The sequence below is a fragment of the Grampus griseus genome (genome assembly GCF_964374135.1).
Source record: "Grampus griseus genome assembly, chromosome: 14".
Taxonomy (NCBI): domain Eukaryota; kingdom Metazoa; phylum Chordata; class Mammalia; order Artiodactyla; family Delphinidae; genus Grampus; species Grampus griseus.
The window spans coordinates 6,412,713-6,483,748 of record NC_139008.1 but is presented as its reverse complement, the minus strand read 5'-3'; the positions used below and the strand labels follow the sequence as shown (position 1 = coordinate 6,483,748).

The window sequence follows — 71,036 nt, the reverse complement described above, 5'->3', positions numbered from 1 at the left end:
CAAAAATCGCCCCCCCCCCAAAAAAAAAAACCCAATAGGCATATTGAGATTTCTTGGTTTCGCTCTTGGTAGAAGGCTACAGTCATGGAGAAGGCTGAGATGAAAGTCTGATGGAAAAGACGAGGAAATGTCTGGAATTCTGACCTCTGAAAAATTTTGGATCATATATTGTGACTAATATGTTTTTAATTTCTTAAAACTACCGTGAAACTCATCATTTTTGGCTCTTCTTTGACACCCGCCACAGACTTGAGATTGACCAAGTGTAGACCATGAAGTATCATAGCAGGGTCACGAGGCTGCTTGTTAGTTATGCAGGTGTCTGAGCCCCAAGTCAGACCTATAAAGTATAATTGCTGAGGGTAGAGCCTAAACATTTACACTGAGAAGGAAGAAATAGTAAGAAAATGGAGGAAATTTCTAAGAGAGAAACCTGAGCTAGGCCTTATAAGACCCGTGTGTAAAGGAGAGGAGGTTCCAGGCAGGACAGTTTGGGGTGGGCCTGAGCCTGGCTGCTCATGTGCAGGTTCAACTGTGAAGCTCTGGGAAAGACCCCTGAACAGGTAGAACTGCTGGGTGATGGACAGTCACTGCACAGCAGGGCTCAGCCTTCTGACCACCCCCAACCCCGACCCCTACCCCTGCCCCTAGAAGACTTTGTGACACTCCTCAGAGCATCTCAGGGGCTCCCTGAGACTGAGCAGGGCCATTGTGTGAAAAATATGTTTTTTAAAAAATATCTTTGAAACAGCTACAACATCCGATTCACCTGATTCTCCTGATCATTCCTTTTTCTCTTAATGATTCCTCTTCTCAGTCCCTAACTGAGCATTCCTTAATGTTCAGTCACTGTATCGGTGGTCTCTTCCTATGCCATTATCCTTGGAACCCATTTATTCCCATGGCTTCGACTGTTAACCTCTATTCAATTAAATTTTAACTGCACGTGGGGTACTGATCGCTCTCCAGCTCCAGTCTCGGGTCTCTAGCGCACTGCGGGGCATTTACACTTGGGCCTCTTAAAGTTGCAAATTATTTGCTTCAAACCAAATATGACTTTTCCCCCATATGCTGCCCCAAATTTTCTGTAAACCTCTCAGGGTCTAAACTTCTGAGTTTTCTTTAATTATGCTCATCCTCCTACATCTGACCAGTGTCAAGTCCTGGGCAGGGTCAGTAAGCAAGACGTGGAAAGACAGATTGTTGTCAGAGGGGAAGGTTTCAGAGTTGAGTCATGGAGGCGGTGGGGTCTCCAGTGAAGGTAATAATAGTGGAGACGTGGCATACACTCTTCCTGGCCCTTTCCCAAGTGGTGTTCATATATTAAATCATTTAATCCTCACAACAGCCTGTGTGTGAGGCAGGTGTTAGTATTAACCCCATCTTACAGAAGAGAAAACAATTGAACTTGCCTAGGGCATGGCCCAGACGCCTTGGATGTGAGGTCAGGAGGCCGCTGTGAAGAGCAAACGTCATCCAGGCAATTGCCTTGTCCTGTCAGCTACAATTCTACCATCTCCTTCCTAGTTCCTCCTCTTTGTTTCCCTTGTTGCGAACCCTAGAGTTTGGGTCTTTATGACTTTTCCTCTGGATCACATAAATAATCTCCTAATGGATTAATACCTTTACCTTTTCTCCGGTTAATCTCCCCTAAGCTCTACAACCATCTTGTCACTCCTTTACCAAAAAGTTTCAATGTCTTCTCCCTCCTTAAAGGATAAAATTCAAACTCCTTAGCCATATAGTCCAGGCTTTCCTTGAGCTGGTGTCTACATATCTGTACAGCCTTCTCCTTTACTGCTCTTCACACATCTGAAAACCAGATGTTTGAGAAAACAGAGGTGGGTAGTAGGGCGGTAAAAGATTTTTATTCAGAACTATTATAATAGGGGAAAAGAGGCCTCAGTGTAGAACTGGGCTCAGTTCTGAATACAGCATGGCCACATGGGAATTTATAGCTAAGGAGTAGGGCGGAAGTCAGTGGATAGAAAACTTCTAAGGGGAAGCTTTAGGGGTAAGAGGGGTTTTGGCTAAACTGACTTGCAGGATTCTTGCTGAAGAAAGGCCAGGGTGGTCAGACATCACCCTGGGGTGATGGTGCAGGATGAGGTAACTGACTAGATACTGACTGAGGGGGACCAGACGTGAAGGATGCGGAACTCTTGCTAAACTGACTTAGCAGGGTTCTTGCTAGAACTGGATTTTGCAAGGAAGTGCACAGAGCGGCCTAAGAAAAGGTTCGGGAGCCTGAGTAAGGTTTGGTCAAGCAAAGAATCTCTGTCACATCATATAGCAAGATGATAACAAGGCCCCGAACACACCCTACATCCTGCCTGTGAGGTTGTTCACGCACGGTGTTCCCACGTCCCGCTCCAGTTCCTTACCTCCAGCCAGTGAAAATCAGAGTCCAAGAGGGCTTGTTTCAAGGCGGCCTTCAACCTCCGCTCAGCGCAGACAGTAAACAGTAGTATCCTGGCGGGCGGCTCTCGGGTCTCTGTGGTGTCTTTAGGGATGGGAGGCTTGTTGTTACCCCAGGGAAAAGCAGGTGATTCCACTCTTGAGCTTTCTCACTGCTGGAAATTAAGTTGCGCTGCATGCTGTCTCCCTGTAAGCTTCTGCCTTCCACGGTTAGCTTTGCCTTCTCACCTGTGGAGTGATTCCGAAGGATATCATCAGTCCTGGCAAAAGCAATTTCATTCCTGATGCCCCCGCCCACCCCAAGTCACGCCTGTCCAAGCTCCAACTGAAATAATTTTGAGAGAGGATGTTAAGTTTTCAAGTAGAGGAAAAGCCTGGTTTTACCTGAACCCTGCAGCTGACAGGAATGTGAGCCACGGGGTGGTGGTGGAGAAGAACATCTTAACAAACCGTTCCTTTTTAATTAAAAGATTGTTTTTAAAAGCTCCCCAAAGACATTTCCTTTTTTTTTCATTTTCATAAATTGCTTATAGAGCTTAAGGTGTTTTTCCACTTCAAAAAATAAAAAGAAAGCCCAGTCAGGTACATTATTTTTTTTTTAATTTATTTTTTTACAACCTTGTCTTTATTTTTTTTTTTTAACATCTTTATTGGAGTGTAATTGCTTTACAATGGTGTGCTAATTTCTGCCTTACAACAAAGTGAATCAGCTACACATACACACACATCCCCAGGTACATTATTTAAAATATATCAATAATGAAGAACTGAAGAGTTTTTAAATGAGTCCAAATTCCCATGGACCATTTTCTGCATATGCAGATAAACATGGTCGCCAGAGTGGTTTCTCAGGAATGACAGAGGACTCTTAGTCCCTTCATCCACAGCACAGTTTCCCTTGTGTATCCCCTCCTCTGGTTGCTGAGAGCGTCAACTTCCCAGTCAGCCAAGCCCCAAACCTGGGCCTTGTTCTGGCTGCACTGCTGCCCACCAACTCCTCACCCTCCACGTCTCTCCCTATCCTGCCTGGCCCATTCCTGGGACTTCTGCATTGGCCTAGACCATATCTGACTTGTTCCCAGACTTTGGCACCAGCCTTACAGTAGGTCTCTTCGCTCCCAAAGTCCCCTCCAACCATTTGTCCTGCTAAGAGTGAGTCATCACTCCTAAATGCTAACTGGCTGACAGCCCGTCCAAGCCTTCCAGGGGCCCCTTCTCAGCCCCCAGGTTGAAGTCCAAATTCTTCATCATGACACAGGGCTTTTCACTTCCTGGCCCTGCCTACTTCCCCGTCCCCCCCCCTAGCACCCCTCTCACCCCAGCACCCACCCTCCTGCCCTCCCATACACACTATACTGGAGCGATGCACAACTACAGTGACGGTGGCGCAGACGCTATTTAATGCCCCAGTGCCTTTGCACATGCTAATGCCCTTCCCTGCCTCGTCCACCTAACAAACTCCTATTCATCTTTGAAAACCTCCTCGTATGTGAGCTTCACCTTGTCCGTGGGGTGTTTCCAGGGCGTGAGGGACGGCACCTTCCACCCCCACCAAGTACATCATTTCCTTGAGTTGCCTCTGCATCTTGTACACGTGTTCATTATTGTGCTCATCTCCCCCCTCCTCCATCTTTTACTTGTTTGCTCATACCTCTGACTCCCTCACTATGGTGGGGGGTTTTCCTATGTTTTCACACTTTTCTACCATAAATAAGTATGGCGTTCATAATCAGAAAAAAATATACCAAGAAAAAGAGAAAAGTAGTAAGAAGGAACAGCCACGGAGCACTTACTATGTGTCAGGCATTGTTCTAAGCATTTTAGCTGGTAACTCATTTAATCCTCGTAGCCATCCTGCGAGGTAGGTACTATTATTGCCCCCATTTTTATTCCCTTTTCTTCAGGAAAAGGAAGGAGAGAAGGGAGAGGAGTTCTCCAGGCACAATAAATGGTGCAGTGAGACTCAGAGGCTTTGGAGCCCAAAGCCCGGACTTGCCCTCCCTCATCACAGTCGCCCCCAGACCTCCTCTCACTGATCCTTGAAGCTCTTCGCCAGCAGCTCAGCGAGTGCCATGGGGGGTACAGAGGCGAACCACCCATTGTTCTGCACTAAGGAGGCGCCAGCCTAATGAGAGCCAGAGTGAGACCCCAGGAGAGGCTGGTAACCATCATGACCGCTGCCCTTTATTGACCGCTCACCTACACGCCAGCACGGACCGTCTTCAGTACAGTCAGTATTATTGTCACACAGTCATACGTGCTGTTAGTCCTATTAACATCCCCCTTTTTTTTTTTTTTTTTTTTTTTTTTTTGCGGTACACAGGCCTCTCACTGCTGTGGCCTCTCCCGTTGCGGAGCACAGGCTCCGGACGCGCAGGCTCAGTGGCCATGGCTCATGGGCCCAGCTGCTCCGCGGCATGTGGGATCCTCCCAGACCGGGGCACGAACCCCTGCATCGGCAGCTGCTCCGTGGCATGTGGGATCTTCCTGGACCGGGGCACGAACCCGCGTCCCCTGCATCGGCAGGCAGACTCTCAACCACTGCGCCACCAGGGAAGCCCAACACCCCCCTTTTTACAGATGAGAAAACCTAGACACACAGTGCAGTGGAGCAGGGGTTCAAACCCAGGCAGTCTGGCTCCAGAGCTTGGGCTCTTAACTACACCACGGTACTCTCTCTTTACAAATGAAACGGGGGAATCAAAAGAAGCTAGCTTGTGTTCCCCATGGGGAGGGGTGAGGCACATGGTGGTCATGAAAGGCTTCATTGAGGAAACGGCATTAAAGCTGAGTTGAGAACGTGGGTTGGTAAATACAGACAACCATTCCTCTTTTAGTCACCAGGGTGTGACCTCTCCTTCCCTCAAGACTCCAGCATATTCCCCTGGATACCGCCCCAGACTATCTCGACATTACAGTCACCGCCACCTTCATGCCCAGAAATTTCTGTGCTGCATGTTGTTCTGTGCAGCACGATACTTAAGGCCAGGGGCAGGCAGGCATCGTCTAGACAAGACTGTCCAGAACCATGAAATACCACTGCCACCTCCCCCCACCTGCCCCCATCTGCCTTGTCACAGTGTGGACGCCAGGTGAAAAGTTCCGGTGAAAAGAAAGTTTATGTCGTCTCTTCTGCAGGAAGAAGCTGATGCACCATCAGAATCATAAAGAGTAGCAAGTGACAAAAAAGTTGCTTTTAAAGCTACTAACATTACCTGTCATGTACCCCAAACTGAACACAGAATTTCTTAGTAATACTTATCTGCTCTAATTACACCATGGAAACACCGAACCCCAGCAGCTGCACGATTCCCTGGGGGTAGCCCCGCCCCATTTTCTTCATGTCTCACACCTATCCAGGAACTGTCACGCTGCCCTGTCACAGATTTCCGTCACTGACTCCACGATCTGCCATTAAGGCTTCTCCACACACCAGCCACCCCAGGACCCACCAGCACCTTCTCTCAAGAGTGTGCCACATACTCTCTCCACCCTGCCTTTGCTGGTACTGTTCCCTGTTTGCAGTGTCCTTCCCTCCTTTCCCTGGTTGCTAAAATCCTAGTATGTTCATATCAGGGGAAAAGCATTCCAAGCAGAAGGAACAGCAGCTGCAAAGGGCTCTTGAAGAGGACCGTGTTTGCCACATCCCAGGAACAGCGAGGGGCATTGAGATCTAGAAAGGGTTGCATTCTGAAAGTCAGATCATCATTTGGGAGGCGGTTTTCTCACACAGAATTCCTTTTTTTTTGTGGTACGCGGGCCTCTCACTGTTGTGGACTCTTCTGCTGCGGAGCACAGGCTCCAGACGCGCAGGCTCAGCGGCCATGGCTCACGGGCCCAGCCGCTCTGCCGCACGTGGGATCCTCCCGAACTGGGGCACGAACCTGCGTCCCCTGCATCGGCAGGCGGACTCTCAGCCACTGCGCCACCAGGGAAGCACTTTTTTAAAATAAATTTATTTTTGGCTGTGCTGGGTCCTCGCTGCTGAGCGGGGGCTACCCCTCGTTGCCGTGTGCGGGCCTCTCATTGCGGTGGCTCCTGTGGTTGTGGAGTACAGGCTCTAGGCACGCGGGCTTCAGTATCTGTGGCTCACGGGCTCTAGAGCACAGGCTCAGTAGTTGCGGCGCACGGGCTTAGTTGCTCCGCGGCATGTGGGATCCTCCCGGACCAGGGCTCGAACCCCTGTCCCCTGCATTGGCAGGTGGGTCCTCAACCACTGCGCCACCAGGGAAGCCCTCACACAGAAGTCTTGATCCTCAATCCAGTTGAAACTGATGGAAAATTTCCCTACAGTTATTACATGCAAGGGTAACTGCTGGCATGAATCTTTTCATGTCTTTTCACATCTGACTCCCCAGTGCATCTTCTACTAAGCAGCAGCCTGTATGGGCATCCATGGGTCTCCTCAGCATGAATCCTCCACTGCTCCACCAAGGCTGGCCCTTCGGCAAAGGCTCTGTATTTGTTTGCTTGAGTTTGTGTGTGTTTTTAAAAAACTTTACTGATAAATAATCCATACATCATATCGAGTGGTTTTTAGTATCGAGTTGTGTAACCGTCACAATTTGAGAACATTTCATCACCCTAAAAAGAAACCCCATACCCTTTAGCAGTCACTCCCCACTTCCCCCTAGCTGCCCCAGCCCTAGACAACTGCCGGTCTACTTTGTCTCCATGGATTTGCCTACTGCGAACATTTCACATAACTGGACTCATAATCATATATGCGGCCTTTCGCGTTTAGCTTCTTTTGCTTAGTACAATGACGTCAAGTTTCATCTATGTATGTTGTAATGTGAATCTGCACTTCATCCTTTTTATGGCTAAATAATATTCCATTGTATGCATATACCACATTTTGTTTTTTCTTTCATCCACTGATGGAAACATTTGGGGTTTTTCTTCTTTTTGGCTATTATGAATAATGTTGCTTTGAACATTTGTATACAAGTTTTTTGTTTGTTTGTTTGTTTTTTGCCGTACGCGGGCCTCTCACTGTTGTGGCCTCTCCCGTTGCAGAGCACAGGCTCCAGACGCGCAGGCTCAGCAGCCATGGCTCACGGGCCTAGCTGCTCCACAGCATGTGGGATCTTCCCGGACCGGGGCACGAACCTGTGTCCCCTGCATCGGCAGGCGGACTCTCAACCACTACGCCACCAGGGAAGCCCTGTATACAAGTTTTTGTGTAAATGTTTTCATTTCTCTTGGGTATATATCTAGGGTAGCAATTTCTCAAACACTCTATTTAAACTTTTGAGGAAATGCCAGGCTGCCTTCCAAAGTGGTTGTCCCATTTTACATTCTCACCAGCAGCATATAAGCTTCTGATTTCTCTGCATCCTCAATACTTGATATTATCTTTTTTATTATAGCCATCCTACTGGGTATGGTGTGGTCTCATTGTGGTTCTGATCTGCATTTCCCTCATAGCTATGTTGAGCACCTTTCCATGTACTTGTCCGTTTTTGTATCTTTTGTGGAGAAATGTCTATTTAGATCCTTTGCCTATCTTTTAATTGGTTGTCTTTTTTTTTTTTTTGCGGTACCCGGGCCTCTCACTGTTGTTGCCTCTCCCGTTGCGGAGCACAGGCTCCGGACGCGCAGGCTCAGCGGCCATGGCTCACGGGCCCAGCCGCTCCGCGGTATGTGGGATCTTCCCGGACCGGGGCACGAACCCATGTCCCCTGCATCAGCAGGCGGACTCTTAACCACTGCGCCACCAGGGAAGCCCTTGGTTGTCTCTTTTATTACTCAGTTGTAAAATATACTCAACGTAAAAGTGCCTTATCATATATACATGATTTGCAACTACCATATACATGATTTGCAACTACCATTCTGTGAGTTGTCCTTTCACTTTCTTGACAGTGTCCTTGGAAGTACTTTATAAGTTTCTTTATAAGTTTCTCTTATATTTCCTTTGGTTCTTTATGCTTTTGTTATCTGTATTAGGTTAGACAGAGAGGTGGAAGCATCGCTGTTCACATATACTGGGGGTAGGATTGCTGGATAAGATGCCCAGTTACATCTGAATTTCAGATAAACATTGAATAATTTTTTTAGCATAAGAAGTATGTTCCAAATATACTGTTTACCTGGAATCTACATGTGCTTTTATTTGCTGAATCTGGCAGCCCTAGCCAGGGGTCCAGTGCACATGTGTATCTGTGTGTGTCTAAATGTGTGTCCGCGTGTGGCCTATGGGGCAACACTCACAAGCATCTTCAGACCAAGCCAGCCTCGCAGCACCCTGGGACAGTGTCCTTCCCAGCCCACCAGGGGTCCTCAACCACTCTCTTGGAGCCAAGCAGGAACTGGTCTCCTAACCATGGGAGAGGGGAACTGGGACTGAGCAGAGGTCAGGTATACCAGCTTCCCCCATTTGTGATCTCACGTCTCTGAAGGTCCCCAGCAGACCTGAGCACTGGCTGCCTACAGAAGAACCAGCTCAATAATGCGTCTCTTACTGGCTTATTCCTCCTCTCTCTCCCCTTGCTTCCTCTGGTCATCTCCCTAAGTAACCTATCTGCCCCCATGCCCTGGTCCTGGGCTCTGTTTTAGAGGAAATCCGAACTATGACAGTTGGTAGTGGGAGTGCCCTAGAAATGGAGCCCTCGGGATGGGATTCTGGAGCGCGTCACTTGCTGGTCAGATGGTAAAAAAGGAGCCTGGTGATAAAGGTAACGGTGGCAACCCCTGGCGCTCTACCCCATGGCAGCTGCTACTGTTCCTACTAGTTCTGGCAAGAGATGAGGTACAGGTACCAGGGAAAGCATCAGCTTATGCAATAGTTCTATATAACCCAAGCATTACTGGGAGAGTGGCAGTTATAAGGGCTGCAGAGTTTCTCTCTCTCAAGCTTTGAAGAAAGGAAATGATAGACTTGGGTCAGCCAACTACCAGTTCAGGGCCTGTTGTGACAGCCGGAAGTCCTCCATGGCAGCGCTGGAGAACCGCACCTTGTGTACTGAGAGCAGACTGGCCTGAAAACCAGGCGCAGGATTTAACTGTCAGGGTGGCGGAACTGCAAAGGTGGCTAAATGAAAAGCCTCACCAAGTCACTGATGCCAAAATTCCAGGCCCTGATCGGGAAAGACTGGGATCCTGATGTATGTGACACTTGGGTAGGTGTGCCTGAGCACCTGGAACCCTAAATTCCCAAGCCCTCTGGCCTAACAAAAGCACCTCCCTTCCCTTGATACAGGAAAGGAGCCTCTTTTTGCCTGGAAACCATGTAAAAATCTCACCTGAGGCACATGCCTCTCAAGATAATGCTCATTCTCCTCAAGATCCGTCCCCGCCTTCCCCAATACATACAGACTGCGATACTGTGATTTATAACAACACGATTTAGTCATTCAGGCGACCTGAGCAGGTCCAGAAGTCCCAAGGTGTGTGAGCAGGAGGCTCAGGCCTCACGTTTCCTACCTTTGCTGACCTGCTGCCTCCCTCTGCTCACACCTGTGGATTCATTCCCCTTTGACTTGGTGGAAGGAACAAGGAGGGTTTGTGTTTCACAGAGGGATCAGCTCAATATTTTGGTGTGTGAACCAAAAATGTGCTGATTCACACGGCCTTGTTCAGGAGTGGCCCTAAAGGCCAGAGTGAGGGGAAGGAATCTGGTGGGCAGAGCTGTGAGCAGTCTATCTGGCACCAACTTTCCATGGAGGGAGAAGTGGCCTCCCGGGCTGTGACTTGTCTAGACAAGGGGTCTGCAAAGAATAAGGCTGAAAGCCTGGAGACAAGGAGACCACAGGAAGACTTCAGCTCGCAGATGGACCAATGGGAGCTGAAAGGAAGTATGTGGACCTTTGCGTCACAGTAACACCCATCAGAAACTACCACTGCAGAGTCAGGAAGGTGAGTGGCAGGACAGATGAGGGGCCCAGTCCACTCTCAGCAGAGGAGGACGAGGGCTCAGCAGGCTCAGCCTTCATCTGGAGCAGTTTCGGAGGGGGCCCTACAGAGAGCCAGCTGCTACCTAATCACTAAATTCTCTGCGGCCTCCGGGGCGGTTAATATACAAACAGGATAGCTCACATGAAACGTCCAGTCAGAGGAGCTGGCAGGGACGTCCAGATCGTCGGCAGGCCACCAGAACAGTAAGAACCCTTCAGATTTCAAGCACTATTGATTCTTTTTCAGTAATGACCCCCCCCTCCACCGCCCTAATATTTTGGCTGCTGCACAGACTCATTACCTGTAGTTTAATCTGATCCCAGGATGGCATACGAGGCAGTTTCCAGCGATCAGAACTGGTACTAGACATGACACTTTCTTGCTGTCCCCAATCCTGGCATGTCAGGTTTGCGTGACCACTAGGGCTGCAGCAGCAGACAAAGAGATATTTCAGTGACTACTAATAAGAGGTGGAAAAAACTCACAATATGAAGATAAGCAAATGATAGGAGCAAAGAGTGAAGTTGTTGGGTTTCCAGGTAACAGGAGGACCAACTGGCCAAAAGCCATACCTTAAATCAAAGAGTTTGCAGTCACAGGGAAAAAAACAGGATGGATTTAAGGTAATCATATTGTGTATTATTGGCTTCTGGAATTTAGTAGGAAGCTTCTCAAGGAGTCAGATTTTCACAGACTTCGGCAGAGACACGAGTATACATGCCCCAAAAGCATGAGGCTGACAAAATGTTCCCAAATGCTGGAAAAACGTGTTCTGTATGCAGGAAAAGCACGATGAAGACTAAGCTGCAGCTACCCTGCACACCCTGCTGCAATTTCCTCACACACACACTCACAATCACTGAAAGTTCTATTTACCCCAAATCCAAATTTTCCAAAAGCAAAACCAGTAGGAAGTTTCCTCTCTAGAATAGTGTTGAATAACTAACATACAATTTTTTAATAAAATAGTCCTGAGGCATCACAAGATGTTTTAAGTTTATTCTGAATCGGATTAAACTGTGTTCAACATGGCTCATTTCTTTACAAATCATAATTCTTGAATATATGTTAAAACAGTTAAACAGTTTTAATGTTTCCTTCTTAATTATACCAGATACACAGCACTTTAACTATACAAAAGGCAATGTCCGCATGGTTTATGGGACTTGAAGTGCGGTGAGGGGACCCTGCTGCAGCCAGCGGGCAAGGTGAGGAACCCGCCGTGTCCCCGCCTGAGCTCTCACTGTCCCCTCGACGTCGAGTGAAACGAAATCTACCCCCGAGTTTACATTGCAATTACTGGGCTTTCTCCCTAGCATTCACGTTCTGAAGTTAAAAAAACAAAAACCATCAAGAGAGCATACCTGACAGTTAAGGCCCTTCTCCCTCTGCAGTGTGGACTCTCTGATGTTTGGAAAGATTGGACTTACTACAGAAGGTTTTCCCACAATTATTACACCAATAGGGCTTTTCCCCGGTATGGATTCTATGGTGTTTATTAAAATTGGAGCTGTGGTTGAAGGCTTTCCCACACTCCTTACATTTATACGGCTTCTCTCCAGTGTGGAGTCTCTGGTGAGAACTAAGACCCGCGTGCTGACTAAAGCTCTTCCCACACTCGTTACACTGATACGGCTTCTCCCCAGTGTGTATTCGATAGTGTCGAATGAGGCTGCCTTTCCCGCTGAAGGCTTTGCCGCAATCTTTACACTGGTAAGGAGCCTCTTCAGTGTGCATTCGCTGATGTTTAAGGAGGTCCGAGCTCTGACCGAAGGCTTTTCCACACTTACAGTCATAGGGCCGGTCCACCAAGTGTGTTCTGTAGTGAAGGGTCAGGTTGGAGCTGTGGCTGAAAGCTTTCCCACATTTGGTGCACACATATGGTTTCTCCCCAGTGTGTGTTCTCCGGTGTTTAGTGAGATTTGAGCTATTACTAAAGGCTTTCCCACACTCAGCACATATGTAACGTCTCTCTGCTGGGGCAGGTTTAGTCATTACTTCTCTACCTTTTGAGGGACCTTTGTCTTGGAGAGGAATTTTTGTTCCTCTTCCCTTTTCCAGGTTAACCCACTGCCTTTCTAACCTGGCCTCACATTTGTTGGCAATAATCATGGGAATAGAATCCCTTCTGAATCCTTCTGCGTGAAATTCTTCAGAACTTTCCTGCTTATCTGTTGATTCCTCATTCTGGGTGTTCGACTTACGATCTGAAACAGTAAGTAGAATAAGGACATGTCAGTTGTTTCCTGTCCTGAGAAGAAACTGTTAAATGAGAAATAGAATCACCAGGTGACACTGATGGATTCTAAGGGGTAACCAAATATTGCTCTATGAAGTTACAGTATCACACTAATACAAATAAGTCATTATCAGATCTAGTTTACGATGCCAAACTTTCATGCAAGTCCCCTGCCAGAAGCTATCATGGTATGAGAAGTACATGGTGTTCTCTGCCAGGAGACTTCGGGTATAGAGGGCAATTAGGCAAAACCAAGCATACTGAGACAGCAGCAAAGGAGATGGGTGATGCTCAGGTAGAAAGAAACAAGAAAGAAAGACTGTGGAAGGGTCAAAGTTGATAAAGGAAAATAAAAAGGATAATTAAGGGAGAAGAGGCTAGTGGCAAACTCACAAAATCCTTATTCTCACAAAAGCTGAATATAAAAGCAATAAAAGAGAACGTTTGGTCCACTTATAATCATTCTAGTCCCAGATCCTTACTAATTTGAATGACAGTACTTAACTCCCATGAGGGTTTAATTCTCATCATTTCACCTACATTGGCGATGTCTTATCATTCTCTTAGTTATAAAGTAACTGTCAAAATCAGACTGAAGCAGTTTAGCTTTTTTAGAGCACTTCACGAGGCAGTCGCACCTCTTAAAAGTCCACCTAGGGCTTCCCTGGTGGCGCAGTGGTTGAGAGTCCGCCTGCCGATGCAGGCGACACGGGTTCGTGCCCCGGTCTGGGAAGATCCCACATGCCACGGAGCGGCTGGGCCCGTGAGCCATGGCCGCTGAGCCTGTGCGTCCGGAGCCTGTGCTCAGCAACGGGAGAGGCCACAACAGTGAGAGGCCCGTGTACCGCAAAAAAAAAAAAAAAAAAAAAAAAAAAAAATCCACCTAACCATCCACATACACAGAAAAGGGGAGTAAGAGAAATTCACACTGAAAAATGGGCTCCCTTTGAGAACTGTCATCCCTCCGCAAGTCCAGAAGCCTCAGTCAACAAGGTACTTTCCTCTAAGCCACTTTCTCCTCGTCCCTGTCTCTCTCTCCACCCACCATCTATTTCCCTCCTCTGCTACCAGCTGCTTCTAGGCTCACCCCCTCCTCACTGTCCACTGCTGACTGAAGCAGCAGCTAAAATCCCTTTCAGTCCCTATGATGAGCAGTCACTTGGCTACACGTACAGATCTCCCTTCAAGTTGCCATGAACTATGTGTGGGAAGTAAATAGCTTAAGAAAAGTTAAACATTTTAAATAGCTTAATGAGGCATAAGTTGAAAAAGAAATTACCAGGACCATTTCTGCATAATCCCGAACTGATCACAGCAGGTTCACTAAGTCATTAACAAATGAACCAGCACCACCTCTTACTGATTCATTCAAGCTGTCCTCGCTTCCATGAACAGTCCCCTTACTAAACTCACTTCAACTCTCCCTTTACGAGCGTGTCATCTGTTCCCACGCCAGGACTGACTGAGACACACCTGAGGGAGGAAAGGAACTCATTCTGCCTTGTCAGCCAGACCAGTTGAGTCAGCCTAGGGGGGCCACCTCACAACCAGGAATTAGGACGAGTGTTTCTTCAACCACAAAGGCCCGGGCACCGAGTGGGGGCCTGACAGATGGTCCTACCTTGAATCTTTCTCAGCTCTGGAGTGAAGTCCTCCTCTTCACCAGTCTCTTGGATGTAGAGGGGCCCCCAAGACTCGTATTTGTAACTGGTCTCCACAGACCGTGGCTGCGGGCTGCTCAGGGATTCCTCCACTGTTCCTGAGGATGCCATCTTCTCCCACCACTGTTTCTGTTCACTGGGAGGCGGTGAGGCCTAGAGACAATTAGGAATGGCTGGGTCTGTGCACAGCTCACTTTAAGAACCAGAACAAAAGAAAACCTCAGGACAGCTATGTAGAACCTCTAGGAAAGAGAAAAGCATCCATCCCATTCAACTCCCAAGGGTAATTCCCTAATTCCATATAGGACAGCAGAAGAAAAATAGGAGGAAACATGGTCTAACTCAGCGGAAGGTCCATTCAGTTATTCTCAGTGTGTGAACAAACCCGCTCCTGCCTGGACTGCTACGCTTCCGACCTCACAGAGTAAAAGGTCTCCCCAGCCTACCTGCTGTGCTGGCTCATCCAGCTCTCGCTCCAGATCTTCCAGGAGAGTGACGGCCTCTTCAGCGCTCTCCGGGCAGTGCTCCTGCACCCAGGCCTGGAGCTCCTGGGGCAGGATGGTCAGGAACTGCTCCAGCACCAGCAGCTCCAGGATCTGCTCCTTGGTGTGAATCTCAGGCCGCAGCCACTCACAGCAGAGCACCCGGAGCTGGCTGAGGGCCTCCCGAGGGCCAGGGGTGTCATGGTACCCAAACTGCCTGAAGCGCTGGCGGAATGTCTCCAAGCTGGGAAGGCGCTTCCCTTTCTCCTCCTCCTCGACCTTCACAATCACAGGCCCCTGCTCTTGTGGAGTTCTAGGGCCCAGAACTGTGGCCATGCCCAGTACCTTGGTCATCATATAGGTACTCCAGAAACAGTGTCACTAAAATGGGGCTCTGTGTAGCAGGAGTACTGGTTCCTTTGGGTTTCTGGTTCTTTAGGGCTACACGTTAAACCTATGAAAATATGGTTACCATAAAATTACCAAAAGAAAAAGTACGTATGCTTTTTGGTCTTTATAGCCACACCTTTAGCACAGGAAATTGTGGAAATTATGGCCATCGTAAAACTACCATATAACAATGACTGTCAAATGTCTTTCTGGAGTCAGCTCAGGATATCCTATTTTGATTTGACTTTGCCTCCACTCTCTGAAAAAGTGCACTGTGGCTCAACCCCGCTCCTGCATATATGTCTGAAGAAAACGAAAACACTAATTCAAAAATATACATGCACCCCAATGTTCATAGCAGCATTATTTACAATTACCAAAATATGAAAGCAATCTAAGTGTCCATCAACAGATAAACAGATAAAGAAGATGTGGGGTGTGTACGTGTACACACACACACACACACAAAATGGTATACTAGTCAGCCATAAAAAAGAGTGAAATTTTGCCATCTGCGACAACATGGATGGACTTGGAGAATATTATGTTTAGTGAAAAGTCAGAAAGAGAAAGACAAATACTGTATATTGTCACTTATATGCAAAACCTAAAAAAAAAAAACTAGTGAATATAATAAAAAAGAAACAGACTCACAGATACAGAGAACAAACCAGTGGTTACCAGTGGGGTGAGAGAATGGGGGAGGGGCGATATAGGGCTGGAAATTAAGAGGTACAATCCACTATGTATAAAAGAAATAAGCTACACGGATATACTGTACAGCAGAGGGAATATAGCCAATATTTTATAATAACTATAAGTGGAGTATAATCTTTAAAAATTGTGAATCACTATGTTGTACACTTGTAACTTACATAATATTGCACGTCAACTATACCTCGATTTGGGAAAAAAAAAAAAAGCACTGTGGTGTAAGCTTAAAACTAAATTTAAATTAACTTTGCTCCAAAAATTGTTTCAGAATCTTACAATTCCTGAGATCTCAACAGACCATCTACTGGCCAAATGAAGTCTGTCTAAACCTACAACTTTTAGCTTCAGCATTAAAAATTTACTAGTCAAATGACAGGCTAGTTAGCATAACCAGGAATCATGTTAGAAGCCTGGAATTAATTAGCATATTTTTAAATGATTGAGCATAGTTAGTGATATAATTTGAGCTTCACTTGACCCATTTTAAGCAGGGCATACGCTTGTTTTAAAATGCCATTTATGTTTAGCTTTCACAGAAAGACCAGTGGAATGACAAGAGATTAGACTAAAAGTAACCTACGTTCTTTCAGAGGTATTTCTTTTGATGAGACACATACTGCTGAGAGGAAACTGAAGGGAAAAATTAAACCACAATAGACAATACAAAAGATGTTTAAGAGTATTTTTTCTTTTAAATTTTAAATATTATATATATCTGTCAGCTGATACATTAGAATACTGAAAACATCTATAGTAAATATAATTACTTCCATTTTCTTCATATGCCAAAAAAGTGAAATCCACTCACTCAACATTTGCTGAATACCTGCCATGGGCTCGATGCTAGGACTGCAGGGATGCCTAAAACAGATACACGCCTACTCACACAGCTTTCAAGTTGTGGGGGAGATGGAAAAGAAGTGAGTAAACAGACAACAGAATCAGTCTATCATTCTTGGCATACATTAAATATAGTACTCTGAAAGAAAACTACGTAAGTTAATTAATCTTACACACTTGTGACTGGCCTTCCTGATGAGCATGTTTTCAAACTCTAAGCAGCACCTTTCCTGTCACATAGGTGTTCCCATACTGAATTTGAATAATCTAGACCAAGAAAACTCCAGCAGTCTCAAGAAAGAGCCAAACACGTAAAAAATCTATGTGGGTGTTCATTACATGAAATTATATTGATAACAATGGTAGAGAACATAAAAAGGATGTATAAATGGCTTATAAAAGCTGAAGACGAGGGAACAGGAGTTGCAGATAATCTAAAGCTAAGGCATTTAAAAAGTTGAGTATGCTAATTTCTAACATGCGTGTCAATCTCCATGGATCTGGCTTGAGAGCACTTGAAATATCATCTTGCACACACACTCATAATATACACACAATCACAATGAAGGAAAAAGATAAAAACACAAACAGTGATATTTCTGGGTTACAGAATTACGAATGATTTCAATTTTTTAAAGTCTTTTTTTTATTTCCTACATTTTCTATAATGGGTATTATTACTTTTGTAGCCAGAAAATCATAAAATCTCCAAAGGAATCATAAGCAGTTTTTAATAAATAAAATAGATTTTACTTCTAATGCCCAAATTCCATGCCCTTCAAAAAAAGAAACCCAGAAAAACAAACAAGCAGCAATTCCAGCCCATGCAGGACCTTCCAAAAAAGGTACATTTATGTTACAGCTTTTATATCAGATGTTTAGTTTCACACATTTAGTAAATATGTATTAAAAACATGTATTTTATATGACTCTTCCCCTTTATTTTTGTAATCAATTTTGGTAATTAAAAAAATATAGGAAGTGGGGTTCTAGGAATAAAACCTCAATACGTAACCTTGCTTTTACGAGAAAGTCAATAATTATCAGCTGCTAATTAGTTCAGAACTCTTGGGATGCTAGCTGGGACTCCCCTCTACTGTACCCAAATTCTGAAGCATCCTATGAGGTGCCAACAGGTATTCCAACACAGTGGACCAGCATCAGCACTGAACACTCGTTTATGCTATCCTCTGCACCCAGTACACTACTGAAAGCTCCCAAGTTCAGAATTACTTGAAAACTGAGCGGGGGGTGGGGGGGTGGGAAGCACTGTCATCTAGTCTCTTAAAATAAAGGCATTAGCACCAAAGGCTAAAATAACCTAAATATAGATGTAGTAGCGCTGGGAGCATTCCTTAGAAATCCTTTCAAGTGGACCTCCTAAGTGTTGGAATAACTTTGTAACATAACTGGTTACAAAATTTCCCACTCTCTTCAGAGGAGGGCACCCCAAGAACAGGAAAGACTGCTCAGCTTCTGGGATCCAGCCTGGGAAACTCTGCAAGACACTAGGAGTTATAACCCAGCACAGGAGGCATTAAACAGTGAGTGTCCTGTATCATGTTCACATGGGATCTGTTCCCAGAAGTTGGCGAGTTCAAACTCACAGATGCCACTATATCACACAATCGCCTTTGCAAAACACATACACAGTCATAATTAAAGAAGAAAGTTTCCCTAGATGTTGCTGCTGGGCAACTGGCTGGGCTGGCTCAATAGCTCAGTGGTTTATTCTAGCACACCAGTTTTGCAGTGCCCACAATTCAAATTCATGCCTCAGCAAGGCCACAGACAAGTGGAGGGCTGGGTGCTTGAAGCCTTCTTCCTAACTGTACTCACTCTCTTTGGAGAGTTCATCCAGTCACGTGGCTTTAAGTACCATCTATATACTCAACAGCCGCCAATTTATCTGCAGCCTGGACCTCTCTTCTGAACTCCAGACTCACATAACAAACTACCCACTTGACGTTGCCACCAGCATGTCCAGTGGCATCTCAAGTTTAACACGCCTGAAACTGTACTTCCCATCTTTCACCCAAAGCTGCTCATCTTAGTTAATGGCAACTCCACCATTTTTTCCGGACCAAAAAAACCTGGGGACCCAATTCCTCCTTCACAGAATGCACACAACTCATGAGCAAATCTCTACAACTAAGAGATTCAGAGTTCGCTACCTCCAGCACTTGTGTCCCACCAGTCCATCATCTGTTGCCTGTTAAATACAACTCAGATCACATCATTCCTCTGCTCACACCTTTCAAGGCTTTGTGTGTCATACAGATTAAAAGCCAAAATCATCACAAGGCCAACAAGGTCTCAAAGATTTCAGCCCCTGTTGCCTCTCAGATCTCCTTGTCTCTTGTCTGCCTCTAGCAAAGCCAGTATTGGTCATGACCACACTGGTCATGCAGAGTTTGTCTAAAGGTTCATTTAGGGATGCCCTCAAGGTCTTAGCTTTCGAATTTTTAATAAGGTGCTTATAAAATAAAAAAGCATGTGAATAGAAAACAGAGGCTTCATTACTCACACTGTCTTCATCCACAGTGAACTATTTTAAGCTCGCTAGAATGTTTAGCACGAGAGGCCCATCAAGGAAAAGTTCACGGTCTACTACAAGCAGAGGCCTTTGTTCTGTTCCGAGGTTTTTTCCCCCTCTTTTATGCCGATTTCCCAAAGCTTATATGCCCTTATCAAAGTGCCCCAAATCCATTCTAGAACAAGATGAGGCATAAATAAACCAAATTATTACAGTCTAACAATTTAACACGACTTACCAATTAATGTTAGAATGCTTCTGACATACTCATTCTGTACCCGAAAACTCCTACGCAGGCAAACTTGATAATTCATGAGGCACAGATTTCTACTGCTGGACAGTTCTAATTGTTACAGGTTTTCTTTAAACTGCGCCAAATTCTGCATCACTTTTTATCTTCTTTCTTCACTGATCCTAGTTTGGTCCTAGACCAAAACTTACTTTCTCCGTTGTAGGCTTCCAATACCTGAAAACAGTTCTCTTTTCTTCACAGTTCTTTCAATTGCTCCTTATATAAGAAGTTTCCAAGTACCTCACTCACCAGATCACCTTTCTCTTGACAAACTATTTATAAATAAATGGTCCTCTAAAAATGTGTTTCCAAACTGGAGCAGATCCCTGTTACGTGCTTTCTAACCTGAACAAAGCCCTCCCTATTCCCTCCCTTGGAACAGATACTACCCAGGACTTCTGAGGCCCAGTTTCTCACACGAGGTCCCCAACCCCCTCGGGCGAATTCTTATCAATTAGCCTTTAATTCGGACCGCCTACCGAGAGCCAGGGAAAAAGAGAAAGCAGCCCCGCTCAGACTGACGGGCCGTTCGGCTCAGGGAGCGCAGAGAAAAACTGCTCTGGAACACGAAAGAAACCAACTTTCACCTTTTTAAACCCCTGGGGGTGTGCGCGGTGTGGGGGGGGGGGAACGCTTTCAAGGGAGCAAACGCCTCCGCCGTCTGGGGCTGGGCAGGGATTGGGGGCTCCTCCCACCACCCTCCCAGGACCGGTCTGGGGAGTCCCCACAGGCCACAGCTGCCTAACCCACCCGTATCTCCCCGCACCCTTCGGCGGACACTCCCGCTTCCGCCCGCCACGCGAACCGGGGACCGGGAGGCTTACCGTGAGTAAAATCCGCTGGGGCCGCTGGAACACCTCGACGCGCACCGCCGCCGACGCAGCCGGAAGTGCGTCATAGCCCCGCCCACGGAGAGCTGTGCGGGGCCGCAGAGGCCCCTCTAGGAAGTTGGGAGGTCTTTTTTGGCATCTCGGTGTCTCGGGTACTCGGGAGGCTGAGGAGCGAAAGTGACTAGTGGAGGCGGCCTCGCAACGTGAACAGGCGGGGACCTCTTTCCCATTCCTTCTTTTTTTTAACCAAGGAGGGGTCGACCAGATGAAGTCTTGGCGGTTTTCGCACCCCGCCCCCGACGCCCCGGGCCAAGGGGAGGCGTGGGCTCGGCGCGGCGGCCTTGGTCCTCCTCGTGGACTTCAGAGGCCGGTTCCCCTGTGACCCTCAGGCCGGTCACCGCGTGAGAACTCGGTCCCCATTTATGGACAGAGCCCCACGCTTAGCCCACGAAGCCCGAGATTCAGTTATCACACTCAGATGCCCGGCGGCATCCACCTGAAGTAGCTGTGCCCTTGGGGCTTTGCGGGTTCGAAACTTCCTGGGCAGAAGTCTCTGAGGCCGCCTTCCAGAACCTCCTGATGCTGCAGGACTTTGTACAGAGGTCCTCGCCTACCTTTTCCCCCGCCGCTGTTGCTCAACTGCAGGTTACGGGACTGTAGATTCTCAATGTTTTCGATCTCAGCCCCACCCCATCTGGCCCTCACTGAGTTTGCTTTTGGCTGGTCCCTCAAAAGGCACACATGTTGAGGGACAGCAACGTGCCTGCGCACGGAATACCGTGTCTGAATGCACCATAAATTTGTAGAGATGAGACGTTTTTCCCTGATGTTTTCTATGATCATTTAAATTAAAAAACAAAATTCAAAGACATACAAAAGATCAACAGTGAATCCCCTATGTACCAACTGACCAGTTTCAACAGTTATCACACAGTCAGTCTTGTTTCGTTCATTCCCCCACGCACTGGTCAGACGTCTAAGATGGGCCCCTTCTGGGTGGCAAACGTTAAGAGGAGTGTTCAAAACCCAGTGATCATCCAGAAATGATGAAATCATCAGGAGGTGTGAGCCCTGAACACCATGCCATTCCACCTAGGAGAATCTGGAGAATTTTTCTTACCTTAGGTAGGAGAGGACAAGGGGAGAATGAGAGACAAAGCAGTCTTAGTTTTCAAATTTGTGAAGTGTCATCACTTGAAAATGAAGTTTGTCTTCTGGGGCCCAGAGGACAGAACTAAGCAATGAATGGAAATGAAAGAAAAGTTCAATACAAGGAAGGACTTTCTAAGAGAGTTGCTCAAAAACGGCCACTTCCTGCATCATCTTGTGCTGCTTTGAAGTGGGAGAGCCCTGGGAATGGGGAGGACAGGAGTTTTGCAGAGTGAATTTTGGGGCTGGATGACCTACAGCTTGCCCCAGACTCCTGTTAGTTTTTCCCTTCACCTCCAGCCCCAATGGCATTCATTCACCATTACCACTCCCTCCACACACCTCCTCTGAGTACTTACTGTGGGCCGGTACTGTGTTAAGCACTTGGTTTCAATTCTTTATTGCCGCATAAAAAACTACCCCAAAACTTAGTGCCTTAAACACAACAATTATCCTGACTTCTTCTAACTCAGAGGCAGTAAGGGGCTTAAAAATATAGACTCTGAAGAAAGAGCCAAGTGTGGATCTTGACTTTCCCACATGTCACTTGTATGACACTGGAGAAGTTACTTACTTTCCTGAGCCCATGTTTCCTGATCTATAAAACAGAGATTTTAATATTTCACAGGGGTAAGTATTCTCAGGATTATGTTCAAAGGATTGATAAATTGAAGATAAATGTGTGTAGCAGATTGTTTCTAAAAAATAGTCACAACTCCCATCCCACATGCTCTTTTGCAATGTGGCCAAGAGCTAGATAGAACAGAGTCACTCAGGCTGAGGGGTAACCAGAAACCTCAGAAACCTGCATAGTTCTATGAGCCACACGTTTCATTGTTGTTTTTGTTGTTGTTTGTTTTTTTGGCCGCACTGTGAGGCTTGCAGGATTGAACCCGTGCCCTCTACAGTGAAAGCTCGGAGTCCTAACCACTGGACCACCCAGGAATTTCTGAGCCACACATGTATTGATGCCTTGGCAGCGCTCTGTCCAACCTCTTAGACAAAAGGATCTTTGCCGAGTCATGCAACCAGTAAGTTGTGATGTTGAGGCTTAAAGGAAATCCTTCCCGTTCCAAGCCCATTGTTGTTTCTACAGCAAAGGGCCTAGAGTTGCAAAATACTGATGGCAAGAGAGACCTTAGGGAAAAACTGGTTAAGTTCTTGTTTTCAGATGAAGAAACCCACCTGTGCCTGAAGAGGTCAGCTCCGAGGAACACTAGTGAGCTAATTAGTAGCAGAGCTGAGAGTAGAATCCAGATGCTCTAATTCAATCCTGTGTCCTTACTATATCTCAGCAGATTAAAAAGATCAATATGCTCCCATCCAAATCAGACTGTGGTCAAATAAGTTAACTTACATGATCCATTATCATCTATTGATATAACCATGGCCATATGACAAAACCACAAGAGAGCAGACGAAGGAAAAGTTAGCCGTTGTGGCTGGTGGCTCTGCATTTCTTCTTCAGAACAGTTTAGACTTACAAGAACCTCATACTCTTCCAATGAATTCATTCAGCAAACACTAACCAAGAACCTACAATGTGTCAGCCATTGGGTTCAGGCACAAGGAGAAAATGAAAAATGAAAAATACACGTAGCTCTTGGCAGATATGTAAACAAATAACTATGGACATGGTCCATAATAATACACGGTCCATGATAATACAGACGAGACCAATAAATGGTGACTAAGTGACGTGTCATCTTGGGGATGCACAATGTGATGTCTCCTAACATGCAAAGCTCTGTGGCAGAGAGTTTATTAGAGGACAGTTCCCGCCTTTTGGAGAATTCTACTTGCTAAAAGTTCTTTCGATTAAGCAAACATCTAGGGAAATTCCCTGGTGGTGCAGTGGTTAAGAATCCGCCTGCCAATGCAGGGGACACGGGTTCAAGCCTTGGTCCGGGGGGATCCCACATGCCGCGGAGCAACTAAGCCTGTGCACCACAACCACTGAGCCTGCGAGCCACACCTACTGAAGCCCTCGCGCCTAGAGCCCGCGCTCCGCAACGAGAGAAGCTACTGCAATGAGAAGCCCGCGCACCACAACAAAGGGTAGCCCCGGCTTGCCGCAACTAGAGAAAGCCCACACGCAGCAATGAAGACCCAACGCAGCCAAAAATAAATAAAATAAATAAATTAAAACAAACAAACAAAAAGCAAACATCTGCTTTCTTGTAATTTCAACTCATTGATCCTAGTCTTTTTTTTTTGGCTGCACCACAAGTCTTGTGGAATCTTAGGTTCCCAACCAGGGATTAAGCCCAGGCCCTTGGCAGTGAAAGCGCGGAGTCTTAACCACTGGACCGCCAAGGAAGTCCCACATTGATCCTAGTCTTGATTGATCATTTTCTCTCACAAAATGCATGTAGTTGTTCTTGTCAGCCCTTCAAAATATTTGGAAACTACCATGTGTGACTGTCCCAAAAACCACCTACAACAGTTCTATGATCTTGTCTGAAAGTTGCTTCTGAATCTTGGAATGTGAAGTGTATAATGACCCTCTGAGAGTCCACGGTTCCTCATTTAAATGACCTCCATACTCTCCCACTTAACTTTCTCTGCATTACTCGGTTTTCTTTTGTCTTTTTTTTTTTAACTGGAGTATAATTGCTTTACAATGTTGTGTTAGTTTCTGCTGTACAACGAAGTCTTTTCTCTTGAAAGATTATTTGGTTTGAAAAAGAAAAAGACACCGCTTTGTAGCAGAGGTCTGGAAAGGGAAAAGCTACGCTAGTTACTGCAGGTCTGGGCTTCCTCCCTCCTCTTCCAGCAGGGTGGTCATGGTTCTCTCTAAAAAGGTTGCTTTCTGGATCTTCCTCGCTCAGTCTCGCCATCACTTACTTTTGCTGCCATCACTATGCTTGGCCAGCAGAGGGTGATCAAACCTTCGTTTCTTTTAGAATAAGGCAAGCTCCTTACCCATCACAGCTCTGAAAACTTCCCTCTTTTCTTCCCAGAGGGAGTCCACCTGTACAGCCTGTTGGGAAGCTGCAAAGACATTCATTCAGCTAAAGAAAATGAAAAGAGAATAAAGGTGATGTAGTTAGACAACCCCATATCTTAGAGCTGGAGCGCTGTTGCTAATGTGCCTTGGAGGACTTGAAGACGCAGCTTAATTATCTGGAAAATGGGCATAATAATAACCTGCTCTGAGAACTTTAAAGCATTTGGATCACATGAGAGTGAACCAGCTTTGTAATTACCTGTACCAATAGTAAGGACATTTTCATCTTCAAAACTCTTGGCTACCATACTATTTCTGATCTCCGTTTTAATGTCAGTGCACTGCCCTTCCCCACCGCCCTGTCCTAGGATGTGGCTCTGCCCATCACAGGTCCTTTTTTGTTGCTGTTGTCCTACCTGCTCTGGAGAGGGCCACTTGCCTTCTTAACAAGAGACAGTAAAGTTTCCCGCCAAAGCTTTTACAAGAGCAGGTTGCCGGCTTGTTCCCCGTTGTTGGTGGAAGAACCCAGAAAAAAATTGCATAATCTCTGAGTAGAAGGAGATCACCAAGGGCATCTGGCCCAGCCCTCCCCCTTGCAAAATCCCTTCCTGCCCAGGACCCCTGGGTGTCATACCTGACCTGATTCGATGCAGACACCTGCTCTGGCTGGCTCTGCAATGAGGTTCCTTCTCCCAGCGTCTTCCACTAGGGCCATTCCTTCTGGGTGTGCACCTTGGGCCCTGCAGAACCCTGGGGCCACCAGTCATCTTCTTATCAGGAGTTGTACGGTTATCACAACTCACTAGCACAAGGCAGGCAAGTGTCTTGAGGAAGGGGTGCCTTTTTCTAATTTGTCCAAAGTCCTGGTAACAGCTGGGAAGAGCTGGCTTTACTTATCTGCCTTACTCAGTGCTGGACCTCTTTCTTTTTTATTATTCCTGACACCCAGCACATGGCCTGACAATAATGTTTGTTCAAAGGGATTTAGATTGATTTCTTGGAGGCATGCAGGACAAACTGAATGCCTCTTCTACATGACAGGCCTTTAGATGCTTGAGGGCAGAGACCAAGTTCTCATACGTTTTCTCCTCACCAAGCAAAACCCTTTATTGCACATCTGAGGTGGTTTTGGTTTTACCATCCTGCGGTTGGTCTGTCTCTCTTTTAAAATGTGGAGTCCAGACCCAAACGCAGGGCGCACGATGACAGATGATCCAGATGGGGGGAGTCGTGCTAGCACGTGTGTGTTCAAGCATCTGGAGTGGAGGCCGTGCCAAAGACACCTGAGACTTGGAGGCAGTGGTGGTGACTACTGGTGAAGGGATGTGCATAGTTTGGGACAAGAAAGGCCTCTTAAACCTGTGCAGTAATGCCCATGACTCCAGAGGAAATACCATTCCCCGGAGGATTTGGAATTGCAAGAGCTGAAGAAGGATTGGGGCAGGGGAAAGAATTGAGTAGGGATTAGTGCAGTTTGAGAGACTCAGAGGCCATGTGAAATTCTGTCCATAACATCGGGGACTGTCACGGGTCCCAAATTTTCACAAAGACCTGATTTCAAGGTAATGTCTTTTAGGGACTCATGGGATGGAGGACACTGCCAGCATGTTTCACTTAAAGAAGGGAGACCTTTGTGAGGGGTAAATTAATATTCAGGAAAGAGTGAGAGGACCATGGAGGAAATAATAGCTAGTATATCTGGAACACATAGGTCAGGCACTGCTGTAGCTGCCTTACATGTAACGGCTCATTTAATGCTTATAACGCTATGTCCATTTTGCTGATGAGGAAACTAAGACACAGCACGTAAGTGGTAGATGAAGGATTTGATCCTGGGCACACTGGCTCCAGTGCCTGCGTGTGTAAACACTATGCTAGGCTGCTCCATAAACGTAGTTGTGGGATCACAGAGGTGGCGTATGCAGGTGGGAGAATAACTGAGCTCAGAAAGGACATGAAGTAGTGGAAAGAACCTGATTGTTGGAGTCAGACACACCTCGCTTTAAATCCAGCTCTGCCACTCATGCATGGGATCAGCTGCTTCACGTTACGGGCCTCAGTGTCCACATCTGTATAATGGGGCAACTGTCTCTACAAAGTTGATGTATGGATTAGGGAAACCTCATGGTTGTTATTATTCAGGACCTGGTGAAGGAGGAAGAGAGAGAGGAGTTGATGGGCAGTGCAATGCAAACAACTCACAAGGTTTCAAGGAAATGTCAAGTGCTCTAGAAAAGTAAGGGAGAATGAAGACGAGAGAAAGGGCTCTGTCAAGAACACTGGTGACCTCTAATGGTGCCATCTAAGAGGCTGGGATGAGAGCCGAGTTACAAGGGAATTCCTTGGTGGTGCAGTGGTTAGGACTCCATGCTTCCACTGCAGGGGGCAGATCCCTGGGGAACTAAGATCCTGCATGCTGTACAACGTGGCCAAAAAATAAAAACACACAAAAAAAAGAATGTTAAAAAAAAAAGAACTGAGTTACAGGGGCTTTAAGAGGGAGGATATCAGCAGTGAAGAGATGAAAACAGCAGTTCTGGTTCACGTGGCAGAGGAATTTGGTAGCTAAAAGGAAGGGTCAAAGTCAAACCAAAGATTTGAAAAATTTGCTTTTGCTCCTTAAAGCTACAAGTTTGTGCTTATTTAAATGGAGAACAGGTACCGAGGGGTGAGGAGGAGGCTGGAGGCGCTCGAGAGCAAGGCCACATCCCTCGGAGGCAGCAGGGGAGGGGCTCCAGGGAGCAGGGAGGACCAGACAGCGAGGCGTCGAGATGGCCTGAGGCCCCTGGGAGAGCATAACAAGGGGGGTCTGCTGAGAAAGGGTGAGGTGAGGCCATGGTGGGCCTGGGAGCTTGGGGAGCAGGGAACACCCGGACAGCGGCCCCAAGACTACGGCAGAGAGGAGGGTAGGCTAGCAGGGGCGAGGGTCATGGAGGGGCCATGTCTGCAGATTTTCCCCGGGCAGCTTTCTGTAACTAAGGCACAGGAATGGAGGGAGGAGGAAGCTACCAGGGTTTGAACTGGACACAGTGAAAGGCTGAGATGCTCTTGGGAGGTAACCTTGACCCTTACGACTCCTGGGGCTCTTGTCTACACTGGGGACGCTGGAGTCTCTGGTCCTCTCCACACCCAGCCGTTAATAAACTCAGGACCAGAATCTCTCACAGGGCCCGTCGTCCACAGCAGTGACCAAGTTCAATAATGCACTGGACTTCTTCCAGCTTCTGTCTACCCTGCTGTTCTCTGAAATCATCTCCTAAAATAAATCAACTGCACACGAGCCCTGACCTCAGGTTCTGCTCTCAGGGAAACTAGGCTAAGATTGTTGGACAGTATAGGGTTTAGTACTACTGAATTAAGATTTGGTTGTGATACCTAAGTAAAAATACATTGCTTTTTCACACGTGCCACTTTTACTTTTTAAAAAATTTGTTTATCTCACCATAGCCCTGGAAAGCAAGTGAGGCAAGGGTTAGTATTCCTTTAGGATAAGGAAACTGAAGAGCAGAGGAAAACAGAACACTTTGCACTTCTCTCTAGTTTCTAAATAGGGTGGAAAAAAATCAATTATTTAAATGAGACAAAGTGAAAAAAATCACATTTTGTTTCAGTAAGTTATGCAAAAACAAGGTTATTAGGTTAGAGTTCACAGTTTGAAGGTCTAAAATATCAACTTTACATATTGCTCCTACTATTAGCATGTTCAATTTTTTAAGTCTCATAAAGTGGTCAAAGGTATGTTTTTGTTATTGGAGTATAGTTGATTTACAATGTTGTTAGTTTCTGCTGTACAGCAAAGCGAATCAGTTATACATATATCAACTTTTTTTTAGCTTCCTTCCCCATACAGGCCATTGTGTTCCCTGTGCTATATGGTAGGTACTTACCAGTTATCTGTTTTATATATAGTAGTGTGTATATGTCAATCCCAGTCTCCAAAGGTTATTTTAATTATTCCATCCTATGAAAAAATTGTTTTGGGGGATCATTAAAAAGCAACTTTAGGGCTTCCTTGGTGGCGCAGTGGTTGGGAGTCTGCCTGCCGATGCAGGGGACGCGGGTTCGTGCCCCAGTCCAGGAAGATCCCACATGCCGCGGCGCGTCTGGCCCCGTGAGCCACGGCCGCTGAGCCTGCGCGTCCAGGTGAGCCATGGCCGCTGAGGCTGCGCGTCCAGAGCCTGTGCTCCACAACGGGAGAGGCCACAACAGTGAGAGGCCCACGTACCTCAAAAAAAAAAAAGCAACTTTATTCCATGGTTTTTCATTGTTGCCAAGAAGCTACCTAAGCGCTTGTGAAATTACCTACAACGTGTCATTTGGGTGAGGATTGTGTCAGTTCTAGTTTTTAACTTTGAAATTATACTTTTTTCTTTACCCAAAACACGCATTTTATGCAACCAAGGGCAACAAAAAACAAACATCACAACTACTGCCACCTAGAGATGATAATTTATTGTTTTACCATGATCCTGAAGAGAAACAACATAAAGAGAATATTTATTACAAATCCCCACAATTTCCTTCCCCCACCTCACTACTCTAAAATTTGTCAGACACCATCGGCCTCCTAAAATGGACCATTGACTATAAATGCATTACCAATTTATTTTGCTGCCATTTCTCATGACTGAAACTTTAGTGCTCAATCAAATGACTATTTTCAGTGGAGTTTCCTAGCTTTAAAAAAAACCCTCACTTTTCCTCTAAAATTCCATTATTTACTGAAAGAAGCCGTTTTAGAAATGTTAATGAGGATTTTAAATGAACAAATTCAATTTAAAAATCATTCACTGAACATCTACCAAGCATCTGGACGCTTCAAAGACCAGGGAACTGAAAAGGCCAGGTTTAACAGCAATAACTTAATTCTGCGGATATACAAAGACAAGTCAGTTTCTTTTTGTCTAATTTATTCTAAACTAAGAAACTAGGAACTGACAAAACAGGAAAGGTTTGTTTTACCCAGTCTAGATAATAAACAAGACAATGCCTGAGTTAGCTCTCTATATAGATTTAGGGTTATCGTGTTGACCTGGGTGTAATAACCTCTATTTAACTAAAAGTTAATAAAAATATTTATGTTCATGTTAAAATAATTGCTGATTTTGCTTGCATATCCCGCCCCTTGCCCCTAAACTCATAGATTTTTAGAAAAAGATTTTCCTGTGTCGTCACAAACCTGCTTCCCCCTGCCCAGCCCTCTCACATAAGAACCCCTGCAACCAGCAGAAGCACCTCTAAATCTAATACGCTTTGTCCTCGCTCGGCGGACTAAAACCTTACTCTGTCAAGTGGCTGAAGTGGGGGTAGGGGGATGAGGAAGGCAGGCGAGCACTGGCCCCCAGCACACGCCCAGCAGTCTCTCTTCTCTCCCTCCACAGGGCTCCCTCACCACTCTTCTGCAGCTGGGAGTCTGGCCCCTACAACCCTCCCCCCGCATTCTCCTTCCTAGCAAACCTGACCTTGTCGGGAGACTAAACAATAGCGACTCGGGCAGCTGCCCGGTCCCTTCCCTGGACCAAAGGAACTTGAAACCCGCATCTGAAACTGGAATGAAATCCCAGTTTCAGCATCACCTTTCAATCCCTCACAGAACTTACTCTTTGTATCTTAATGCACTCAGCCTGGCTGCTTAATGAGTCCTTGCTGAAGGGAGAAAATTTAATTTTAAGACCAATTAACTTTGCTGATTACTATGTAATTTGAAGTGAGTCATGATTCTTTAGTAAATGGAGGTGAGAATCTCAACGATTAAAAGAAAAAACAAAAAACCTGTTAAAATAACAGCAGACCATTGTTCAGAAGTCAACCTAATGCCCACTCTTTACCTTCCACTGTTTTAGGATAAGAGAAAAACATGAGGTTTGTGGTATCCACTGTTAAACAGAACCAGACAATATGAAACTAAGTTCTCATGTTAAGACATTCTGTATTATGAGATGTCCAAAACAGTTCCCAAACTTTTGTTCGACCTGCAGAATTGGAGATGGCTTACCTCCCTATAACTTCAAGTTTGTTTTACAAAGCTCTGAAAAGTAAAACAGATAATTTCATTTTTAGATATAATAAAAAATTAATTTGAATAGCAAAATAAGTAACTACTTTTCAATGTACAGTAGTGTGTCCATTCTAAAAATGAAACCTAAATGTTAGGGAAACTTTTCAAATAATACTTTTTATTATATTCTCCAGTAGTAGCTGAAATAAAAATCTACTCTAACTTCTAGGAAAAGATCTATTTATACCACTTAATTTCCTTTTCTCTGATTCTACGTTTCACTTTGCAATCTGCAGACCTTCACGTGGTTTCCCAGCTGGGGAACCATAGCCCCCTCATCAGTATTTGAGAAGCTGCGCAGAGTGGGACCCACAAACACATGGCTCCGCTGGTAAGTACTGCTGTCACTGTGTGACTACGTTTTAATACTGTTACTCCAATTCACACGATGACTCTTCCGTGAGGATGGTAGGATGAACCTGGTTAGCTAGCTTTAGATGAGGACGTCGAGACCCTGCAATAAAAGGTGATCAACTCTAGGATAAAAATTAGAAAAAAGTTCTTTCCTAGCTATGAATCGTCACAAGCCCCTCTCCTAATAATCACAGGCCAGGGGAAGTGAGTGGGAGCAAGGAGGGTACACAGGAGACAGCTGAGACAGGAATATTGCAAAATGCTTCTCGAGCCTTCCTGCAATCCCAGGGACTGGATGCCTGTGTGTCTGTTTTTCCAGGGAAGAGCCCATCCTGGTGTTTTCCTATCCCAAGTTTTCTATACACAGAAATTTAAGAGTTAGTGGAGGAAACAGGACTACGCTTCACACCATTGGGTCAAGGTAAGTGGCCCCACTGGCCCTCCCAGGACATGCCCTCTTCTTGATTGACGGGGGCAGACCTTCTTTCTCCCCCGACAAGCTCAGAGAACCCATTCTCCTTGCTTGAAATGGTGATCTGGCAGCTAAGCGGTCAACTTCCTGGTCAACTTCAGGAAGCTGCCGATGTTTCTAGAACTGTTCCATTTTACTGCCCTAGTCGCCTGTCTCTCCTAGCAATTTCACTCATCTCCTAAGCTCTTGACTTGATAAGCACCAAACTATGAAGGTTTTTTTCTCGTTTTCCCCTTCCTCAGTTCTGTGAACTGACTTTTTGTCTATGACCACATCAACTTCTTCACTACTCCAAAACTTTGCTCTTTTGGAGTGATGTGTTCTGTCAAATAGATTAAAATAAAAATACATTATCTGTTTACAGGGAATATACAGAATAACAACAGGGGCTGGAGGTACAAAACACAGACACTGACATTATGGTCATACAAAATATATAGAAGTACCCAACATTAACAATTTTTGTCAGAAGTTGTACATTTTGCTATTTCTTTAGCATTTCCCCACATTTTTTTTCTTCTTCTGTGGATCCCCTGGAGTTAAGATTGAGCTTCCTCTGCAGTGTTTCTGAAATTCAATACATGATTGGAACATACTGACGGAATTCATTTTCTGTCCAAAGCAATGAGTGCTACACGTGAAAGTTTTCCTCACATATAATATTAATAACGTTTATTTACAGTGTGAGCTTTCTGATGCTAAGGGCTGAGATGTGATTAAAGGCTTTGCCATATTTATCACATTCAAGAGGTTCCTTCCTGGGATGACTTCTCCGACGCCAGGTAAGACAGAATTGTCTTAGGTATCAAACGTGTCAACCTCTCTGTACATATTTAGCACAGTTTCACTTTTATGCCTTTAATAAAATACTAAGTGCCTTTCATATCAAGATGCCTCATACGTCTGTAGTCTTAGGCTTTAGCCTTGCCTGCCAGGATGAAGTAGAAACAAATGCCCCACAACTTTAAGACTTTTACTTCTCTTCCTGGCAAGGTTAAGGTATATTTTTAAAAATCCCTCAATAACTTCCACTGGGTCAACTAGCATGCTAACAGTTAACTAGAGTACTTAAACTGTTAACGTACTTCAGCCAGTCGAGAACTTTCAAATGACTATCCTGAGCACTAATTTAGATGTCGTAAGCCTTTTGGGCCATGACTCTATTACACTTTGCACTGAAGAGCTGATAAATGAATGCAATGCAGATGGTTTTAATTAACAGTGGTAGCCGGTTTTCTTCAGAAAACTTGTCTTCAAATAGCTGCTTCAAGGAGTCCATCTGTTGAAGATCTGGAGCAACGCCCATGGCCATCCCACAGTCAGTACGATGTTCCAGGAAATGAGAATTAAATGTGGGGCACAGGTTATAGTTAACTTCCATTAAAAAGAAATGATGGCTGAATCATGTCCGCATAAAAAAGCCAATGTGGGTGGACTTGACCAGTGTTCTTTCCCTCTTCACAACAGTCGGTGCTTCGATCGGTGTCTGGAGTTAAGCACCTCACTGCTTTCAGTTGCTTCCTGGCAGCAAAAGTCTTTGCTCAAAAGCATCAGCAGTTTTCTATGCGACCACCACTATGTCTCACTCTGAAAAAAATTCCTAAAAGCATTTCTTCTACCTTCCCTTACTATAAAAAGCTATTTAGGTGTGCTCTTCTGGAGTATCTCTCCTGTTTTTCTTAAATTGGATGGACAGAATACTCTGGTCACCAGCTGACTTCCTTAAAGTTCCCCCAGGCAACACTGATGCAACTGCTTAGGAGCTACTGGGAGGCTGGAAGTTGCTCCAAGTTATAGAGAGAGGCCAGAGAAAAAGTGCTGTTTGGCCCGGAGCTGAGGCCACAGCTGCCCCCACCTCCATGGTTCCCCGTGAAGTGACACTGTCTCACAGGCTTGGGTTGCTGGCTAGCAAACCAGTGACGAGTGACAGTTTTAGTTCTTGACGGAAAATCTCAAACTCTATGTGAGGGGTCTCCCATTATGGGGCTAGTCTTCAGGTGTGTTCTTAGTCTGTTTCTAAGTCCCTGCAGGGCTGTCTACAATCATTTGCACGCTCTCACGAGCAGTTATCTCTACCCAAGGCCCTGATGACTTCCTATGTGACCCACGCTGCTTGGGTCTCTTGTGTGTGCACCTGAAAATGGTCTGTCGCTGGCTTCCATGCAGAAGCTAATGCATCATTCTGCATAGATGATGGGAAAGATCGAAGTTTCATAACCTCACCTCAGTCTCTAGTGATGAGAAACACAAAAGACATTGTGCGGTATGACTACAATACGACAAGCCACATCTTAGCACGTTGGTGAGCTTCTCAGAGCAACGGACATTTAGTAATTGCCAGCTAACGATCTCAAATGTCTTTTAGAAGTTTCTGGAAGGTGTGGGAAAAAAAGTGCTCCCTCCAATGTTCCTTTTTCTGAAAAGCAACAGAAATCACATCTTTTGAACTTTAAAGTTACAAATGATTCAGAAAGTGCCCAAATCATCACGTTGTTCAGCAGCTGACTGAAGAAATTCTGGTTAAGATCTTTGCCATCTTTGCTTTAGTAAGTGTTCACATTGTTAAGATGACGGATGACAACAAAGTCGTTTGACATTTCATGGTATTTACTCTCTGATCCGTGTCTAGATAGTCTATGCTGGCAGCTGACCAGCACCCTTCGTTTATATTTAGGACAAAAATAGCATGCGACCCTAGAGCTTTAGCCACGCCTCGGGCTCACAAGCTGGGCCACACTACCGTATTTCAGGTACTCGTGACTCACAGGCCTTGTCATGAATGTACAAATCCTGCTAGAAGTCAGGCCTAATGAGCACTTCTCATGTGGTCAGCACTGTGTCCAGGGCTGTCGGGGATATAAATATATCCCCCGACGAGAGAAGCATCTCTTTTGGGGAGTGATGAAAACTTTCACACACGGAACAACAAAAGATTCAAAGACAGTATGCAATCAAGTGCTAACCTGTGGAGAAACGCAGTTAGGAGTGCGATAGTGCTTTAGGGAATTCGGGGATTTCGCGAAGGGAGAGAAGTGTTTTGAATCACGGTTGCCATTTCAGTAAGATTTATCTCAGTCATGAGGAGGGAACCATCTACATCTGCAGCCGTCCTTTGGAACTGTAGACTGGTGCACATGCCCTCTCTTTCAGGAAGAGATAGAAATCTTTGGTTTGATACTGACAGCGCAGTCCTAGATTTCTATAGCTTTGGTAGGCTACCAGCGACTGTACAGAACTTACCGTATATATACAACTAGTTTTGAGCAGCATGTGCCGATGTAGTTTTTGTTCAAACTGTCCCTCTTTTTTGAGAAATAAGGTTCAGCAAGACGTTGGCCAAGTAGGGCGTGTTTGCGGCAAGCAGGTTTTGAACCTCAGTGTCATTTTCACAGAGCCGATCTTAGTCTTTCAATTATGTACTGTGGTTGCGGAGAGTTCAAGAGCGCCTTAAAGGTCTCCTCATTACTGAAAAGCTTGACATTTTCCTGTGTGTGTGCTTCTATCCTGTGTGGAAATAGCATGTGGATTATCCATCCCTATGACTAGCATTTTCCTGCAGGGGCTGTGGAAGAATTACATGCCCACAGACTAGGCAAAGGCAGAACACTGCTGATGTACCTGTAAGGATCCATAAGTGTGATTTTTTTTTTTAACCTGCTGAGGCTTTTTTCCCCCCTCCATGGGCACACATCTCTGAAATGATTTTAGAAACGAAAAGGGGAAATGGCTTATTGACAAATTCTCGCTTTACACACAGCTTTTCAGGAATGCTCCGAAAGCATCGAGGGAGGCAGGGCTGTACTCAGAGGCTCGCTCTCTGGTGTGGATTCTGTGATGCAGAGTGAGGGTCGAGCTCCGGGTGAAGGCCTTGCCGCACTTCGTGCACTTATAGGGCTTTTCTCGGGTGTGAATTCTCCGATGCAAAATAAGGTATGAGTTTCGGTTGAAAGCTTTTCCACATTCACTACATTCATAGGGCTTTTCCCCCGTGTGGATTCTCTGATGCTTAGTGAGGTCTGAGCTCTGGCTGAAGGCCTTCCCACACTCATTACATTCGTAGGGTTTCTCCCCAGAGTGGATCCGCTGATGCAGAATGAGATTTGAACTGTGACTGAAGGCTTTGCCACACTCGTTACATTCATGAGGCTTCTCTCCTGTGTGGATTCGCTGATGCAGGACAAGGTTTGAGTTAAGACTGAAGGCTTTCCCACACTCACTACATTCATAGGGCTTTTCTCCAGTGTGGATTATTTTATGGCGAATAAGGCTTGAACTCCTTGTGAAGCATTTACCACATTCATCACATCTGTGGGACTTCGCTCCTGTCGGAACTTCTTCAGGGGTGTTGAAGTTTGAGCTCAGACTGAAACTTCTCCCCAGTCCTTTACCCTTTTCCCTTGGACCTCGCTCTCCTGTGCTGGGGTTTTTTTTTTCCTTGACTGTAGCTGGCCCTGGATCTCTCTTTTCTTTTCCAGTTTTCTCCTCAGGGTTTCTCTGCTGCCTTTCTACTACTCTGCCCTGCTGGTCACGTTTTTCTCCAAAATCTTTCTGGAATTTTCCTGTGGTCTCCCCATGTGATGCTGAGTCTTCTGCAATTTCAGCCTTTGAGGTGGACTCCTCATTCTCATTCCTGTTTTCACAACCTGACACAATAAATAAAAAATACAAATAGCATCTTTTTCTTTTGAATATGTGGGTTACTCAAGTGACACTGTTTTCCAGGAAGCTTCTACCTGCCTGCAAAATGACCTCACAATATTAACTGGGGATAAAATAGTAGGAAAAAAAGGGAAAAAACCTAGGGACAACAGGGAGTAGAACTGGGAAATGAGAGGGCAGGCGAAGTGTGGAAAGGACAATGGAGGGAGCATGCAGAGAGGCCGGGAGTGAGCAGAGGGAACAGACCAGGCGAGGAAAGAAGGAAGGGGTGAGGAATTAAGGAACGTAAGAGGTCACAACTCATGGTTCTATAATTTGGTCACCCAGTAATTAATCTGAAAGAATAAACACACATTAAAAAAATCATAGTCCAGGGACTTCCCTGGTGGCCCAGTGGTTAAGACCCCGTGCTTCCAATGCAGGGGGGGTGGCTTCAATCCCTGGTTGGGGAACTAAGAGCCCACATGCTGTGAGGCTAAAAAAAAAATTTTTTTAAAAAATGATGTTCCAGTTCTAATTAAGAATTTATGAGTTAAAAAAAAGAGAGAACGGACAGGTCTTTCCTAGAAAATGATAAATGGTATTACCAGAAAGAAAGGAATGCAATTAATTTAAAAAAAGCAAATACTCTGCCAATTCTGTGAGATTTTTATTGACAAGGTGATAGTTAACAGGCAAAACAAGGAGCGCTGAACCTGGCAGGTTACGCAGAACTTCAGACACAGAAACTAGTTTCTCTCCACCAGGGAGAGCAGCACAGAGCTGACAGTGCTCAAGCAACAGGGATGAGGGTGAAGAAGCTGGTTGGGGCATTAGTACATGTAACTGAAACCTGCACTGACAAACGACTGAGAACTACTGAGAACAAAGAGACTGAAAACAATTCCGGAGACAGCCCACAAAGGACGTAATATAAGACAAGATCTTACGAATGCAAAGCTGATCCTCTGATTTTAGCAATCTGCCTGTTAAAACACTGGAATATATTCTTATTGTGGACTGCTACATTCTGTGTGCCACCCTGTTTTTTAAGTATAGACTAAAAATTATTCAGTACAAAAACACTATTTTATATATGTTTACATTTGTCTAGGAAAAAAACTATCCCAAATCTATTCTTTATTTACTTGGCCTTAAGAAACCTTTCCACGTGAGTGTGCACTATCTCAACGCAATCACTGAAGGAGTTGAGTATCTAACCCCTGACTTGAGTGATGAAATCACCATAAATACTGACCTGATCATAAGGAAGAGGAAACTGGTCTACTTCTTTTGAATTCCAAGCCTAGGTCCTTGATGATCTGGATAGTTCCCCGGCTGTTCCCAATGTTTTGTTTTGCTTTGTTTTAAGTTAGCAAGGGGTGGGTACTACCCGGCTCACAAACAGAGATCAGTTTTTTGGCTTAATTTTCACCTCGTCCAAAGAGCAAGTACTAAGAAACAACAAACCCCAGTTACCTCTATGGTTCAAAACAAAACTTGAAGTTTCTGTATTAACATCCTTTCTTCATAACTTCCCTTCATTCACCCTACCACTGCCCTCCCCAGGCAGAAGTCTTAGGAAGTGGCCTTCCTACGACAGGACTGATCTGAGAGCTTCCTGCAGTACTATCTCCCAGGGGTTAAGACCTAATAGAGACAAATGGGACTGTCTGTCAACTGTGTCACCTTGTCTTATCTGGTTGATGCCTCTTAGAACTTCTTTGTTCTTACTACACACTCAGGAGCCAGAGCTCTTCACAGAAGATCACCATTAGGTTTGGAATCTGGGAATCCTGACCAGGTGCAAGTTCATGGAATTATACAGAACTGTTGTGGAGCAGCGCTCACAGGAAGCAAGACTGAAAGCCCATGGCAGGATGCAGTGTAGGTTCAGGAACATGGTCCCAGGTTAGGATTAGATTGATGATCAGTTCTCACCTGGCCCTCTATAATAGGAAATACAGACACTCCCCTGACAAAAGCATTTAGTTGTATCCACAGGGAATGAAGCAGAATCCTCAATGGTGACAGAGTAGTTGAAGAGGTGGGGATTCAGAACATAAAATTATTTCTGCTTTCAAACAGCAAAAAATACCTAGAGGTAAAAAATCCACCTGGAATCAGGAAGTCCCAGTACCAGGCTTTTGGGATTAAAGAAACTCAAATTGTTCTCCTTCTCTATCTGGTCTGAAGAAACGGGCTCAGTAGTCTCTACCACACCAGAGATCCCAGAACTAACAGAAAAAGAGGCAATACAATCTTATCAGACAATAATCCTGCAGCCATCTTACCCTGGGAAATCACGTTCCCATAATTCTCCTGCCTGGTGTCCCTATTCAGATTCCTCCGAGCCAGGTTCTGACATCCCCATTCCTCCAGGATGAGGGACACGGCCATGTCCTCGATCTTCACCATTGCCTGAAATAACACGAGATCCCCACACTCAGTTCTCCCAAAGTCCAGGGACAGTCCCACTGCCCGAACCTGGAGTCAGGGACGGAGGTGACTGCAAACCTACAGGATGCTGGGAAAGAAAAGGTGACCACGCCAGGCTCTAGTGGACAGGTGGGAGTGGAGCTACTCTGTGGGCAGGGACGTCAAGAGCCAGTGTCCTGGTGAAGACCGCTGAAAGAGCTCCAGGAAGAGGCAGATGCAAGGGACTCAGGAGGGCAGAGGGGCCCACAGCTCACCTGGGAATCTGCCGAGAACAGTGCAGATGCCATCGCCTGGTCTCTGGGACCCCCCTCATGATGAGGGGCAGGAACGTGGGTGGCAGGGAGAGCTGAGGGAGGAGAAAGGAGCTGTGAGTGAAGCCAGCTCTGCTCTGGGCCTCCCTTCAAAGAAGGGCCCAGGGGCACCCTCTTTCCTGTACCAGCATGCCCAATGTTCAGTGTTTAACTACAGAACTGAGAACTACAGAGAATGGAAGAAAGAAAAGGCATGATCTGTGTCTTCCCAAGATCTCTGTTCTTAAGCAGGAGTAACAAGGAGTCATAAAAGGGCCCTTAAAATCACCTGGTCCAACTCCTTCATTTTAAAGAAGGGGAAACCGAGGCCCCGATAGGGTAAACAACTTGCGTAACATCATCCTGTTAAGAGGGCAGAGCCAGAACTATAACCCGGGTTCCTACTCTCAGCCACAAAAGTAGGTAACACTCAGCCCACATTCAAGTCTGGCTCATAATTTAATTTTCTCCAGTCCAACAAACAGTATACCAGGACTTCAGAATCCCATTCAGTTGTGGAAAATGCAACAGTTTTAAAAATCTTTAGTAGTAATATCTTGAAACACAGAGAAGGAAGGGGCTCTTCTTACTTCTGGGTAAGTTTCAGCCATTTTTTGTCCCTCTACTTTTCTCCCTCACTTAGCCACAGTTTTTGGATAAAACATACACATGGTTCGAATGTCAATGAGACATTTACAAATGTATAAGGGTCTGGGTTGACACTCGTCTAATAAAAGACGTCTACAATATAGGGTCACATTAACTGCGACGTGCAAGAAAAACTGGAAAAATTTTAAGCGGCAAAATCAAAATCCTCCCGTGCCAAGTAATGTTAGATTTGAAAATGTTACTGGTGAACAGATGATGTTACTGTGCTGCAAAGATACTAGAAAAACTAATTTGAAACGGAATTAGTAAATCTTGTAACTATTTCAGAATATACAGCAATAATATAAGCTAAAGCAAAATGTAGAAAAAGATCAAGTACCTAGCACTTTAACCCGCTGAGAGTTAGGAAACGCTCTGGAAGATGAGCAGCACAAAGAGAAACTGAGAATAAGTGCATATGCCTCAATTCCTTCAAGAACTATTTACGACGTAACAACTGTATGTTCCAGGGTCTGGAAAGCTGTTACTCTGGTAACCTGAATCAGCCCTAATCTGGCACTTAAAACCACGAAGATCCTCCTCCGTTTCCTGACTTCACCTGGTGGAGTGTGGAGAGAGCTCACAAACCCTACGAGGACCTAACGGGACTGGGTGGACAGTGGTGGATAAACATCACAGCGCACTGGTTGGCTCACAAGGCTTTCTCCAGCTTACGAGCGCTGGCTATCCTGCAGAATGCACGGAAGACAATACTTCCTTAAGCTCTAATATTCCTATCCTGAATGTCATCATAAATAAACACACTGGTTAAGGACTGTGCCTTTGTCAACTCTTGCTGAACAACCATACTTTTAGCATGTTATTTTTTTTTCTTTTACTGATATTCTAGGTATCAATTTTGATTTTAAAACTGGTTAAAAATATTGTTAATATTTCCCTCAAAGGAAAAAAAATTCAACTGATTTTTATTTATATGACCCTGAAGTGATTTTTTTTGCCTCATTTTCCTCAACCAAAAACAAAATATTTTTTCCATCCTTTTCCCATTCTTTGGAATTTTTGAAAGTAACCTAGAAATAGAGTGATGTTACACAGTATTTTATACATTTTAAATAAAATGAATTGATAAATGATCCTTTTAAAGATAATTTATGACATACTAGGGTGTTGGCTATATTTCATCTCTTCCTAGGACTTTACTGTAAAAAAAATAAAACCTGCTAGACATCCAGAATACTAACAATTCAACAAATAATATAATGTCCACCCAAGTTCATTATGCACATTTCACTTACCTCCTTGGTAACATTATTTAACTCCTGAAATTGGCCTGTAAGTTATATTTCCTCTGATGTTTAGTAATAATGACAATAGAAATAAACATGTTTCTCTATTACAGGCATTTAGCAACACAGAGAGGGCACTCCCATCCTGAATAGTTTGCTTCTTTCCCCCCATGTGAAACCTTGCTTCTTACCCCGTGGTTGTAAGAGGCGGGGTTTCCGAGATGAATGCTTGAAATGGGACTGGGTGGCCTCATGAGGAAGGTCAAAGCTCGAGGACTCCTGTACTGGATCCAGAGGCACCATCCCCCTTGCGAGCATCTCAGGTCCATGAACTTGACCTGGGACCTGAGGACAAACAGGGTGGGCTTGTGGGTAAATCACTTTTTAAACAGGAATTTAAACAAGTGAAAAAAGACACTAAATATACCAGTATATTAAAATATACTTTTTAATATCCAAGCAGAAGAGGATCAAAGCACCACAAGGACTATTAATACGAACTTTAAGTCAGTAACTTTCTCTCTGCTTCAGTCTCAAAGTCCACGTGCTGCTCACACATGACAGGTTTCCCCTCTTCTTACCTGCTGTCCTGATAAATCCAGCTCCAGATCTTCCAGAAGGGTCACAGCCTCCTCTCCACTATCGGGACGGTATTCCTGCAGCCAGACTTGGAGCTCCTTGGGCAGAATGGAAAGGAACTGCTCCAGCACCAGCAGCTCCAGGATCTGCTCCTTGGTGTTTATCTCTGGTCGCAGCCACTGGTGACAAAGTTCCTTCAGTCGACTCAGGGCCTCTCGAGGCCCAAAAGTGTTCTGGTAACAGAAGTGCCTGAACCGCTGGCGGAAGATCTCCGGGTCGGGAGGAGGAGACTCCTGCAGACTGGCGTCCTGCCCCCACACGTGCTCTTCCTCATCCTCCTCTTCGACCTTCACTATCACGATGCCGTCCTTCTCCTGGGCAGCGTGGGGGGACAGACCGGTGGCTTCCCTTGACTCAGCAGTCATCATTCAGGCTCAGGGACCTGACTTGATCCAAACAGGGTCTGTGCTCTCCTTTCTGTCCTGGGAAATGTTTTCTGATATCTGTTTCTGTACTATTCCTGGAGGAGTAAAAAAAAAAAAAAAAAAAAAAAAAAAAGTTATTGGTACCTTTATGAAAAGTGACCTGTGCTGTTAATATTTCATACAAGGCTACACCTCAAGGCATTAAAAATGCCTCTGGGGGCTTCCCTGATGGTGCAGTGGTTAAGAATCCGCCTGCCAACACAGGGGACATGGGTTCGAGCCCTGGTCTGGGAAGATCCCACGTGCCGTGGAGCAAATAAGCCCGTGCGCCATAACTACTGAGCCCGTGAGCTACAACTACTGAGCCCGTGTGCAACAACTGCTGAAGCCCGCGTACCTAAGAGCCTGTGATCCACAACAAGAGAAGCCACCGTGATGAGAAGCCCGCGCACAGCAACAAAGAGTAGCCCCCGCTCGCCGCAACTAGAGAAAGCCTGCGCACAGCAATAAAGATCCGACACAGCCAAAAAATAAATTAATTAATTAATTTTAAAAAATGCCTCTGAATAGCAAAGGGGGAAAAAAAGCCTCCAGAGCCACACTGTTTTCCCTGTCACTCTAGATATTAAGGTTTGCAAACAAACTTCCAACTGGCAAATTCCCCCCTCAGGGTGTTTGCCTGAGCACCGTCCCTCCAGGAGGAGGGCAGGCTATGACATCATGTGTTTACATGCTAAGCCCAGTGAGAGCGGAATGTTAGTGGGGTGCCAGGCACCCGCTTCAGCAGCACGCTAGCCATCTTACCCCCTCCCACAACATGCTTGGAGCACCATCTCACAGATGACATGACTGCGGCTCGGACGACTCAAGTGATTTGCTCAGGAGCAGGAGGCTACCTACCTAGCAGTCAACACTCAAGCCAAACGTGAAGGCCAGGACTTACTAACCCACCATCTAGCTATTTCTATTATTTTTATAGGTGCCTTGGTCAGTACGAGATAATCCACTTTGGACAGAGAAAGAAAATATCAAAATGTCTATTTATATTTTAAAAGTGAGAAAAAATAAACCATATTTAATGTACAAATGGACATTACCAAACTCACTTGGTCTAAATGCTGAACTGCCACATGTCACACATGAGACAAGTGTGTGGGGGGGGGGTGAGCAAAATGGGTCAAATGACACAAACTTCGAGTTATAAAATAAGTTAAGTCCTGGGGATGTAATGTACAGCATGGTGACTACAGTTAATAATAATACTGTACTGCATATTTGAAAGCTGCTGAGAGTAGTTCTTAAAAATTCTCATCAAAAGAAAATAAAATGTAGGGGACTTTCCTGGGGGCAAAGTGGTTAAGAATCCGCCTGCCAATGCAGGGGACACAGGTTCAAGCCCTGGTCTGGGAAGATCCCACGTGCCTTGGAGCAACTAAGCCCGTGCGCCACAAATACTGAGCCTGCGCTCTAGAGCCCGTGAGCCACAAATACTGAGCCTGTGTGCCACAACTACCGCAGCCTGTGTGCCACAACTACCGCAGCCTGTGCTCCTAGAGCCCGTGCTCCACAACAAGAGAAGCCACCGCAATGAGAAGTCTGTGCACCACACCGAAGAGTAGCCCCCGCTCGCTGTAACTAGAGGAAGCCTGTGTGCAGCAATGAAGACCCAACACAGCCAAAAATAAATAATAAAATAAAAAGAAAAATGAAAAAAAGAAAATGTAACTATGGTGACAGATGTTAACCAGACTTACTGTGGTGATCACTTTGGAATATACACAAATATTGAATCGTTATGTTGTACACCTGAAACCAATATAATGTTACATATCAATTACATCTCAAAAAAAAAAGACAGACAAGCAGCTTTAAAGATTCTTTCAGAGAAACTACAATTAGGGAAATACTAACGATGCAAATACACACAAACAAGAAAACTGCACAGCAATTTTTTTTTTTTTTTTTTGCGGTACGCGGGCCTCTCACTGTTGTGGCCTCTCCCGTTGCGGAGCACAGGCTCCGGACGCGCAGGCTCAGCGGCCATGGCTCACGGGCCCAGCCGCTCCGTGGCATGTGGGATCTTCCCGGACCGGGGAACGAACCCGTGTCCACTGCATCGACAGGCGGACTCTCAACCACTGCACCACCAGGGAAGCCCTGCACAGCAATTTTTAACTCAGCCAGGTCAGAAGGTAAAAACAAATGTGGAACTAAATCAAACTTAAGAAGTCAACCGATAAGTGAGAAAGTAGCTGAATTTCAAGAACAAAAATTTAACATGGTTGGTGGATAGGCTCAATCATGAGTTGACGAGCAGAGGCAACAATGTGTCGCTTCCATCTGAACTGACAAATCTTTGTGAAGCATCTTTTTTTCCCCACCTCTACGGCCATCAAAATTAAGCATCAAATTCAACTTTTAGAGACAGAGCATCCAATTGTTCTATAACAAAGAGATAAGCCAAGAGTTTTAAACTAGCAAAGTATTTTTAATTACATGGCTCTCACTGAAAAATTATTAGTAATTTTGATGGAAAACGGATCATGTACGTTGAAAGCACAGATTTTTTTCTAGAATAGCACAACTTAATGTATTTTTTTAATTATACAAAACACTGGTACATGTATATAATTTTTCTAAATAGTTTTTACTGACAGGGACGTGTGACCAGAAAAGTTTGGAGATGACTGTTCTAATCGCAAAGAATATGATTTTAATCTGAGATTTATCACAGGATTAGTTTTTTTTCCTCTTTCTTTGGTCCTTAATGAAAACCAGAAATCCTTATTAAAATAGCAGTCTATAATAACAATAAAGAATATTACATTCAAAAACGCTTACTACATAAATGTAAAAACATTGTGGGAATTAAGTCATTTCTCCAATGATTTTAAACTGGTAAAAGTCCTGTTGCAAACCATCTTCTAGCCCTTCCCATCCACTCCTTCAGACCTGTTTTGCACTCCACCCACCTTGCTGCAGGAAATATATTTTGTTTTTTAACTTCAGACCAGCTTTACCTGGAAAGTCCTTACAGTTACGAGTATTCAATTTCCTAACCATTTCTGCAATCTACAGTATGCAAAGTGTCCTGCTAGACTGATGGGAATAAAAAGATGAGAAGCACCATTCCTATTTTTACACAAATAATTACAGTACAAAGCAGATGTGCCAACAGTTCTAAGGAGGTTACAACCTGAGTGCTGGAGAAGCCCTGAGGAGTGACTGACAGCTACAAGGCAGCTTCCAGGAAACAGCCCCCCTGGAGCTGGGACCCAGAGAGGAAGAGGCAGCGAGTAGGGAGTCCAAGAGATCACTCCTTTGGCTAGCTTTCTCCCAGCTGGAGGCTGAATAATTCCTGTAAGGCTTAGTCTCTTTATTTCATTCTGAAAAGTGAAAAGCAAGACTATCTTTTCCAGCTATGCCTCCCAGAACTGTCTTCCACCACCCTAATCCAGGCTCCACATCTCCTGCCGAGACTAGGGCCTTAGCTCCATACATTTTCTCTAGTGTCCATTTCTCCCCTTTCTAATACGAACAACATACCAAGGTCAACTTAGTATTGCCAAAGTATGCTTCTAGGCATTCCCTCCTTCCCCTCAGTTACTGTCAATGAATCCTTGACATCTACCGATTAGTGTTCAAACAACACACCCCACTCGACCTTTCCACCCCCATTACTTTCCTTAGTAGTGATCCCCTATGTTTTAGCCTACTGGGCCCATTAATGTTCCCCAAGCATAGGGTGTGACTTTGCATCTTCACCCCTTTGCTGGGACCAATCTCCCACCTTTATCCACCTCTACTGGCCAAATTTTCACTCACCCTTCAAGATGTACACTGTCTCCTGACATTCTGAATTAAATAAGATATCTTCCTCCTTTGAACACCCTTGGTACTTTCTCTGTTCCTATCTTAGGCACTTCTACTCTCCTTGTATTATCATTATTTGAGCTGCAGTTCCTATCTCCACCTCCCAGCTAAACCCCTCAAGAACAAGGACTTTTGTTTATTTATCTTCTAGGGAACTGGGGAGACTGTTGAACAGCACAGAAAAAATAAGAACAACTCAGCGGCTTCCGTGGTGGTCTAGTGGTTAAGACTCCACGCTGCCAATGCAGGGGGCCCGGGTTCAATTCCTGGTCAGGGAACTAGATCCCACATGCCGCAACTAAGACCCAGCTCAGACAAATAAATAAATAAATATTTAAAAAAAAAAAAAAAAAGGAAAAGGAAAAGAAAAAAGAACAACTCAAGCCATTACAGCGCCCCCTGCCGTCTTATTGCCTTTAGTGGCAATTAGTGATCAGACAGCCCAGGAACATCTATCTCATCACTCAGGCGCAGAATCTCACCTTCCTTGACTCCTCTCTCCTTACATGCATTCAGTCTCCAGGCACCAGGGAGAAGTATTTCTTTGTTCATACTTATTTTTCTGTCTAGCTCCATGGAGGCCAGCTTCCTCTCTTTGGTGCCCTGCCGTCATCTCCCCACAGTTCACCTCCCACCTTGCTCTCAGATCTTCTTCATAAACTCTAGAGCCTTGTAGTCAATACTCCCCAGCACCTGGTCCCAGTTTCCCCATCAAGCTTCATTTCCCATGAATTTCTCTCCCTCCCCTGCCATGAACCTTTTCCATCCAGCAAAATGAGTCTACTCAGTACTTCCTAAATATGTCTTGTATTTTGAACACCATCCTTTTCTCCCACGATAATGCCTGGGATTTCACTCCCAGTCTTCTCTGACTTTTCAAATCCTACTTATCCTTCGAGCTAAGCTAAAATGCAACGTGCCCCTCATCTGTTCAAGAGGCCTCTCTCTAGTAGGCATTACAGGAAGAACCAACGTTAACTGAGTGCTTTCCATGCACCAGGCATTTCACACAACACCCTCAGGAGGTAGGCGCCATTGTTGCCTCACTGTATAACGACAAAACTAAGGCTTACAGATGTTAAATAACATACCCAAGGTCACAGAGCAACTGAATGGCAGAGCGAGGATTTGAGATTAGGTCTGTGGGACCCCTCAGCTCAAGCTCCAACCATCATACCAAACTCATTCTGTCCCAACGTGTGGGGTAAGGAAGGGCTTCTGTGGACACACGGATTCTTTTGAAGAGGAAGGCCTATGAAGGATGACCACTCAGGAATGGGCCTCACCTGCCATCCAGTTTTCACTGGAGAGCTGCGTGACTAAGGAGACACAGCAGGAGATGCAAGTGGGAATCATCTAAACTCTAACCAGGTGGGACCTTCAAAAGAGACAACTGAGCAGAGCTAGTGTGGCATCTAGTCTGGTGTCAGAAATCTCATTTATGAAAATTCTGTTCCATCTTAGGCATTTAAGGAGACTAAAGGAAAGGAATCTTAATTTGTGCCCACATCTTAGCCAGTTTTGAAGAGTAGGATGCTCCTTGGGTCAGTGGGACTCAACAGGAAGGGATTCTGAGGAGGAAGTGAGACCTAAAGGGACAGAGATGAGGGCACGGCCACAGTCCCTCTTCCCCCAATTTTGACAGGTACCCTCCCCCCCCAACATTTCTCTGCTCCTACTTTGGGCAGGAGAAAAGTCACAACAGCGGCGGAAGGGCTGGGTTTTATTTTAGGTTTCAGAGGATCTGCGCACACAATCTTTTCTCCTCTCTCTAAACTCTATGCCCTAATGGTCTCCACCAAGCATTTGCTATTCAAGTTCTTTCTTGGTAATCTAATTTTTCATGCCGTCTTCTTCGACTAGACTATTGTGAAGAGTATGCGTCTTTGTACCCTTAGACCTACACTTAGTATGACCTCTTTGCAAGCACTAGTTTTTAAAAAATACTTGACTGAATGTTACTATTTTTGGCGCATTCACATAGCATTCAAAGTTGCCCTCAAATTACAGGCGTGGAAGAGTTTCACTAAGCTGCATCACCACTTACCAGCTGATTTTAGGTTTAGTTACTCTAAGTACAGATGTTTCTTCTCTGGGTTAAAAAACAGTATTTGTCTCACAGAGCTGCTGTGAGGATTACAGGAGTTAACATATATGAAGCACTTCAAACAGTCTCTGGCATTTAGTAGGCACTAGAGAAGTGTTTTAAATTTTTTCAATAAACTTAAGAGATGTAACTATACTTTCCAATTTTCAGCCTGCTTAAAAGATTAAGCAACAGGAGAAATCCTGTAATAGTGAAAGTAGCACAGGGTGGAACACCTGAATTCTAGTCTCCCATGAATAAGAGTGAGTCCCTCCCTGGGTGAGTTATTTAACCTCTCTGACATCCAGTATCCTTATCTGTCAAATTGGGGCAGGGTGGGGGAGGGAACAGAGGAGCAGAAAACTACCTCTGGGGTCCCTTTGAGCTGAAAACCATTCTGACACACTATCCGATTTAGATAAGATTACCCCCAGTACCTGGTTCTCCCCGAAGGTAAATACGAAAGATTTTCTTACAAAAAAGGCTTGGAGTTACAAGCTCAGTTTATTTCAAAGGCTATTTTCTAAACAGGCCAGTATCTTTTCCAGGGCATAGTCTTCAAAGTTTAAACTGCCTCCCACCCATTTCTGAACAGAGCTCTAAGATGTTTTAAAACATGAAAAAGCTACCTTTAAAAGACAACTAGCTACCCAAAGAATACTGATACTCAGAATGAAAAGGCAACATTTAACATAACACTCATCTGTATTTAGATACAATATAAAGTTAGGAAAAATTTAAATGCTTAGATCAAGTAGGGAATCAGCAAAAGACTATGGTATTAAGTAGCTAGCTTCCCTGTTTGTATTTTAAGATTGGTGAAGACTGCCTGAAATAATGAACAAGCATCGTGCATAGTAATTCAGAGACAATACAAACTTGGAGAAACATTCTGGGGCAAATGATCATTATGGTTCCCTAAGTAATAAAGCTATTTCTCCACACGTGGCTGGCAAATACAGTAACAGGGCTTTGTTGACTGGTTACAATGAATCCTCCACAATTCAATTCGACAACTATTTACTGACCACCTCCAATCCGCCTAGCAATAGTCTGTACAATAAATGCTTTCTTTGGTCCCAGGCCATGTAACAGCTGCTCTCTATGATGAAAGTATCTTATTGAGTACTGGAGGCACTGCAAGAAACGGAGGGCAGGGGGTCAGTGTCAGGCTGAACTGTAGCTGAATTTTTCAATTACATTGACCAAATTATCTCAAAGTTGGAAGGGCCTTTGGAGAAAACCTAGTTAATTTGATTGATGACAAAACTGAGTTGGCGGAAGTGTCTTATCTTATCCAAGGTCACTCAGTTAATCAGTCTCCTAACGGCCCCGCGCAATTTCCAAATTCCTTTCACTCTTCACCCCTTCCAAGTCAGGCAGAATAACTACTACCCAGAAGTGGAAAATCCACCTCATCTACCGGACAGCTCGTTTTCAAAAGCCTTCCAAATAGTCCATAAAGCTGAAAGAGAGTGGGATGTACATATAACCTCTACCAGACCCGAATCATTTCTTTACCCACTCTGACTAGGTTTCAAAAGCTCTTTAATCACCGCTCGGGGGTGGGGGTGGGGTGCGGAGAAGCAGGTGATCTGGAAACACGTATGCGGCACCTTGAAACGTGTCCATTTCTCTCAGCCTTCCGCATTTTTCACCTCGAGGTCCTGCAAGGACCCCGAAAAAAAAAATCTCTCACTGGAATCAAAGCAAATGGCGACGAAAGCAGAGCAGAACATTCAGACAGGGGTCGGTTCGCTCGCGACCCGGTTCTCAGAAACGTCAAGCGACGATGACGACACTGCAGGAGAGGGGCCCGGAAGGGGCCCGCAGACGGCCTCCCAGGACCCCCGGCCAAGGACCGTCGACCCCTCCCCGCCTGGGCCCGCGGTGGGGAGGGGGCGGCCTGGCCTGGGGCGGGGACGCTGGCACGGACTCGCTTCACGCTGCGCCCCGGCCGCCCGGAGGGGACCCCGGGGCGTCAGTTGCAGAGCCCACCCCCACGCACACACCCCTGCGGCCCCGCCCGCCCCCCCCCCCAGAGGCCGGCCCCACCTCTCACCGTGAGCCCCGGGAGCGGCCTAGGGGCGCTGGGCAAGCAAGGGGAGCTGACTCTGGGGCTCAGGCCGGCCGAAGGGCGCCGCGCACGGATCTAGGCCCTCTTGACGCCTCGACACAGACACAATGAGTCACAAAGGCCGGAAGTGTGTCAGCACCTCGTCTTCCGGGACTGCGCCGCGCTTCCGTGTCCTCTCTAGGAGCGCGGGAGGTTTTGGAATCTCGGTTCCCGAACGCTGGACCAGTCCCGTGCCCTGCCGTGGTCCCATCTCCCGCTTTGGGGTCTCCGCCCTCAGCCTGTGCGCCCCGTGTGAAGGCTGGGAACGAAGGAGAAGGGATTCAGGCCTTTCGAGATACAAACAGACTGTCCAGTTCTGACACCAGTCCATCTGATAATTCGATTTCTCCTTTTTCATCTCTGGCAGTCCTTGTAGTAATTACAGTTATTACCAAGCAATAATAATACTTAATAATTGTATGTCTGTGGCAGAGGAGCTGAAAGAAGGGTGTACACAGAGGAAGGTCAAAGTGAAGCCAGCGGTGGCTGGTTTCACAAAACTGCCGTGGTAGTTTCTCTCGGGCCCTGAAGATGTCTGACAATTGAGTGGGTGATATTTTTAAATACTCGGCGTGTGGATGAAGGACGTCTTTCTACAACCAAGCTAGTTACAGGTTCTATGTTCTGCTCATGTGAGATATGCTATTATAGCGATTTGAAAGAAGTTTTCAGAATAATAACAGACACTTATGCCTTCAAGGTGCTTTCACAACCTACAACAATTATGGCCTTCACCTGGCAAGATAAAGCAGAAATAATACTCTGCCTGCTGAACAAGGGTGACCACAGGCTTTAATGATTGTGACTTTGCTGTATATTCCAAGGCAAGTTTGGGGGAGAGACTGAACTTAATAGCTTGGTTGCATGACTCCTATTGCTTGGAAGAGATTACTTTTTAAAAAATATTTGAAAACTAAAAGGCAATTACAGTATCATTAAATGAAAATTGCAAAATGGAGAAAAATAATCAGCTGTAATCCCTCCATCGTAACCCAACTATGATGGTTTTAATGTATCCCTTTCCTATCTGTTTTCATATGTATATGTTTTTATTATTTTAAACATGGTTCAAAACTATGATTGTATTGGATATGTGGCTGGTGTACTTGAAGCACTTGCCACATTCATATTGTGTGGCCACTTTTTGGACCACAGCTGATGGGAACAGTTTTGGGCACTTGATGGAAGCACAGCTTATATGCTGAGGTGGTCTGGTCTGAGAGCTCTGATGAATGGGACAGTAGGGAACTAAAGCAACTAGATCTCCTTTCTTGGGGAGTTCAAATGTGAGACACACAGAAAACTGGGGCCAAGCAGAAATCAGTCAGCAGAAGGCATTAGGTGACAGAAGCCACAAAGCCGTGAGTGTCATGGGTAAGCAGTGGTTTCAGTAGAGAAAACTCAACTGAGCTATAGAAACAAAGACCAAGAGGGTCTGATGCACCACATGGCAGGGCTCACAGAAGGGAGCCCAGCCACCTAGTGCTGAGAACCCACAGCATAAGGAGGTGACAGCCTGAATAACTCTCAGGTCCCAAAGTTTTATTCTCTGCACCACTTGACTTTGCTGCAGATGCTCTTGTATCCTGTCTCCCTACTTCCCCGTGTGTCCTTAGAATAAATCCCTTGCCAACAAAAGAGTCTCAGTTTGTTCCTTGCCACAAAGAAAAGCCCAATGTGGTTGATGTGAAATAATGCATGCTACTTAAAAAAGCTTAATATCATATCATTAACGTTGAAAATTTTGCTACACAGAATGGATAAGTATCATTTTAATAGCTGTATAGTATTCCGTCAAGCAGCTGTACCATTAATTATTTAATAATTCCTGTATTTCTAGACATGCTGAATACTTCAAAAGTTTCGCTACGTTAAGAAATATTTAAATGAAGATCTCTGTGCAGATGTCTTTTGGATTATTTAAATAAGACAGATTCTGACAAGCAAGTTTACTGAGTTAAAAAAAAGTGTATATATATACATATATATGTATATATATATTACCCTTATTTACAATTGCCAAGATATGGAAGCAACCTAAGAGTCCATCAACAGATGAATGGATTACGAAGATGTGGTGTGTGTATACAATGGAATATTACTCAGGCATAAAAAAGAATGAAATTTTTCCATTTGCAACAACGTGGATGGACTTGGAGGGTATTATGCTAAGTGAAATAGGTCAGACAGAGAAAGACAAATACCGTATGATAGCACTTATATATGGAATAATAAAAATTTTTTTAAAAAGTGACATAGCACTGGTCTTTGAGAAGTTTAAAGTCTGGTGGGGATATTAGATCAATGCATGGGTCACCAAAATACAAAGTGAAATGATGCATATATCCAGAGCCATATAAATACACTTCTTTGTCCTGACTGCAGGTTTCCCAGGGCAGAATTAAGGGATCTGTGGGGCCCCTCTTCCAAGGGTTACTCTCTGGTAGTAGAAAAAGGGGTTGTCTCTTGCATAGCACAGGGAACTCTACTCTGTACTCTGTAATGACCTATATGGGAATAGAATCTAAAAAAGAGTGGATATATGTATATGTATAACAGAATCACTTTGCTGTACACCTGAAACTAACACAACATTGTAAATCAACTATACTCCAATAAAAATTAATTAAAAAAAAAAGAAAAAGAGGTTGTCTCAAGCCTGCTCTAAGGTCAGCTGTGACAAGGTCAGCTGTGACAAGGTCAGCTTCTCCTCCTGCTGCCCCTAAGTGCCACTGCCTGCTGTTGTCTACTCTGAGTCCCCTGGCTTGGAAAGGCCTCTTCTTCAGTTCCTGGACTTATGAAAGGTCCATAACACAAGATTGTTGTGCACCTGTGCCAGCGAGGCTGTGAGCAGGGCAGGGCGGGGTGGAAGGGGCCGGGCCAGGGAAGGAGCAGTCCCCACGTGAGGACCTTTCTCAGGTCAGCCACCTCTGTGCTGACTGAGGGCCTGGCCCTCACGCCTCCCCCCTCTGTCCCACTGTGTGTGGCCTCTGGCCTTCCCGCCTGTCCCCTCTTGCTTCCTGTGGCTCCACAGAGAGACCACCACCGGCAGCCAGCCTGCTATCTGGCCCTTGTCAGCGCATCTGGGTGCAGTGGCTCTGTCCCTGAGCTGGGCTTTCCCCCAGCATGGTCGCCCCCCTCACCTGCTCCATTACCTCTGATATGCTGTGCAAACATATTTCTGGATAAAATGCTGGGACGAAAAAAGATTGTTGTGCACAATAGATTTAATCCTCAGTTTCTGAATCAATGAGGAAGATGATAACATGCAGATTGGAATCAAACTCAAGGTGAATATTCAACATTTGCAACCCCTGCAGCCATCAGGAATTTATACCTGCCCAGGTCGCTCATGCTTAGCCCTCCCCCTGCACCCAAGCTCTCTGCTTTACCCAAATCTTCCCTCTCATCTTCTTCCTTCTAGGATTTTAACAATCTCTTGGAGCTTTTATTCTATTGAACATCGATGTCTCTTTATGTACGTCCATCCACCCCACCCCCAAGTGCCCACAGGGGCCAGGCAGCCAGTGGCTGGGATAAATTTAATTGTTACCCGAGCTTGAAGTGGGACTGTGGGTGGCTGTCCATCTGTTGAGCACAGGCCCTGGCCGAGGGAGACACTCACCCTTCAGGCTATTGTTGCCAAACCAGGTGTGGACTCAGAATTTCCAGAAAGGCTAATTCTTCCAAGGAGAAAAGAGAAATGGGATTTTTAGATGAAGTCTCTCAATTTTTACTTGGTACTCAGCAAACAAACGAGGGGCACACTGGCACTGGGCATGCCCACAATACACCCCCTCTGAGTTGGGCGCAGAGAGATTTGCAGGTGGCCGTGTGTGCTACCTCTCGTCTAAAGAGCCTCAGGGCGAGGAACCTTCCCTTTCTTATACAATTCCCTTCCAGGCGTTTTCCTAAACAGCGAGCCATCCGCATGTGAAGTGAATGCTGATCCTCCACCAACAATATGGAAGCACTATTGCAATTCCTTCCCTTTAAAAAAATAGTCTTTTGGGGCTTCCCTGGTGGCGCAGTGGTTGAGAGTGCACCTGCCGATGCAGGGGGCACGGGTTCGTGCCCCGGTCCGGGAGGATCCCACGTATCCCTTAGTCTTTTTCTTTGCACTGCACGAGGAAATTGTACATCCTGGAGGTGGGTGGGCCCTCTGGGAGAAGGATGAGGGATGTAGCTGATTGTTTTGTTTTTTTTTAACATCTTTATTGGAGTGTAATGGTGTGTTAGTTTCTGCTGTATAACAAAGTGAATCAGCTATACTATACATATATCCCCATGTCCCCTCCCTCTTGTGTCTCCCTCCCACCCTCCCTATCCCATCCCTCTAGGTGGTCACAAAGCACCCGCTGATCTCCCTGTGCTATTTGGCTGCACTGGGTCTTCGTTGCTGCGCGCGAGCTTCCTCTAGTTGCGGCGAGCGGGGGCTACTCTTAATTGCGGTGCGCGGGCTTCTCATTGCCGTGGCTTCTCTTGTTGCGGACCATGGTCTCTAGGCATGCGGGCTTCAGTAGTTGTGGCTCATGGGCTCAGTAGTTGTAGCTTGCGGGCTCTAGAGCGCAGGCTCAGTAGTTGTGGTGCATGGGCTTAGTTGCTCCGCGGCATGTGGGATCTTCCCGGACCAGGGCTCGTGTCCCCTGCAGTGGCAGGCGGATTCTTAACCACTGCGCCACCAGGGAAGCCCTGGCAGGCAGATTCTTAACCACTGCACCACCAGGGAAGTCCACCTCATTTAAATTTAATTACCTCTTCAAAGACCCTGTCTCCAAATCCAGTCACCTTCTGAGGTACTGGGGGTTAGGACTTCAACACATGCACTTTTGGTGTGGGGACGATGATACATAATTCAGCCCATAACAATGACTGACTCTTGTTTCCACATGCAGAAAAGGAAGTAGATTTCTCTTTTGCGATTCCAGCAGACAAAGCAAAGACCACTGTGTAGGAATTATTAGGAAGGCCAATTCTGGCTCAATAGGAAAATCTTTGTAAGAAAGAAGAAAGAGCTTTGCCTTAGGAAGGGATGGTTTCAAAGATGGTCAAAAAGAGGGTGGATAGTCTCTTGTTGGGAAGGCTGTATCTGAGAAAAGGCAGACTGGATGAATCCTCAAGATGCATCTATCAGCCTGAGGTTCTTTGTTGCTGAGTGTACACAACTGCAAAAATATCTCTTGTGTTCCCCTTTAATGACAAAATACCAGACCTGGAGAGTCATCGTTTTGGGTTGGGGTACCATTTCTTCTGTACTTAATTTTTTTTAATTGAGGTATAATTGACGTATAACCTTATATTAGTTCCAGGTATACAGCATAATGATTCAATGTTTGTATATATTGCAAAACAATCACCACAATGTCAGGTTAACATCCGTCACCACACATAGTTACAAAATTGTTTTATCTTGTGATGAGAACTTTTCAGACCTACTCTCTTAGCAACTTTCAGATATGCAATATGGTATTATTAAATATAGTTGCCATGCTGTACATTGCATCCCCAGGACTTATTTTATAACTGGAAGTTTGTACCTTTTTTTTTTTTTTTTTTTTTTGCGGTACGCGGGCCTCTCACTGTTGTGGCCTCTCCCGTTGCAGAGCACAGGCTCCGGACACGCAGGCTCCGGATGCGCAGGCTCAGCGGCCATGGCTCACAGGCCCAGCCGCTCTGCAGCATGTGGGATCTTCCCGGACCGGGGCACGAACCCGTGTCCCCTGCATCGGCAGGCGGATTCTCAACCACTGCGCCACCAGGGAAGCCCGAGTTTGTACCTTTTGACTCTTTTCACCACTAACCCTGACCCTCCAGCCTCTGGCAGCCACCAATCTGTTCTCTGTGTCTACGAGCTTGGCTTTTTTTTTTAGATTCCACATATAAGTGAGATTGTATGGTTTTTGTCTTTCTCTGTCTGACTTATTTCACTTAGCGTAATGCCCTCCAGGTCCACCCATGTTACTGCAAATGGCAAGATTTCATTCTCTTTTATGATTGAATAATATTGAAGTACACACACACACACACACACACACACACACACACACACACTTCTTTTTAAAATAAATTTATTATTTTATTATTATTATTTTTAAATCAACAAGTATTTATAGCCTCTTACAATTTCTATGTGGGTTAACTGGACCCAACAGTGCAATTCTATACCATGTGTCAGGGCTGCAGTCTTCTGAAGACTCAACCCGGCTGGAATAGCCACGATGGCTGGCTCTTGGGGAGGGCAGTTGGTGCTGCTTGTCGTCTGGGAACTCAGCTGGGGCTGTTGATTGAAGGCCTTGATTGTTCTCCACACAGCTTCTCCATGTGGCTTGGCTTCCAAGAAGGAATACTCTAAGCGTGCTTCTACATGATAGAAGTCATCTTTCTTCTCTTGCAGTACTAGCAAGCAATTCAAAGTTCAAACCTCAGAGGATAAGGGCTGGAAAAGTAATTTCCTCTCCTATCTGCTTGAAGTTAATCTCCTGGTGGTCTCATTTCCTATATGAACCACCACTTGTAATCTTGGTGACTGAAATAGTAACCTACCACTTTCAGGGGACACACTCAGAGACCTCACCTAGACAAGCAATTCAGAGTTGAGCTGACAATGCCAATAGTCATTCTAGGGATATGCACTTATATATATAGATTGCAAAGGGGTGGGGTAGGGTGGTGGTACGTTTCATTGGAGCCTCATGACAATCACTATCTTACTGTTGTAAGAGAACACTGCAAATGGGCTACATACTTACACACTACTAAGAACGAAATAGACATGGGAAAATAAGAAAAAACAAATCAACCAATCTAGTATATGTCCATGTCAACTACGCTAAATACTTCATTAATATTTTATGTCTTTTTAAAAATTTTATTTTATTTTTTTACAGCAGGCTCTTATTCGTTATCTATTTTATCCATATTAGTGTATACATGTCAATCCCAATCTCCCAATTCATCACAACACCACCACCACCACCACCCACCGCCGCTTTCCCCCCTTGGTGTCCATACGTTTGTTCTCTACATCTGTGTCTCTATTTCTGCCCTGCAAACCGGTTCATCTGTACCATTTTTCTATTTATTTATTTATTTAGGCCGCATTGGGTCTTCATTGCTGCGCACAGGCTTTCTTTAGTTGCAGTGAGCGAGGGCTACTCTTCATTGCGGTGTGCGGGCTTCTCATTGCGGTGGCTTCTCTTGTTGCGGAGCATGGGCTCTATGTGCGTGGCTTCAGTAGTTGTGGCACGTGGGCTCAGTAGTTGTGGCTCACGGGCTTAGTTCCTCCGTGGCATGGGAGATCTTCCTGGACCAGGGCTCTATCCCGTGTCCCCTGCATTGGCAGGCGGATTCCTAAACACTGTGCCACCAGGGAAGTCCGATACCACATTTTCTTTATCCACTTACCCATTGATGGACACTTAGGTTGTTTCTATATCTTGGCTATTGTAAATAATGCTGCAATAGACATGGGGTGCATATATTTTTGAGCTAGTCTTAAGTTTTAAATGCAGAAATGAGAAGGAACAGTGGCTGGACTGCAGTGAGGTGACCCAGAAGGAGGAGGAAGTGAAGTCCTGCTTGGTTCTGCCCAGCTGGGACCACTGGTGGTCCTTTCATAGGCGAGCTGCCCCCTTGTTTGCAGGCCCATTCATATCAGGGGAAGATGTGAGGAGACCCAGCTGACCCTTAGGTCTCAGCACAAGGTCACTCTGGTTGCTCTTGGGCACCAGTTCTATGACCTGAATTTCTGTTTTGTTCCAAAGACCAGGTCTCCTTGAATCTGAGTTCCCATGTCTGGAATCCTGACTTGTCCCTGTGCCTGAAGTCCTGGTTTAGGATTTATCTAGAACTCTGGTGCATTTAGGGCTGGCACAGGGCTTTGCATGCCCCTCTATGAAATTCTAGGACTCAACTTTAGGACATGTTCCTAGGACTTCTCTGATCGTCAGAGTTTCAATCACAGGCAAGCTGGGAGTCACCTCTCACGATGCCTCCCCCAAATTGCCTTCGGTATAATGCCAAACCTATAGGTGATAGAACACAGGGCGTGTCTGAGTCGGGATAGAACCCAGAGAGCAGCTGAACTAACCCAGAGCTTCCTCTAAACATCTGTGTAGTTTATAAAGGAAAAGGACTGTCACTGCTGCAAGGAGCCGGCAGGGTAGAAGCAAGGTGTGGATGTGCAAACACACCCAGGCAGCACGGGGTGGCTGGCCATGGGGTGAACTGTCATTCATGGCCACCTGACCCTTAAAGTTGCTGGTTTCAGGAGTCACATTTTAACAATCGATGACAGGCTCTGAATGTTGAGAGAGAAGAAAGAGACAGGAGGGGGCTATTTAGAATTTTTGGAGGAAAGGAAGTGAGATCTTCACATTAGGAAGGATGCTTGAAAGCGTATAAGGAGCAATTTATCAGGAAGGTAGTGAAGATCTTAACGTAGGTCGGTTAAAAGAAAAATGGCGGCCGAGCTCAGATGCATTGAAGGCAAAGACAAAAAACAACAACAACAACTCACAAACAACCAGTGTTAGAGGGACTCCCCTGGTGGTCCAGTGGTTAAGACTGCACACTCTCGACGCAGAGGGCCTGGGTTCGATCCCTGATCAGGGAACTAGATCCCACAGGCCGCAACTAAGACCCGGCACAGCCAAATAAATAAATAAATACACAAATAAATAAATATTAAAAAAATATATATAACAACCCAGTATTGGTAGTTTAGGCAGGGGATGAATAGAGATCCAGCAGGGAGGAGAAGCTAACTCTTAAATGTGAGTCTGCATGAATGTTTGTCTATATGCACGTAGGCAAATGGACCTTGCAAGCTCTAAGACATGGTAGCACATTAGATGTCACAGGAAAGTGGTCCCTGAAGGATGGATTGGTGAGAAAAGAGGGGAGACAGGATTTGACAGCGACGGGAAAGACCAGGAAGTGAGGCCGGCCAGGTGCTGAGTCAGGTGCTGGAGCTGGGCTAAGTGGGGACGGGAGCAGAGCTGAGAAGTTCCAGCTGACCTCACAGGTCAAAGCAATTTGGATGGAGCAGGGCAGCTGGACTTGAGGGACAGAGATGGAACTCAGGTAACAGCTTCAGGTAGACACGCACAGGTTCGAATGCACGGGGACAAGCCCAAGAGGAGACAGGGAGAAATGAACTTGGAGGAAAGCTTCGGTGGTCCTACAGCACGTTCCCCCGCCGCCATGATTCCGCTGGTGGTAGAAGAGTGTGTATGTTCTGTGTCGTCTCACCTGGCTGGTCCACATAAGGCTCTGTCTGGTGCCCAGGGAATGCCCCATTGGCGGTACCCATGGACAGACCCCGTGGTCCAGGCACAGCGCCCTGCAGCTCACACCGCCTCTGCTTTCTGCTAGGTCCCTGAGATGCAAGGCTCTCTCCCAGGAGCCACTGGAAGGACGTAACATATCGGAACAAGGTCTCCGCACACCTTACTTTACAGCCAAGTGGGAGGCAGGGGACGGAGTAGAAAAAGCTCATAACCTGCCGTCACTGGGCCTCTGCCTCTTGTTGGGTGTGTGGTTTCATGCCAGTGACTTGACTCTCTAAGTGTCAGCTCCTCATTGGTAAAACAGGGATGACTTTGGCCGCAGCTACCCACCTCCTTGCTGTCTTGAGGGTCACGTGAAACGGTGGAAATGACAATGCTTTGTCAACCGTACCTCGTGTGTGAAACATCACCATTCCTTGAGTGCTGAAAATGGCATTTCTCCCCACTTTGAAAGGTCCTAGATGATTTATTTGGTGTGGGTATGAATTAAAGGGGAAAATAATTAGCACTGTTTTGAGAATTTTTTCCAAATCCGCCAGATGCACTCTCAAAGAAGAGACGAGAGCGTCTCCAAAAGACTGTTGTCAGGGGCCTGCCTTCCCCAAGGCCCTGGAACACAGACGGGGCCTGACCTGCGAAGGTCCCCCGCCCGCTTCCCCGCTCAGCCAGAGAACAGCCAGACGGCACTGCCACCTCCCTCCCTGTGCAAACAGTTCTCACCCAGCCGAGTAAACAGGCCTCCTGGGTAGCAGCGCCTCTGTGCTGCTTCTGTGTGATGAACCCCAGGAAATGAGGAGCCTTGGGCTCTGGACTTGGGTTCTGTTTTCAATCCGGGCCCCCGGGCAACGGGGTCATCTGTCTTGGCTCTCCTTCTCTCTTTCTGTAAACAGGGCTGGGGGCCCCTGTGGTTTGAGTACAGCCAGGCCCCTGCTCTCACTCCTCCCTGTGTAAACACATTACAAAGAATCTTTGTAACTGTCCAGAGGAAGGGAGGTTGAATCAGGAAGCGGGTGGTGGTAGAGATGGGGGTGGCTGCAGGGAGGGGGGAGAGGGGAGGTGGCGAAGAGGTGATGCCCATCAATACTCCCTGTGCCGTGTGATGCAGAGAGGTCTGCTTTGCCCAGTGTCTGGCCATGGGAGGAGTGGGTCTGTCTCCTGCAGCAGAAACCAAGAGGGCTGTGAGAAAAGGGGGGCAACAGACCTGATATCCTTCATCCCTGACAACTTCCCTACTGTAGAATTTCAGGTGTGGTAAGAAAAAGAACTAAAACCTCCTCTTCCAGCAGTGCAGTGTAGAAGAAAGAATATCAGCTGGAGAGTCGAGAAAACAAACTCTATTCCTGCCTCCACCCTTAATGAGCTGTGTGCCTTTTGGATGGTGCCTTAACCTCTCTGAGTTTCCTTGTCCAGATAAATTAAAACTATACTCTCTGCCATTTGTTGAGCCCCTTTGATGTGATGGGGACTTTAGGGGGTATGTTATTTTATTAATCCACACAACTACCCAGTGAGGTAGGGAATGATTATCCCCATTTTAGAGATAAAGAAATTGAGGCTTAGCAGGTAGACCTGATTTGCCCCCAAAATGCACATTAAGAATCAGAAGATTGGGACTGACATAAACACACTGCTATATATAAAATAGATAACTAATAAGGACCTACTGTAGAGCACAGGGAACCCTACTCAATACTCTGTAATGACCTACATGGGAAAAGAATCTAAAAAAGAGTGGATTTATGTGTATGTATAACTGATTCACTTTGCTGCACACCTGAAACTAACACAGCCTTGTAAATCAACTACACTCCAATAAAAATTAACTGAAAAATAAAAAGAAGTGGCAGAAGCAGCTCTTCTCTCTGCCAAACCCCCATTTTGCCCCCACAACTGAGGATTTCTTTCCTTGACAACTTGGAAGCTGAGCTAAGAAGGTCCTGGCCTACGGAAAACAATCTTTCTTGCCGGAGACAGAGGTTCTGACTCATAAGCTCAAGGCCTGGGAGTCAGGGCTCTGTCTCAGGGGCCCCACCCTCCCCAGACATCTCCTCTCACTGCATTCCTGTATCACCTTGGGTAAAATCCAGGGAAAGAGAACAATCAGCGACTTGTTCCACCCGGGGTAGAACTTGGCAGGAACTCTCGGAATCGCTGTCACCACCTTTTCCACTCCAAGGCAGTTCATAAATGTCTACATTTCCATGGTACGTCTTGGAGGCTGCACGAGGGAGGGAGAACCAGTAACCCTCATACCTACAGGTAAAAATCAGTGCTGGGAGCATTGCTAAGGGGAGGAGTAAGAGAGGTTCAGAGGCCTTTGACAATAAACCCTCGACCACGATGTTCTAGGACTGGGATGGGCAAACTTCCACCACTGAGCCAACTGCAGCTTGATACATTTTTTGTAGAGCTAGCGACCTAAGAATTTTATGTTTTTATTTTTATTTTTTTAAATTTTATTGGAGTATAGTTGATTTGCAATGTTGTATTAGTTTCAGGTGTACAGCAAAGTGATTCAGTTATACATATGCATACAGTCATTCTTTTTCAGATTCTTTTCCCATATACGTTATTACAGAACATTGAGTAGGGTTCCCTGTGCTGTACAGTAGGTCCTTGTTGGTTATCTATTTTATATATAGAATTTTATGTTTTTAAATGCTTGGGAAAAAAATCAAAAGAATCATTGTTCATGACATGTGAAAATTATATTAAATTCAAATTTCAGCCCATAAATAAAGCGACTTTGGAAGGTAGCCACTCTTCTTCGTTTACACAGTTGCCTTTGCGCTAGGATGGCAGAGTTGAAGAGTTGTAACATCGACCACGTGGCCTGCAAAGCCTAAAGTATTTGCTGTCTGGCCCTTTACAGAAGAAGTTTGCCATCTCCTGTCCTAGGAAAAACTATGTGCCTGGGACAGGGGCTTGGGAGGAGGGTCTCATTCAGGAGGTAGATATTTATTTAACCCCTTGTTTTTGGTACAGCACCCACACCTCAGCTGCGCCTGGTGGCCTCGATCCAGCTGGGTCTAGTTGGTAGCCTGAGAGGTGCAGGCTCCCAGACCCACAGTGGATGAGTGGCCTTGTCCTTCACCCCCTGCCCTTCAAGGGTCAGGTCCTTTCCTCCCAGGGCATCGGTGGACAAGCCCTGCCCACAGCCAGGACCTTCCAGAGTCCCACGATGACATGTGAGTGGACGGCCAAGACATGTGAGCAAAGCCCCCATCTTTACATCTGGTGAGGTGGAGAATTTCAGGGCTGATCAAGGAAGAGATGGGACCATGATGTGTCAGGATCACAGAACAGGCCTACTGGGTCGGGACTGCATGAAAAGGACCTTACAGACAGCTGCAGGAGACCTTACAGGGGCAGCTGTGGCACCCAGAGCGGGAACAGGGCAAGGGAACTCCCAGGAGAGAGTGGAATCACAGAGGGGACTTTTGTGTCTCCGTGGCATCACTCAGCAGTGCGGTGGGGAGTTTCCAGGTCAGAGACCCCTGAAGGGCAAGAGCAGATTTGGGGTCTTTCATGGCCCCAGTGTTTGTCTTTTCTAAGGTAAGCTGATGCTGGGTGCAGTTTTGCAAAGCGGGCAGGCTCAGGTGGCTAAAAATACCCTTCTTTGGGCTATATTTAAAGCAATCGGATGTGTGAGGATTTGAATTTAGCACTGGTGGGCTTGGAGCCTGCTGTGAAGAAGTAAAAAACACTGAGGTCATCTCTAGCCCATGAAATAACAGCAGCCACAACAAGAGAAAGACCAGGAAACCATGGCAATGGAGGGAGCAGGAGAAAATCGTGAACAAGAACCTCTGCTGTTAACGTCCTCAGAGATATGAGAGGAAATTGCAGGGTGCTCTATAAAAGGAACACTCAGAAAACAAAAGGAGTATCTTTGAAATGGAAATTATTGGAGCAAAAATGGAAACTTCAACAGAAGAGAAGGTTAAGGAAATAGGACAGCAAATAGAACAAAAAAGACAAAGAAATTTTAAAAAATGAGTGGAAAATGAAAATGAGAGAAGCAACCCAGGAGGTCCCACATCTGACTTTTAGGAATTTTGGAAGGAGAGAACAGAGAAAATGAAGTGGGGGAAATTATAAGTAAAAGAATTGAAGATAATTTCTCAGAAATAGAGAACATGCACAGCCCACTGAATACTCAGCAAAATGAATGGGAAAGAAACAAACCATAGATGTGAAATTTTTGAGCCTAAAGATTTCCAGAAATCAAAACGAGTTCTCATATAAAGGACGAAGAATCAGAATGTTCCTGGGTGGCTCAATCGCAATATTAGAAGTTAGGAGACAAAATTCCATGGGAAAATAATATCCAAACTAGAATTTTATGCCCAAACTAAAAAAAAGAGGTTTTTTAAAGGAGAGCAAAAAGACATTTTCAGATATGCAAGGTCTCAAAATATGAACTCCAACAGGCACTCTATCTCAGGATGCTTCTAGAAGGGTACGCTTCACCAAAAGGAGGAATAATCAGGAGAGAAAGGGGATCCGGAAGCAGGAAATCCAACATATGGGGGGTGGGGATGGTCCCAAGGTGACACCAACGCGGGACTGAGAAGCAGCCGGGCATTTCTGGGGCAGGAAGCGAGAGCTCCAGAATTTTTCTATAGAGTAAAACACATGCCTGTATTCAGGTGATAAATTGAACAGTTCTCAAAACCGAAAGAAAACATTTTAGCCCCAGTGGAAAAGGACTCCTTTGTATTTCTTAAACAAAGAAAAACTTCTTTTTGCTGTTGTTGTTTAGCAGTTTTCAAAAAAAACCAATCAAGTCCTTCTGTTTTTCCATGTCGGTTGTCATTTGTGCATCTATATGATAATATGAAGAAGACAAAATTTGGGGTAAAGAATATTCCAGCATCTCTGGCTATCTCCAGAACACAAGACCATACTACCCTCTTGTCTTAAACACTTCAGTTTTCCTTTTGAATATTGCGCAGCCAAACTCTCCCTAATGCATAGAGCCCATGGGTTTTCCAGATGGCTTTTGGCCTGTTCTAAAGTGTGAGCACAGTAAGAGCCTATATCTGGAGGGTTTTAGTGAAAAGAGCCTGAGCTTTGAACCTGAACAGACTAGCCTCTGCCACTCTGCAGCTGATGCATTTTGGCAACTGTTCTAACTTTTAAAAATGATCCTGTGCTTGCTTCGGCAGCACATATACTTAAATTGGAACGATACAGAGAAGATTAGCATGGCCCCTGAGCAAGGATGACACGCAAATTCGTGAAGTGTTCCATAGTTTTTGTGTAACATGGAATAAAGTAAATGAATGATTATATTGATTTCTTTGAGAACTGAGATTTTCAGCATGAGACAAAGAAAACATATATATAAGATCGATGCAGTTAAACAAAAACTCTATAGTCTTCAAGAAAAAAAAAAAGATCCTATCACGGCTACAAAGCATCTAGTACCATGGGTGGTTCCTAGAGACGCTTAATGCCTTGTGGCTGTGACATGTGTTAATGTTCTGTAGTTTCCACAGTGCTTTCATCTGTCGTTTCTCATCGACTCTTCATTGAGGTGGGAGGCGAGGTGGGAGGGCGAGTTTGAAGTCTCCACTTAAAAACAGACAAAACCAAGGCTCAGCACAGTCTAGTCCTCTGGGATGGACCCTTTGGTGGCGTAGCGTTTCTCGTCACTGGGCAACGCTCTACCACAGATAGAGCCATTGAGAAGGGGACTTCCTTGAAAGAGATTCATCCCTGCTGTGGTTTTACTTCCCATCCTACCCTCCCAGCAGCAGGACCATGTGGTTGAGAACAGACTGTGATTACAGACCTGCTCCCAGAAAGAGGGTGTTTTGACATTCCAAGTGGGACCAGGAGGGATAAGTGATGACAGGACAGAGTGGATCCAGGAAATAATGTTTTCCTATCCATTGCCTAAAGGAAATTAGAAAACAAGTGTGTACGAATCACTTCACTCCTGTAAATAAGTTTACTACATAGATGGGATAAGAAATATCACGGCAGTCTGCAGAAATAACAAGGACAAAGCCCCAAGCAAAGGATAGAGCTTTTATTCTTAGGCAGGCTTAGAGTTCCTCTTTGAACATAACTAAGTAAACATTTGTCTTAAACCATGTCTTTAAAATGGTGAATGGGAAGGATTGTGCCAAGAATGCCATTTTAAACAAATTCAGACTTCTCGAGTCATTTAGAAATAACTTAAAAAGCTTCAGACTATTATAATAACTGCCATGAGAGTAGGATTCATATTTAATTGTCTGCGCAAATTATCTGTGTATATGAGACTTCTGTTTACTTTTTCTTTTAAAAGAAATGTACAGGACTTCCCTGGTGGCGCAGTGGTTAAGAATCCGCCTGCCAAAGCAGGGGACACAGGTGCGAGCCCTGGTCCGGGAAGATCCCACATGTCGCGGAGCACCTAAGCCCGTGAGCCACAACTACTGAGCCTGCGCTCTAGAGCCCGCGAGCCACAACTACTGAGCCCGTGCGCCACAACGACTGAAGCCCGCATGCCTAGAGCCCGTGCTCCGCAACAAGAGAAGCCACCGCAATGAGAAGCCCGCACACCACAACGAAGAGGAGTCCCCGCTCGCCGCAACTAGAGAAAGCCTGCATGCAGCAACGAAGACCCAACGCAGCCATAAATAAATAAATAAGCAAATAAATAAATAAAAATAATAAAAAGAAATGTGCAGTGGAGCTAAGAAAGTTACATTAGACCGTTTTGTGTAGGGCAAAGAACCCTGAGGGCGTCATTGTGTAAAGGATATTCATAATGTTGACCAAGTCAGAGAAAAATGAGTTAAATCATACACACACAGGCAGGTGTCATAAATTTTAGAAAGATTTCCATGCAGAACGATTAAAAGCGTTATTTCTGAAAATATTAGCAAAAGGTCAATAAATGTGGATTGAATGCAGAAAAATTATTTACAACAATAAATAAATATCCGAAGACTAAAACACTAACATGTAAATGGTTATCTCTAACACATAACAATATATTCCAATAGTCCCGTTATAGACTGGCTTTTGGGAATTTGGAGCTTATTTTCCCAAATAAGTAGTGCTGTAGACATCAGTTATGCTCTCACAAAAGTTTAGGTAAAACAGCATGTAGATAAAACCCTGTGCACCTGCAGTGAAAATCAGTAGAAATCCTGGCACAGAAGTACAAAAGGAAAACAATAAAATTGGGTTAGAAATGCTATATTGGTTTGCATGCTAGTTTTCGAGGATTAGAGAACTACTGAAAAAAGAGATTACTTCTGGGGGGATTCTGAGTGAGGTATCTGGGCTTTCAAATAACTGAAGTGCTGGTGGCACCCATGTGATTTCACTTTAATACTTATGGCCTTCTCTTTTCTTGATACACTTATATCTCTGGATTATTGTGAGTCAAATCAGCAGTGATTATTGTCATTTTTAAGTTCACAAATGGTATGAAGAGGGTGAGGGGATAAAGGACAGTGTTGCTTTTTTTTTTTTTTTAACTGAGGTATAATTGATTTACAATGTTGTGTTAAGGACAGTGTGTCTTTTAAGGTAAAAGGCAAATGATGAAAGATAGGGGCCTGTTGCAGGGACGTAAAGAGGGAGCTTGTGCAGCCTTGTGAAAGGGTGTGAGATGGCATAACTTAATGGTAAGCAGTGAGGGGCAGGAAAAGGGAGTGAGTCATGGTTGCCCTGAGATGCCTCATCACACGTGTCCTTCCGCCTTAACTCCTGGGTTCTGGTCAGCGTCTTCAGGGGTGGTGGATTCTAGGGGTGGGGTGGCGTGGGGGAGGGTGGAGCAAGAAGGAGGTAGGGTGCATCCGGCCACTGTACATACAGAACATCTGTAAACGGAACCCTCGTAACTTGAGGACTACCTGTATCGTGTATATTTCAATCTCATCCACGCCACCCCATTTTTCCCCCCACATGCTTTCCCAATTTCTGATAATTGTGAATCTCTGCAATAGAACCATAATTATTATCCATCACATCCCCTCCTGAGAAATTAAGAAAAATGTAGCTTGAGGCATTACAAAAGGACCAGAAGAAAACAGTGACCAGATAGTCTGTTTACCTAGACTGCGTGTTTCTGGAATGTGAATAAGCTCATGCACACTCGGTAAACAGAGGGACCGTATCAGTATAAAGTGAAGCCCTATTGTTTCATATACAAGTTTTCTCCGTTTACTGTTTTGAGCTGCTAAAGCACCGGCGCCTGCAAGCAAAGCACACCAATGAAGCTGAACTCAGCAAGGTGCGAGGCAATCCAGAACAGTACTCGCCCCTCTTTCCCCGTAAGCTCCGCTGGCCACATGCTCTATTTTGGAAAGGCTTACGCACACTTGTCCCTAATCTTTGTGTATTAGCCCATGTCTCCCTAACTCTATAGCCTCAAACTTTCCTCACAGCCCTTCCATCAAGCTACCTTCCCCTTTTATTTAAAAAAATTCCCCCGGTTTTACTGAGATATAATTGACATATAGTGTTGTATTAGTTTCAGGTGTACAACATGATTGATAATATGTATATATTGTGAAATGACCACCACAATTACTTAACACCATCACCTCACATAGTTAACAATTTTTTTTTCTTGTGATGCAGGCTTTTAAGATCCACTCTCTTAACAACTTTCAAACATATAACACAGTATTAACTATAGTCATCATGCTGTACGTTACATTCCCAGAATGTCTTATAACTGAAAGTTTGTACCTTTGGACCACTTTCACTATTTTTAGAAGAAATCTCTAGAGCAGGGATTTGTGGCCACACATTCACTAATCCCCACTACCCAGTGCAGAATAAACATTTACCAGAATGGTATTGAAATATTTACTGCTCTCTCTGCAGTTCTCCCCACCCTTCCACCTTTAGGCTTTTGCACCAGCTCTATCCGGAATATCTTTGGCTGGTAGGGCAGTGCCACAGATCCAATTCTTATTCTCCTTCGAATACCACCCCCGCCCCAACCCCCCTTTGCAAAATCTTCAGGATTTGATCGCAGCCGCTGCACCTCTTTATCGGTATCTCTCCATTATCTCTCCATCTCTCGGTCGTATCTCACATTATATCGACAACACACGTCAGTTCCCTTGCTAGAGCGCCCAGCTCGGGAAATGCAAAAATCTAGTCTGATGTTTATTCCCCCTACACCCAGGCCAGCGCTCAGCTGATTAAGTGCATGTGGAAGAATAAAGAACATGCAAAGCCGAGGGATCCAGCGTGTGTTCTACGGTTCAACAACCTGGATTTCCCACAGGGTCGTTTCAAAAGGAGTTTCTGTGGACTTGGGAGGGGGCGGGGGCGGCCTGAACTCCGCTGCCAGGCTGCCTCCAAGGAGGCCAGAACGAGGGGTCAAACCTCGGACCTACTCCCGCTCCCGCCCCAAGTCTCCGTATGTCCACCCGGGCTGGCTGGGAGCACAAAAGGAGGGCAACACCAAAAATGCGAGGGTAGGGAGACGTGGTGCCTGCAACTGGCCGCCAGGCCTTCTTGGGCCCCACAGGCCGAGACTGGCATCGCGTAACCCGGTAACCCACGCCTTCATCCTGGGGGCCTCAGAGCCACGCCTCACCGTGCAGCCCCGCAGACAGGAGCTCAGAGAACTGACCCCCTGGGCCGCGGTCGACTGCGGCACACAAAGGCCGGAAGTAAGTCGGCGTCAGCCTGGCGAGGCGTCCTCTCTAGGACCCAGGAGGCCCCACACCTCAGTGGTTCGCCAGAATCGCAGGTGGCGGGAGAGGACCAGGGCCAGACCCGGCAAGACCTCGTCTCCCAGGGCGTGTGCCCCACTCCAGGGGCAGCAAAGTGAATCGAAAGAAACAACTTGGAAATCAAATCCAGAACTTTTATGTGCAAGAGAAACTCCCCTTAAATGTATTCAGGCCTGTTTCAGCTAAGAGTTTGGAGCACAGTGGGTTATCATCCTAGCTCCCCGCAGAGGAGGAGGAAACAACATGGAGAAAGTTCTCCGTGGCTCAGGGCTCAGGGCCTCTCACTGACAGAGTGTCTCAGAACCCGGACCTGTGCCACCACAGTCAGTGCACTTTCTGCTGCCCGGGGCTGCCTCTCATCAGAAAGACTCAGTAGGGACAGGAGAGTGTCTTCAGTAAATGGTGCTGGGAAACTGGATTACCACCTGCAGAAGAATGAAACTGGACCCCTGTCTTCTACCACTCACAAAAACTAACTTGAAATGGATTAAAGACTTAAATATAAGACCTGAAACCATGAAACTAATGAAGAAAACACAAGGAAAAAGCTCCATGACTTTGGTCTTGGCAACAATTTTTTGAAGATGACAACAAAAGCACAAGCAACAAAAGCAAAGATAAATAAGTAGGATTGCATCAAAATAAAGAACTGCTCAGGGGAAAAAAATCTGCAAAATGAAAAGGCAGCCTATGGAAAGGGAGAAAATATTTGCAAACCATCTATCTAATAAAGAGCTACTATCCAAAATGTATAAGAAACTTATACAACTTAACATCAAAAACCTAATAATCTGTTTATTGTATAATGAACAGAGGACCTGAATAGACGTTTTTCCAAGGAAGACATACCAATTGCCAACAGGTACTTGAAGAGATGCTCAGTATCACCAATCATCCAGAAAGTGCAAATCAAAACGACAATGAGGAGTTTCCCTGGTGGCGCAGTGGTTAAGAGTTCGCCTGCCAATGCAGGGGATATGGGTTTGAGCCCTGGTCCGGGAAGATCCCACATGCTGCAGAGCAGCTAAGCCCGTGAGCCACAAATACTGAGCCTGCACTCTAGAGTTCGCGAGCCACAATTACTGAGCCCGTGTGCCACAACTACTGAAGCCCGCAAGCCTAGAGCCCGTGCTCCGCAACAAGAGAAGCCACTGCAGTGAGAAGCCTGCGCACAACGAAGAGCAGCCCCCACTCGCCGCAACTAGAGAAAACCCGCGCGCAGCAATGAAGACCCAATGCAGCCAAAAAAAAAAGACAATGAGATATCACCTCACATTTGTTATAATGGCTGTTATCAAAAAGACAAGAGATAACAAAAGCTGGTGAGGATGTAGAGAAAAGGGAACCTGGTGCATTATTGGTGGGAATATAAATTGGTACGACTATGGAGAACAGTATGGAGGTTTTTCAAAAAATTAAAAATAGAACTACGATATGACCCAGCAATCCCACTTCTGGGTAGATATCCAGAGGAAATGAAATCAGGATCTTAAAGAGATATCTGCATTCCTGTTCATTGCAGCATTATTTGCCATAGTAAAAATACCGAAACAACCTAAGTGTCCATCTAGGGATAAATGGATAAAGACGATGCGATATCTATCTTCTTCTGGTATATGGGATTATTCAGCCATGAGAAAGAAGGACATCCTGCCATTTTTGACAACATAGAGGGATCTTGAGGGCATTATGTTAAGTGAAGTAAGTCAGACAAGAAGTCTCTGCGTCCAACAGCCAGTTCTGGATTAAGCCAAGCTCTTCTGTTCCTTAGTAGAATGTCCTCAGGTTCATCCACGTTGCAGCATGAGTAAGGATTTCCTTCCTTTCTAAAGTTGAATAATGTTCCATTGTTTGGATAGATCACATTTTGTTTATCTGTTCACCCTTTGATGGACACTTGGGTTGTTTCCACCTCATCTTGACATTTAAGAGAGAAATGACGTGATCTTACCTGTGTTGTCAGAGCATCGAGCATGTTAGGAAAGGAGACAGACTTGTGAGGACTGTGAATAATTGATGGAGGTGCAGCAAGACAGGAGCAGTCTGCGGGAGAAAAGGGCCCGAGTCAGAGCATAATTTGGTGACATCTAGGCTGCCGGGGCTGAAAGGGAAGGGACAGGAACCTTAGCTTGGAAGGTTGGGAGGAGAAACCCAGAGGAGAAGGATCAGGAGGTAGAAGAGGAGGAGGACGGTGAACAGGGAAAGTAGTTTTGGTTTTCTTTGGGGGTGGGATGGAGTGGGGAAGATCATGCTGGAACTGGGACTCGTGATTCTGAGACGTCTTCAGGACATCCAAGTGGCAATGCTGGGGAATAGATGTGAAAACGGAGTGAGATGATCCCATAATTATAAAAGGAATCAACAAATACAGTGGAAGAGAGATGCCCTCCTCTCTCCTCTCACCCAGGGCTCCCGGC

General features: G+C 45.4%; 2 protein-coding genes across 4 annotated transcripts; both read right to left on the bottom strand.

The window, feature by feature from the left end:
• Nucleotides 1-11,299: 11,299 nt before the first annotated feature.
• On the bottom strand, nucleotides 11,300-20,433 carry ZSCAN21 (zinc finger and SCAN domain containing 21). 2 transcript variants are annotated; one of them, XM_082670262.1, is made up of 4 exons: nucleotides 20,296-20,433; nucleotides 14,664-15,153; nucleotides 14,178-14,370; nucleotides 11,300-12,524 (listed from the first exon to the last, which is right to left on the bottom strand). In XM_082670262.1, exons 2-4 carry the CDS (start codon nucleotides 15,054-15,056, stop codon nucleotides 11,689-11,691), a joined length of 1,422 nt encoding a protein of 473 aa, XP_082526388.1. In that variant the 5' UTR covers nucleotides 15,057-15,153; nucleotides 20,296-20,433; the 3' UTR covers nucleotides 11,300-11,688. The 2 variants fall into 2 exon arrangements, with proteins under 2 accessions (XP_082526388.1, XP_082526389.1); XM_082670263.1 differs by lacking the exon at nucleotides 20,296-20,433 and having other exon boundaries at nucleotides 14,664-16,403.
• An 8,404-nt stretch (nucleotides 20,434-28,837) lies between these two features.
• ZKSCAN1 (zinc finger with KRAB and SCAN domains 1) lies at nucleotides 28,838-49,684 on the bottom strand. 2 transcript variants are annotated; one of them, XM_082670150.1, is made up of 6 exons: nucleotides 49,572-49,684; nucleotides 41,128-41,645; nucleotides 40,738-40,891; nucleotides 38,616-38,707; nucleotides 38,217-38,343; nucleotides 28,838-35,927 (listed from the first exon to the last, which is right to left on the bottom strand). In XM_082670150.1, exons 2-6 carry the CDS (start codon nucleotides 41,551-41,553, stop codon nucleotides 35,032-35,034), a joined length of 1,695 nt encoding a protein of 564 aa, XP_082526276.1. In that variant the 5' UTR covers nucleotides 41,554-41,645; nucleotides 49,572-49,684; the 3' UTR covers nucleotides 28,838-35,031. The 2 variants fall into 2 exon arrangements, with proteins under 2 accessions (XP_082526276.1, XP_082526277.1); XM_082670151.1 differs by having other exon boundaries at nucleotides 49,565-49,679.
• Nucleotides 49,685-71,036: the final 21,352 nt, after the last annotated feature.

What these genes read in the sequence shown, in the direction of transcription:
- ZSCAN21 (XM_082670262.1), bottom strand. Translation starts at nt 15,056, where the DNA reads ATGATGACCAAGGTACTGGGCATGGCCACAGTTCTGGGCCCTAGAACT. An exon ending in TGGATGAGCCAGCACAGCAG is followed by an intron (nt 14,371 to 14,663) that starts GTAGGCTGGGGA and finishes AATTGTCTCTAG; the next exon opens with GCCTCACCGCCTCCCAGTGA. An exon ending in AGAGCTGAGAAAGATTCAAG is followed by an intron (nt 12,525 to 14,177) that starts GTAGGACCATCT and finishes TTACTGTTTCAG; the next exon opens with ATCGTAAGTCGAACACCCAG.
- ZKSCAN1 (XM_082670150.1), bottom strand. Translation starts at nt 41,553, where the DNA reads ATGATGACTGCTGAGTCAAGGGAAGCCACCGGTCTGTCCCCCCACGCT. An exon ending in TGGATTTATCAGGACAGCAG is followed by an intron (nt 40,892 to 41,127) that starts GTAAGAAGAGGG and finishes GTTTGTCCTCAG; the next exon opens with GTCCCAGGTCAAGTTCATGG. An exon ending in CCGCCTCTTACAACCACGGG is followed by an intron (nt 38,708 to 40,737) that starts GTAAGAAGCAAG and finishes CTCCTCCCTCAG; the next exon opens with CTCTCCCTGCCACCCACGTT.